A 72,089-nucleotide genomic window follows, 5' to 3' on the forward strand; every position below is an offset into this window, starting at 1 on the left:
TTAACGTGCACCTAAATCTAAATCCACGGGCCTCTAGCATGTTTCCTTCATCGAAATGCGGCCGCTGTGCCAGGGATTCGATTCCGCGACCTTCGGGTCAGCGGTCAAGCACCATGACCGACAGACCACCGCTGTGAGTGAAGATGATGTTGCGTTCCACTTTATCACAAGCTCGTTGGAATACAGTGTTCACACTCTCAAGAGAAATTAAGGGCGACGTTGCATTAAAGAAATGACTATGCAAAAACCGGCGAAAATCAGGCGAATACTTTACAATAGCAGATAAAGAATATCGACGAACTAGGCCGGACGTGACTATTTATAGTCTGCTCAGCAGCTCATATGAATACAACTGTATTTAAATAATATATCTGCCAGGGATGGGGGGAGTAATAACCCTTATTCGACAGGCCGTAAATTCTTTTTGCAGAGACGATAAATTTATTATCCATGTGTTTCTATCGTAGGAAATAATTCACTCTTAAAAAGTAATTGAACAAAAGATGTCGATAGAACATCCTGCGCTAAAGGTGCACGTGTCTACCCGGCAGTAAGTGTGTGGATGTAGCTTCTACGGGAGATGAATGGCCGAGAGTGCACGCAGGTGCAGCCCACTTGCGCGACGACAAACCGAATTGTTGCTCGTTTATTTGTCCTGATTAGTAGCGCGAACTGAATGATTTTTCGCTCGAGATATCAGGGCCACTTATGTAGAAACATAGGAGGTTTAAAAAAATTTGGAGTGGAAATTATGCCTCAGGAGTGAAGCCGTACCCACCTTAAGATCGCGGCTGCTGCCGCCATCTTAGTAGGGGCAGGATAAAACGCTAGCGTTCAGCGAAGAAATATGCCCATTCTACATCACACAGCGTTTCCAGCGACTCCGTCAATCACTGAAGGCTCCTTAGAACACATAAACTGGAATGCTTTACAGCTCCTTCGTTACGACGTTTTGAATGGCCTGGACCGAGCCATGATATGACTGAAAAGGGTCCTTTCATGACCCTTTTCAGTCGGTGCAAGAGCAAGAAGTTTGAACTAGCGACATCTGGGCTGTAGGGTGGCTGGGGAAGCTGTGTGATGCCATGTTTGGTGGGAAGTCCATGACAGCGAAGGTAGTGTGGCTGGGCGCATTGTTATGACTTTTTGCCGTTGAAGGGCCTCCTTGCTCCTCTTCAACTTCCTCTCTTCCCTCCCGAAACATTTTGTGCCACTCAGAAACACTTCGTCGACCCATGGCATCCCTGCCATAAGCAGTCTCGATCATGACATGGGTCTAACTCGCAGTTTTAACCAGTTTGCGCAAAACATGACCGAGCGATGCTGCTCAAACAAACAATTCATTGTCGAGATGACAAGGCACCTTGAAATGGGTTCACCTTGCACAATTGGAGAGGCCATAAATTCTATTGTATGTACACCCCGTGAACGCTAGGAGACGACTGGCGACTGGTGCGCTGGTAGCTAAGACCCCACACCACCCAACCAGCGCAGTAACATCCCCCTCCTTTACCACGTTCTCGCGAGGAAAAAATCAGTCCTTTCCGGACGAACCCAGTATGTCTTCGTGTTACTGGTTTGCTAAAAAAAAAAAGGAAAAAAAAAAGAAAAAGCTCAAAGCCTTGGCAAATTGCATTAGAGATCAAATTATCAATACTCATCTCGGTCTTTAGTGGAGAACAACGATCTCTCTCTCTCTCTCTGTCTTTTAAAATTAACCTAGCGTTTACATTAACCGAGCGAAAAAAAAAAAAAAACATTGTTTATAAGCGGCTACCACCTGAAAAGAGCATGTTTTCGAGATAAAGGGTGGGCAAATGCTGGCTTCGCTTTATCCGGTAAGGCTGTGCGAAAGCTTCCACTCAAGCTCAAGCATTACTTTTTAAAACCTCTTTGGTGGAGACAGTGTGTGAAGACCCTCTACAAAATTTCGCATGGTCTCGTCCCTGCTTAGATCACCGGCCACAACGCCATGACAAAGACGATCACCGTTTATGCCTCGTTAATTGAAGTGCTCGTCTTCGTCTCTAGGACGTCGTACTTTGCTTTGTGCTAACATAGATCACGCGGCGTTGCCTATTAACCAACCCAATCCACCACTCTTTTAAGCTAAGTGTCATTGCACCCAGAAAACATATCGCTTTATGTTTATATCACGATAGGAAATCGGCTATGACGATGTTTATAATATTGTTTGAAAAGTGAGACAGAAGAGTTACATTCTTGCACACACAGTGTATAGTTGTTCAAGCGTCGGCGTCGTGACTGACTGTATTCGCGACGGCGAAATCAATCGAAGCTTTTCGAAGGTCTTCATGTACGGTTCCTATATAATTGATATCGAATTTCGTCAGATTATTAGTCATATGGACTATTAAAGGCAGGAATCAAATGCTAATGCCGCCTTCTGTAACATGATCACCACCACCGAATGACCGGTATGGAATCCGCGACCTCGAACTAAACCGCGCAACGTCAACATTGGTCTACCACGGCGTGTAAGCGCTAAATGCTCACTTGGCGATACTAGCGCTGAGTAAAAGATGGCGGACAAAATGACAAAGACGAGAGTTATTTGCCTCTGTAGCGCTCGTCATTTGTAGTTGCAACTGCTTTACGCTAAGATATGAATGGCCAGGAATTGGGGACACTGACATAGTTCAGGAAGCCGCCACCAGATGTCACTACAGAAGCTAAAATTGCGCGCGCGCTACCCGCACCAGTGGCAAGGCGGACTCATTGAGGCATTGAGGCACCCTCTTCGTCTCGCACTCCCGCACACACTCCCGAGACCTGTATTCAAAAACTGTCTGCACTGCGAGCTGTTCCGACACACCCCGAGAAGAAGGCCGAGAAAAACGACCTAGGAAGTTAAATGGCTTTAGCTACACAATAAGACAGCATATCAATTGAAAGAGCGCTTCTCAACCAATCTAAAACCGCGAAATAGGGCACCAAGTCGGGCTAGTTGGTTTAAATTCGTAATGACGACTGAAACTGCGCTAAAAACACAAAGACAAAGACGAGGAAAACAGGACTCGCGCAGTCCTGTTGTCCACGTCTTTGTATTTGTGTTTTTAGCGCAGTTTTAGTCGTCATTATGAATCTAAAACCGCGAGTTGTTTTTGAAACCTCTTCTTGCAATCGAAGTTGAAAGAGGCCAAGGTGGGTCTAAATTGAGGCAGCATCTCATGGGCTGTGTGGTAAAATCTTCAAATGGCCTGGAAAGTAGGCGCTTTGTGGCACGTTATTAGAATTACGCCTAAAATATTCTAGTGGTTCCCTAGCATCTCAAACCGAGAGTCGTTTTCAATATCATGTTTCGTTCGTGAGGTATGAGTTTTTGTGTGCGTGTGCTTCCCATTCAATTACGGCGGGGCGCCCTGCCGCCGCCAAGAGATGGCGCGACATGTACATGTCCCGAAATCCTGGGGATTTTAAAATATCCATATTTGTGCCATTGTTCGTCAGCATTACTTTGTCATGGCATTATAATAATTGCGGGGGTTTTACATGCCAAAACCACGATATATGAATATGAGGCACGCCGTAGCGGAGGGCTTCGGAAATTTTGACCATCCGGTGTTCTTTAACGTGCACCTAAATCTAAGCGCACGGACCTCTAGCGTTTTTGCCTCCATCGAAAATGCGGCCGCCGCGGCCGGGATCAAACCGCGACCTTCGGCTCAACAGTCGAGCGCCGTAACGATGCACTGTACGGTGCGTTGTATTCGCGAGAAATCTTGGTACTACTGGTGGTAAGCTGTCCCTCGTCTACTTGACTGGGAGCAACAAAATAATCACCTAGATCAGGAGTCGGCAACCTTTTGAGGCGGAGGGTCAAATTGCATGAACCCGACATGGCGGGAGCCGCGCGGCAAGTTGGGGAAGGGAATTCGCAGGCAAATAAGAGAAAAAGATTCGGCGAATTACGGTGAATGTACAAAACTGGAAGAGAAAACACATTTATATTTAGCATGCATATCACAAGGTTGCTGTTTGTCAGCATAGGTTAGAAGCAAAAAAAAAAAAAAAGCTCTTTCAATGCGGCTTATGGTGCTGAACATTCTTAGCCGCTGGCAAACATCTGCGTCAAGGTTTCTCACCGACAGACGCAGAAAGTTGTGGAGGTGCTCATCGGCTAGTTAGGGCGGGGGGTGGGGGTTCCGACGTCGTGCTGGGGGCCGCATAATACTGCTCCGCGGGCCGCAGGTTGCTGACCCCTGACCTAAATGATAAGCCGATGACAGCTGTATATTTCACAACATTCCACATTTGTTGCCACGCAAGAACGCGTACACTCACGGCCGGGGTCAACGTAACAATATGTGTGCGCCGTTCCAGTGAAACGTTTCAGTTGCCTGCTGTTTTAGTAGAGAAGGCAGCTTCGTTGCACTTGTGTCACAATGTATGTCACTGTTTAAAGGGCATGCGCTTAATTGCGCACGGTGCCAAAACAGGTGCAATGAGGGATGTGTAACACAAATTAATTAGGGGGCAATGAAAGAGGGAGAGGGAAACAGGCGTCGTCAATCTCATGGCAGTGTTCGAAAATGCTCACTCCAACTGCATCAGGGTGAACTCCGGCTAAGCACGCATAAAATAATAAAACAACATAAAGCTTGCATTTAGGTTAGCGTGTCATCAGAGTTTTATTGCTGTTTCACTATTGGCAGCCTTCTACGTTAGCTTGAGGCACGTAGTTCCAACCTTCTCAACTAAATTTGAAGCTAAATCTATCTATCTATCTATCTATCTATCTATCTATCTATCTATCTATCTATCTATCTATCTATCTATCTATCTATCTATCTATCTATCTATCTATCTATCTATCTATCTATCTATCATCTATCTATCTATCTATCTATCTATTATCTATCTATCTATCTATCTATCTTCTATCTATCTATCTATCTATTATCTATCTATCTATCTATCTATCTATCTATCTATCTATCTATCTATCTATCTATCTATCTTCTTGCATGTCGTCATGTTACCGTAATCGCTGGCCTCAGCCATTCGGCACAAAAGACACGTAATGAACACAATCAGGGAACAAGATTGGTTGAGATTGAGAATCATTATACCCGGCTTAAGCTCGTGATCAAAACAATACCCACAATTAGGGTCCTGACCCTATATGAGCCGGTCGTCAACCTCAATTTCTCCTGAACGTCACAATGTGAGCGGGCGCCTGGAACTGGTGCAAATCCCATGAGTGAGGTCGGCGATTTTGACCTTGACTTGAAGTGTGAGCCTGAGGTTGAAAGAGGTCGAACGCTCGGTGAGATCAACTATTGAGGTTAAAGTTTTCCACATCCGCAACGGTGAGTCATTCACGTATGGCGTTTGGATGCTGAACACACAGCTTTTGGTGCGGCGACCGCGTTTTGATGGAGACGAAATACAAAAATATGTTCGTGTGGCGTATTTTTGGTGCAAGATTAATAATCATAAATGTGGTTAAAGTTATTCCTTCATGGTGTCTGCGCACGCCTATGGTAGAAACCGAAGGAAGAATTAAAGGAAGGAAGTAATGCTACGCAGTATGGAAATGAGGAATGCGCAGTTATGAATTCCCATTTCTGCTTTTTCTTCGTTTTATTAGGATTATCTTCGGGGTGAACAACATGTTTTTCGACAGTATAGACACGCGTGATGTCCGGCAGCCCGAAACCTTGACGAGGCCTGTAGATAAGGTGGCTCGCGTATTGACCAATACTCGAAATGGAAGGTAACAGGGTAGACATCTTATCGCGCACGCCCACCTGATAAGGATAGCGGATCGTTCGACGCGATCGTCCGAGCAAGCTCCCGCGGATTGACACGGGCTAAGAGGTCACCGGGAAAGCGACCACCGATGCTTACGCAGTATCTTTCTTTCTTTTTTTTTCTCGGTTTCAGAAAAAAAAAAAGCACATGTTTGACCCGAAAGACGCGGGTTCGATCCCGGCGGCGGTGGTCGCATTTCGATGGAACCGAGATGCTGGAGGCCCGTGTATTTAGATTTAGGTGCACGGTAAATAGTTTATGTGCACGGTCGAAATTTCCGGAGCCCTCCACTATACGGCGACGGAGTACATCATCAGCCTTACTGTGCCCACTGCAGGGCAAAGGCCTGTCCCATGTTTCGACTATCAACCCAGTCCTGTGCTTTCTGCGGACACATTATCCCCGCAAACTTCTTAATTTCATCTGCCCACCCAACTGTCTGCCTTCCCCTGCTGCATCTTATCTTGGAATCCAGTCACTTACTCTTAATGGCCAGCGGTTATCTTGCCTACGCGCTACATTCATTGCCCATGCCAATGTCTTAATCTATAGCACTTCGCCTGCATCGAAATGCGACCGCCACGGCCGGGATCGATCCCGTACCCTTTTGGTTCAGAAGCCGAGCACTGTAGCCACTGTACAACAGAAGCGGACAGTCACGAAAACGTGAAAGCGGCAAATGCGTAGGACGTATGCGAGAGCTGGACAGATATCTATGCGAGTGACGTACAAAAGCCTCAGTTACATACTCAACCCCCGTTATCTGAATGCATATTGGTCGGGCCATGATCGAGCAATAAACACCTATGCTGCTACTCAGGGCCATATCGCGGTCTTGTCACCACAAGCCGTCAACATTGTCGTATGGATTTCGCAACACTGATGCAAGCGAAAGAGTGCCTTTGCTGCCTCCTTGAAACGGCTTCCATAAAATGAATTCAATATCCGGCCCAGTAGTTTATCGGCTAAGGTGTCTGGCTGCTAAGCCAGCGTACGTGGCTTGGACTCCCGGTCACGGCGGCCGTATTTCGGTGAGGGCGCAAGGCAAAAACGCCCGTGCACGTCAGTGAGTGACAGGTGTTCGTAATTAGTCCGGAGAACCCCACCACGACGTGCCTCATAATAATATCGCGGTTTGGAAACGCAAATCTCATTTAGTAGGTTTAATCAACATATCTTTCTGCTATTTTTTAAGCACTACGTTTGCGTGTTCACAATGTTTTGTAGTCACCCTAGTCAGCTTTACGGCAGAACAAAGACTAGTCTCGGAGTTCTCCAATTATTTTTTTTTCATTAGCATGACGTGTGAACATTGTTGTTGTGAATGGAAACTTTCATGCGTAAAATTGGTAATATTTTGTGATTATTAACAACTTCATGATGCAAATTATCATGTAAAGGGAGTAGCCGGAGCCACAACCAGGCACCAACCTCTCTTTAAACACATTTAATAATAATAATAATATTAATCGTAATAATAAAAAAGCTCAGGAGAGCAACTTGGGCTTGCATAGATACACAGCGTCAGTGGAACAACGCAAAGACATAGTTTGCACTATTACACAAACATCATATTTTGGATGTTATAGCTGCATGTCATTTCAGGTTGTCCTTTAAGCTGCGTTTCAATCAGTGCATATTTACTCCATCGTAAAAATGCTCGAAAACCCTCTGGTTGCATGTGAGGTTGACCGAAGCCTATTTTCGCGTTATCTCTTGGACGATGACATGCAAGGTGCGAAGAAGAACGCGTGTTCGCACGTGCGATAACAGCGCATGACGTCATTATAGAAGCAGCCTTATCTTTCCTCCCATAAAACACAAAGAGTCATTTCATTTCATTTGACCGCAACGCTGTGAGAGGGAACACAAACGTTCGTCTGGCAGCTGCTTCTTCACATATAGGTTGCTGTGCAGGTTGCGGTAGGCAATATATGGGTTAATAATAATAACTGTTGGGGTTTCAGGTGCCCGAACCACGATATGATTATGTGGCTTGCCCTAGAGTAAAGAGTCCATATTAATTTTGACCACCTGATCAAGGTTCTCTTATGCACACTTAAGGTGCCATAGAAATGCGCTCGCCTTGACCGGGAATCGAACCCGCGTCCTCGAGCTCAGCAGACCAGCGCCAAAGCCGCTAAGCTTTCACGGCGGGTGACAATATCTTGGTTACTCAATTTCTCTCAGTTCTGCGACAAAGGTGTTATATAATATTAGCAAATAAAACAGATGAAAAAGTGATACCGATATTACAATAGTAAAGATACGGATGAATCTACGGAGAATTCAGTCAACAATTGAATACTGTCCTCACATAGCTGCATAAATGCGTGATAGGCATTGTTTGTCTTCGCGAAGGTTATTAATTTCTTCACTGACAAAACAAATATTTTCATGTGAATCCACTTCCATATCTCACACATTTGTTGCCGACCCAATTGATTTTGGGGTATATTGCATAGTGCTTATAGAATCCTTCGTGGTAAAATCCATGCGGTACCCCGTCTCTTCGCCAGTCCTTAAATTGAGATATACGTCAATGTCAGTCTGTACCGTGCAGCAAAGCTCTCATTATTACAGCGAAAGCTGTTATGAGATCATTTCACCGGCCGTTTTTGGTGCCGTAGTTGTCCGCCGCCGCCGTCGCCGCCGCCGGTGTCCGTAACCAGTATCGCTCGAAATAAGAAAAAAAACTAAATAAGAAAAAAATTCCAGGATGGAACGAGGTTCGAACCTGGGCCCTCTGCGTGGGAGTCCAGTATTCAACCTCTGAGCCATGCCGGTGCTTGAAACTGCTTTGCAAAAAGGTCCTATATAGGCTTCATGTCGAGAAGGAACCACATTAGCATATGCAATATAGCGTGGTAAAAGAGTAGAATAAGCACCAAGCGTCGCACAACGCGAATTCTGTAACCAGGCGTCACACAATGCGAATTGCGCAACGAGTAGGTTGTTGAATGCTTCCAACCCATTACAAAGAGCTCTGCCATAATTCTTCATCGTCATCACGCACAGCATCAACAAAGTGTGCATAATGCCTTACGTGCGTTTAGCAGGTACCACGGCTCTCCGTAGAATGACGAAAAATGGCACAGTGGCTGCTGCCCTACTTCTCAAAAATTACAATGATTTATAGCGTAGTGGGTTCCTCGCAAGTGCACTTCTGTTGGTTGCCAAGGAAGCCCATAATGCTCCCATGATTCATTTCCTCAGGGTCTCAATAAAGTCAATTCTCTCTCTCGCTCTACGTTTCTCCGGTTAAAGTGTGTTATAAAGCGTGGTGGGACAGTTAAATAACGACCGGGCGTCACACAATATGCATTACGTAACTAGTGGGTCGTTTAAAGCTTCCAACCCATTACAAAGGGCGCAACCATAATTATTCATCGTCATCAACCGCCGCATCAACAAACTGCACATAATCGCTTACATATGGTACCTCGCTTCTCCGCAGAACAACGAATAATGTCGTGCTGGGTGCTTCCCAAATTCCCAAAAATTACGCTTTGTGGCGTAGTGGGTACGTTGCTAATGTAGTACCTGTATTAGTAGCCACAGGAGAGTTTATAACGGGCTCTAGAAATGCCGCTCTTCCAGCTTTCGCTGTGACTGTGCTGCGCTTTCCGCGCAGGCCTGGCGTTTTTTTGTCAGTGCTGGAGATGATGTCAAGTTCATCGTAATGTATAACCTTTCTCAAATAAATAAATAAATAAATAAATAAATAAATAAATAAATAAATAAATAAATAAATAAATAAATAAATAAATAAATAAATAAATAAATGAATGCCAGTCGGCTGCTGGCGGCAGCTGTCAGCTGTCTGATACTTCATTGCAATGGGATAGCATCTGTATGAGTTTAAAAGCGAGTAGGTTGAGAACTACTTGTAAGATTTCTCGCTTGTTCATGTTCGTATCCGCTTAAGCTTATTTTATTCCAGCTTCTCAAAACGAACATTTGGGACACGGAGCAACGTGTACGTTGCACTCTCCTAATTATGCGTAATTTCATTTCTGCTCACGTTTTAACTCATGCTAGCGTTACGTAGTTCGAATAACGGCTACGCGGTGAATCAAGCTGGATCAGCTGTCTCGCCAGTTTTCTTTTTTTTCCCACGGATTAAGTTTTCAGGGGCTTTTAACAAAGCGATCTTCCTTCAGAGCCTGCATGGTGGTGTGTTTTCGCTAAAAAACTGCAGCGCAAAAAACAACAAAAAAAGGCCCAAGGACAAAACAAGACGACGATCGAGGACGAGCGCTGCGATGTTGTTGTCCTTGTTTTTTTTTTTAATTTTTGCGCTGCAGATTTTAGCAAAGATGTTCCAACACATCTCACTCGCCACTTTAATACTATAGTATGTATTCTATAAAGTCCATAAAATGTCTGAAAATAATGAAGTTAAATTCGGTGGATGAGTTAGTTTATTGTAACACTACAAAACGTCGCTATTACTGCCTGTGGATCGTCGACCAGTGCCGAAGATGACGCAAAAATGAAATGCCGATGACAACGCCACCTTCAAGATCACGCACTAGATCCTTTTGAAGTTGTGAATTTCGACTGATCAGGGAAACAGTTCATCAACGAACAAATATTTCGTTTCGTAATAAAAGACCCGAGCCCTTGTTTACAAAAAACGTCTTACGCTAAAATTTTCGCTAGAGAACATTTCATCCCATCGCGATGCGGGACATATCATTAGTGAAGACGGCTGGCCAAGGAGAAAACGTACTTTACGAGAAAGAACTTTTGTGAAGTCGGCCCTCGGCGACATAATTCAGTGACTTTATGACCCCCCCCCCCCCCGAAAGAAAATAAATAAAAAAACGGAAATTGCCACGTCAAGTTGACGTTCATGCGCTGTGGTTCGGGCGCTAAATTCCATCATTAATTAAAAAGTTGGTCATTGTTCACTTCAGTAACAGCCACCAAACATGAACAGTAATCAGTCCAACAATTTACTGCCACATCAGATAAAACCTTTCTGAAAGAATGCTCCACTTCATGTATCTGTTGACCATATGTCATTTTCTATTTTCTTTTTTTTTTAAGCCTTGCTCAATTCAATACCAATCTGTCACTCAACAGAAAAACTACGGACAGTTTGTTTTTGTTTGTTGAGTGCACACAAAAAGGTAAGTGAATGATATATTAAAGCCAGCATTTCTAAAACCAAGTTGGGAAATTAAGCCTACGCATTTCATGACGCATACACATACACATACCATGCCAACATAGACGAACACTGTCCGCATAAAAGCATCGATGTAATCTAGACGAATACGAGAACAAAACAAAGCAAAAGTGTGTAAAATGACATCTAATTTGTACCCGTTTTACGCAACAGAATTTCATGTCCTACTGGCCGCACCGTCTACGTCAGAATGCACGACAGCGAGAATTGTCCGTTCATCCGAGTGGCATGGCGCATGACTATTTTCTGAGCACGTGATCGTGCTCAGAAAGAAGAAAAAACTTAAGGCTCAAATTTTCCACCGTATTTTTTATAATCAAACAGGCATTAACAGCCGCACCTACCTGTCGGAACCATCCTATCTTTCGACTAGGCACGACCACTCCAAGAAAGTACACCCATACAGGTGCAACATAATTAATTTTTCCAGATCCTTTTTTCCACAAACTGTACGAGATTGGAACTTGTTACGGAAAGACTACGTTTCTGTACCTGATAATAATAATTCTTATTCCCGATTGTGTTTACAATAATGTATAATTGTGCTAGTTTTTGTTTCAGCTTTCTGTCACCTTTGAACATGCTAACCTATTGTCGTTTCACCTTGTTTATCTTGATGTTAACCTTGTTTCATATATTTTTATGCTTTTCACTGTAAAACATGTAACATATGACCCTACAGATGTCTTCTCCCCTGTGATAATGCCTTTGGGGCAACGCACTTATCCTGTAAATAAATAAATAAATAAATAAATAAATAAATAAATAAATAAATAAATAAATAAATAAATAAATAAATAAATAAATAAATAAATAAAACAACGTAGCAGACGGCGTTAGGGCATGGGTCTGCTTTAGGGCGCTTGCGCATTGGGTACCAGATAAATTATTGATCGCTAATATTAGGCGCTATAGTGTCCTGGGGTGAATGCTTGCGCGATATTAGTTAAGAAAAATCACCGCCCAAGCATTTCGTACAGATGGTTAACCAGCGAAACTGAAACGTGCGGCCCCGGTGTTTATCTGTCTTCCGCTGCAGTAGCTTTCGATTTCTCTGTCACCGCATTCAAGAGGTGCGCGCTTGAAACTGCGCTAAGAACACCTAAAGGATTTCACGGGCAGTGATTCATGCTGCGGCGGGTATCATGCCCAAGATATATACGCTGACAAAACCTGAATAAAAAAACGCCAGGCCTGCGCGGAAAGCGCAGCACAGTCACAGCGAAAGCTGGAAGAGCGGCATTTCTAGAGCCCGTTATAAACTCTCCTGTGGCTACTAATACAGGTACTACATTAGCAACGTACCCACTACGCCACAAAGCGTAATTTTTGGGAAGTTGGGAAGCACCCAGCACGACATTATTCGTTGTTCTGCGGAGAAGCGAGGTACCATATGTAAGCGATTATGTGCAGTTTGTTGATGCGGCGGTTGATGACGATGAATAATTATGGTTGCGCCCTTTGTAATGGGTTGGAAGCTTTAAACGACCCACTAGTTACGTAATGCATATTGTGTGACGCCCGGTCGTTATTTAACTGTCCCACCACGCTTTATAACACACTTTAACCGGAGAAACGTAGAGCGAGAGAGAGAGAGAATTGACTTTATTGAGACCCTGAGGAAATGAATCATGGGAGCCTTATGGGCTTCCTTGGCAACCAACAGAAGTGCACTTGCGAGGAACCCACTACGCTATAAATCATTGTAATTTTTGAGAAGTAGGGCAGCAGCCACTGTGCCATTTTTCGTCATTCTACGGAGAGCCGTGGTACCTGCTAAACGCATGTAAGGCATTATGCGCACTTTGTTGATGCTGTGCGTGATGACGATGAAGAATTATGGCAGAGCTCTTTGTAATGGGTTGGAAGCATTCAACAACCTACTCGTTGCGCAATTCGCATTGTGTGACGCCTGGTTACAAAATTCGCGTTGTGCGACACTTGGTGCTTATTCTACTCTTTTACCACGCTATATTGCATATGCTTATGTGGTTCCTTCCCGACATGAAGCCTGTATAGGACCTTTTTGCAAAGCAGTTTCAAGCACCGGCATGGCTCAGAGGTTGAATACTGGACTCCCACGCAGAGGGCCCAGGTTCGAACCTCGTTCCATCCTGGAATTTTTTTCTTGTTTAGATTTTTTTTTCTTATTTCGAGCGATACTGGTTACGGACACCGGCGGCGGCGGCGGACAACTACGGCACCAAAAAACGGCCGGTGAAATGATCTCATAACAGCTTTCGCTGTAAAACTAGTGCAATCGCGAAGACCCTTCCAGGTAGCGTATGCTAGCATTGCTTCTTCATTATAATTTCTGCGCACTCGCGGACTCACGGACCGCCACATTTTGCCCGCCGGAGCCCTCCACTACGGCGTCCATCATAATCATATCGTGGTTTTGGGACGTTAAACCCCAGATATTAATTAATTAACGTACCCCAGCAGTTTGAACTGCTCTGATTTTATATATTAGCGTCCATTCTTAGCAATGCGAGCACTTACTTGAAAGGACGCGAGCCCGACAGGGCCGCGATGAACGACCTGCCGCGCGAAGACGACCAGTACAGCCGTGCCTTTTTTTTCTTTTCCAGCACTGTACGCGTTTGTCAGTGGAGTCCGCAGCGGGAGATCCTGTAAGACGAGCGCACTGTGCTGCGCGCCAGACACCGTTCTGATGCGGCAGACTGAGAAGAGGTCCGATAACCTCCTCCTCGCAAATTCCGCAGCGTGGCCGCAGACGTGGACGCAGACAATTGAACGAGATAGCAGTTATCTCGTTCCCTCTTTCATTTTCTGTTACTCGTGTCCGCTTTTGAAACGATGCCGTGGGCTTTCTAATGTACGAGCATTATTGGGCTACTTTCCACGGAAAGCCGTGCGTCCGTAAGGTTACGCTCTACATTTCACATTTCGTATTTCATATTTCGCAGTCTTTTCTAAAGTGCCGGAAAAGATCACCACGCAGCATGTACAGTGGGGATAGAAAGAAACGCGAACAGTGCGGCTTCTACATTTTCCGCTGTTTCGCATTTATTTTCAAGCGGTTGTGGCCTGGATGGTAATAAAAAGCCACTCATCCATGATACAATCAAGAACCATTCTAGCATCTCTTTATTGCCGCCAAGGTCAGAGCGTGATGAAAACAGCGCGCCGCGCTGATCGCGTTTCTTTCCGTCCCCCCTGTACGTTGCCACAAAAAGTTGGATCGGTCGTTTTGGAATGCCCTTTACAACGTAACAAAACGCACTTGGTCCTAAAAGGAATATTAAGCGTCTTCCATAGTTGATCTTAATTGTGCGCAGTGTAAAAAAAAAAAAAAACCTAGCGAGCGCCACATACCGGCAAACCATATGCCGTTGGTTTCATTCAGTTGCGGTTAACCACTTTTTCTTTTCTTCTTATATCCTTGGTTCTTGTTATGTGAAACACCCTGTATACGGCAATGCTCTATTACCGCAGTAGGAAAGCAGGAAAGTACAGCTGCTGCAGCAAATAACCATGCAATGCATGCTAGCTTTAGTTTTCTTGGCTAATGATTAATGTTGGCAACTGTTGACATATATCGACTGCTTACTAAACTGCATTCTATCTATCTATCTATCTATCTATCTATCTATCTATCTATCTATCTATCTATCTATCTATCTATCTATCTATCTATCTATCTATCTATCTATCTATCTATCTATCTATCTATCTATCTATCTATCTATCTATCTATCTATCTATCTATCTATCTATCTATCTATCTATCTATCTATCTATCTATCTATCTATCTATCTATCTATCTATCTATGTGTGTTTCTGTGCGCTTTAGATACATCCTCGTTACATCGATACAATGTCATTAACCACGGCGTCAGCTCTTGCACGTCGTGGCGCTCTTTGGCCACCACTGGCCCTTGCGCCATAAAAATTCTCATACTATCATCAGCTCTGTCCTATCACGTTCTTTTTCTTGCGGTCTTGCACACCAAACATAATTTCTTTGGATTAAAAATAACTTTTTAGGATGGTGCGTTTCTTCCCCCGTAGTTTTCCAACGAACGCCACTGGCTTTTACTATAGTAAAGTGCAGCGTTTAATTGTAATTGTCACTGTTATTTTTTACCGTGCTTAGAAAACTTCATGAAAACGGTATTCCCATTTTCCCAAACTGGGTCACTGAGACTTTCCTTATCTCGGTGTAAGACAGGGAACACAACAGGAAACCTCATGATTGGTCACGTATAATGACGTCAGAAAATGTCTCCACTTGCATAGCTGGTAAAGTGGGGCGGTGTGGATGACACAAAATTGCTTACCCCTCTACCTGTGAAGGTAAGACGTTCTTCCGGCCTAGAAACAAGAGACGTTGCTGGTTCTTTTTTTTTTTCTCGCACTTTATTTCCTGCCGCATCTAATTGCGAAAACGACTTGTACGACCGCGTCATAATGCACGCCGAACAATGTCAGAACGGCAGAGCAATAACGCAATTATGCTAAAGACACATAACGGCTCTGCCGACGTCACGTCCTGCAGAGCTGAATCTTGAGTTGCAGGCTCTCGTTGCAAGGATCATGCGACGCCTTTCGCGACGATCAAGTCACATGCAATTATGTGTATGAATGAGAACCCCGCTAATTTGTAGGAATGGGGACTCGCATGTATATTCACGGTGTTTTTGATAAGCGCCAATGGGAAAATTGGAGTTATTTCGTAGCATTGTTCTCGTCAAGGTTTACTTTTCATGAGCAGTGAAATTAGTTTACATGAAATAAAATTTTCTCGTGGCTAGACTTCAGGGGCGTAGCCAGAAATTTATTTCAGGGTGGGCTTTCGTCCCCCGTGATATATATATATATATATATATATATATATATATATATATATATATATATATATATATATATATATACAGAATGCATGAATTTCAGGGGGGAGGGCAGCTTGAAGCCCCCCCCCCCCCCCAACCCGCTCCTGGCTACTCCAGGACTGTATTCTGACTATATTCTGAGCAAGTATCATGAGAAAATCATAACACGATTTGTGGCACTACCAGTGACGCTTTGTGACGTTAACATCGAACTAGTTGACGCGAAAATTAACATTGTAATAATGATCAAAAACAGCTCTGCTTCCACCATCAGCATCACACACCATCAACGCAGGAGGTACCAGTGTTTATATTTTCATCGAGTTTATTGGCTTGGATAAAACAACCGTCACAAAAACACTTTGTAATAAACAACGTTTTTATAGAGGTGAAAAGGACTGTAAAAACAATATTCATCGCGTAACATTTTGCGCTGTCATTATGTACAAAACAGTCACGCGTGAGTTTCCGCAGCGCTTAATACCGTAACGAGGGCGATTAAATTTCCATTTCGATAAACGCGAATCGGATGAAAAACACTGTGTGGTTGTAAGTGATAACAAAGTCAAAGGACATCGGTGATAATTAATGCCCGAACGGGTATCGTCAACGTAATGAGTATGTGCATGGATGACGGAAAAACAGGACTGCAATGTTGGTGAACTGTGACTGTAGATAAGAGAGTAGATAAAATAGCGAGACAAAACAATGAAAAAAGGATCGTGGTTGGCTAGCACTTCATCTAAATAATAAAAAGGAAAACGGCTTAATCATTGACGTTTACCGAGGAAAGATCGAAGTATTACCGATTGTATTTGGTTTGAGCTGGAATAATTCGTGCGTGGCCTCCGCGATTGGCTTCGGCAACGAACGGCGCGCTGCCGGTGCTGATCGCGGAGGCAACGAATTTGTGTATTCGTGTGAAGCGAAAAATTTTGACGGAAACACATTCGCGATTCACGCAGAAATGATGCGACACTAACTAGTAACTATTACATTCTGTTACGTTGTTACCATAACATTGCGTGCAGTTTCCCCTTCGCTATTTTAAAACAATTTTTATTGTCACTCTTCTCACGAAACGCACCGCTGTGAGAATTGCTCTAAGCCGCATTATCTTATCGCCGGTCCGTCGCTGATAGCGAGAAAACACGCTATTACTTGGCAATGTATTTGAGTGCGAGACGTGAAGCCTTCTTATCTTCTTCAGATGTACTCAATTTACGCAAGCATGAAGGGAAAGTTTGCTAGACATTTCGATCACGTTTTGGCCCTCTGACAAAAAGCCGAGATCTCTGCCGCGTGACTAAAAAGACGCATTAAAAAGACATCACAATCTTCGTGTCAAACGCTGACTAAACATTCACCCGTGCAACAATTAGGTGTGAGAAGCCATTAAAAAAAAACCGGCAGTCAAGAAGGCGCATATGGTAGAGCTCTCACGCATATAAATGGACATAATCTCGTTCACGTTGAATAGTAGCTACGGTATACTACGGCACAACCTCAACGATGGCTCACGTTTATACCAAGAAAACGCATTACGCCAAAAACTCTCCTTTCTCAAAGGTTAAAAAAAACAGCTTTACAGAATGCATATGTGTCCAGATATATTCTCACATGTATCGCTTATATCCCTTCGAAACATCGCTATTTACATTAACAGTGAGTTGTGAACGCGTCCTGCTTGAAACTTCCAAGTTATCGCATGCATACATAATTTATATGGGAAACGCAACGAGTGACGTGCATAATCTCAGATTACATTGATAGAGTTTCCCACAAGGACGATAGACTTACAAAGACATTGCATGGAAGGATCAGTAATTTGGCAAATATGTTACTGATTGAATACCTTGATTTCCTTTTCTATTAGAAGAGCATAATTAACTAGCTACGCTGTGTTTTCTTTCGTTTTGTTTTGATTGCGTGAAAAATCTTCTCCAGGGACACAGTGACACGTCACCACGACTTCGTCTGCTATACGTCTCGTCTGCTACGTGGAGGCACACATTTTGTGTCGTTAATGTGTTCGCGTGGTCGTTAGTGTGTGTTCAGCTGCTTCCGAACGTGAGGGTGCGGAGCAGCACGAGCGTCGCTGCAGCCAGCAGCATGGCGGCGGAGGTCGTGGCGATGCAGCCGCTACAGCGGTACGCGTTGAAGTCCCTGCACTCGTAGTCCAGCTCCCTGGTCTGCTGGTAGAGGATGTTGTCGATTACCGAACTGCCGGCGTCTCGGCACTGGTCGTGCAGCACCACCTTGATGCACTCCCGGTAGGCTAGCGTGGCGCTGCGAGTGTATGAAGGGTACAGCACGAGGATGAAAAGTTGGGAAGGGCAAGTGAGCTAGCGCACAATGTGTCGAATCATAGGCGTGCGCGGGGGGACAAATTTTCGCCGTAGCCCCCCCCCCCCCTTATTGGTCGAGTCCGAAAGAAATTAACCATAAGCTCCGCACTGGGTACAAAAAAGGAAAAAAATACATCTGCATGTTGCTCACAACGGCCTACCTTTGGTCATCGGCTTTCCGGAGGTAAAAATGGGAAGTAAACCGCTCTTGGAATACATCAGAGATCCTCGGCCGCCACTATCGTAAAAACTTGGGAGAACGCGATAGCGTGATCGGACCGTGTTCGTATCGCCTTCCCAACCACTGGTCTCGCTTCACTTCTCAGTGGACACCTAAACCATGCCGATTTAACTCTATACAATTTAACTCTATACAATCACTCTATACGAGTGATTTAACTCTATATAATATCATCCAGGGCCTATAACTTCTGTGTTCAACTGGCTTTGAGTAGGGTGCTTGCTTAGCTGAATACATTGCAGAGCCCGTTTTTATGGCTACCGTATATACTGGCATGCTTCCAGCATTGACTTATATTTGCTAGTATTGGGTAAATTGTGACCACTGTGGGCTACGTTTGGCCAATGCCGGCTAAGCTTGGCTATCCACTGTATAACGGCTGTGTACCGATTCCAGGCGGCATCCAAGACCGTCTACGCTGACAGCTTGGAAGATAGCATCGAGTCCCAGCCGTCCGAGCAATGGAACGCACCTGGATGACGTCTGCTCGTCATGGCGTCACCTCGCGTCGACAAGATAAAGCTGAGGAAAACAGACAACTGTTATGCCCTTAAAGGGGTCATGAACCACTTTTCCAAGTAATGATCTCATGACCTTAGTATCGGAGTTTACTGCCTCCCGAATCGATTGCCGCAAAAAATTCTCGAATCCGTCAAGAATCAGCGGAGTTACGGGGGTTTGGCGCACGCTCTCAGCGCTTTCTCTCTTTTCTCGTGCCGACGAGCGCACTGGAAGCTAGACAGGGAGGGATGGCACGGGGGTAAGAAGTTACGTCAGCGCGCGTCATGAAACGCGATCGCTCTCCCGCTGTGATTCGCACGCGCGAGTGCGGCTACCGTGTAAAGTTAGCAGACTGAAGAGTGCGGCACGGCCAAGTGGCGGCACCCCGTGGCAAGAAGCGCATCTCATCCGGCTATCGGCCAATAAGCATGCTATGTCTCCGCGACGTCATCGTGCAGACGCCCCGCCCACCGACGAGAGTGAGAACCGGCCTCTGTTTGAAAAGAGGGCACCTGAGGAAACGGCAACTTCGCGCTCCACTTGTGGCCTTTACGTGGCGCGCACGACTGTACTATTTTGCAGAGCAGTTCATAGCCGTGTCAGCTTTCCGCAGGTTGTGTTTTTTCAACAAGCCCAAGGGGTGCTTCATGACCCCTTTAACTTCCTTCGCGTTCGCATCTACGAAAAACTGAACGTAGCTCACACTAAGTGCGTAAGAAAGCGTCTACTTCTGGGCAGGCCATCATACCGGCGAGATCCAAGCATAATGGCTCAGCCACCATCTTGTTTGGACAGCATGGTAGCCTGCATCGTATTCGTCTCTGATGCTGTCTTCTCAAAGCTGTCTGTTTTGCCGTCTATGGCGAGTATTGGAACACACCCTTAGCTGTGCACTGCAAGTGCAAGCCGCAACTCACCAGCAGGTCTCGCGCACACGGTCATCCGAGTGGTATCTCCTGGCGTTGTACTGCCTCCTCTGGTGCTCCCTGGAGCAGTCTTGGATGTACTCGCTGGCACGAAGCATGCAGTACGAATCTGGTGCAGTGGATAGAAATACACGACACCCGCGATGATGAATGAGGCTGTATATGAGTCTGTTGAATGTATATGAGCAATCCGTAATACGTGTATGTGTTTTTGGCTGAAAAAAAAAAAGACCTGATTAACGGTACACAAACCGCCGACCGCAGTATTGAACTAAAATACGTTTTGATTGTGAACAACCTTGCCGTGCCGAAGCGGAAACATCTATTAATTCAATAGATTTTACTTTGGTCGTCGCTTTGTGTAGTACTCATTATGATATTCCACGACCAGATTCCATTATACCTTTGGCATTAAAGGGCATCTGTTTGACAGGTGAGAAAGCTGCGCATGTTGTGTTAACGAACGTGGGAGTTACAGCGGTACAATAATTTTAGGTATTATTAAGTAAGGTAACGAATTAGTGGGCCTGCGAAATGAGGTGAAGGGCAAGTTTGAATCTAACTCTAATTGATAAAAGAATACAATAGCGTTAACAGATCTATATGAAATTAGATAATTTTTTTGCGCACATTGACGTATTACGTATGCAGACACGATAGCGCAGTCTTCGCTGCATAAAGTGAGAAAAAAAAAGTAAATAAAAACAACGGGCATGCAAGTAAGCAAAGAAGGTGCTGTAGTGCTTGGGAAAACACATAGAATAAAATGAGCGTCCTTTTCTTCCTGCCAGATAAGAAAGAATGTGGAATACCTTGAGTTAATTTATAAAACCTGGGATTTTTTTGTGTAATTATTGTGCACTTTAACCTATACGCACACAAACGCTATACCATTGTGTCGGCACCGAAACGCGGCTGCTACGACTGGGGAATCGAGCACGCGACCTCGACAGAACACCACTTGTCCAAGGTCAAACATGCCTCTAAAGACAACGACGCGCTTTTGGGGTGATTGTCGTTATAGAGACGGGGCGGCTTTTGCGCCTTCCTTTACGCCGCGTCCCCGGTACTTTAACGTCACGAATGCTTATGCCCGTAAACGTGTTCATGACAGGAAAGTCGCGAGCGCAGGGTACCAGTTCTAAAACAGGTGCACTCAGGATAACTGGCAGATATTCGTCCGTGACGATGTATACACGTGTCAAGTTTATGCCTTAAATTTTCCTCAGTGCAATGGCCTTTGTGAAGGCGACGATGGAGATGTATTGTAGTGTGCTTTGAATTTTTACAAAGGATATTGTGCTGTGGTTTTGCACCAAGAGTAATGGATAAAACTCTGGTGGTAGAATTTGCGTGCACGGACAGCGCGTCTGTTCCTATCCAGCATGCCACACGTGACTTTAACTAAACTTCGTCGTTCGAGTTTTGTATGGCTTTGAGAGATTCTTATCTTGACTTTACTTAAGCTGGTTTTTTTGTATTTCTAATTCATTGTATGGCAATAATTCTTATTAAGGCTGAACTCTTTCTACCATAAGATTGTTCGAGGCAGAAGCTATTACGACTAACTGTTAGAGAAGACTGCAAACAAAACAATTATTAAATGAATGAAAACAAATAATCGAGCAAGGCTTGGGAGAGGACTACTAAACCATGATCACACATATTTTACTCAAACAAGAAGACGCGGCACGAGGTAACAGACACAGACTGCATCCGTGTTTGTTACCTTGTCCCTTGTGTTTTTGTCTGATCAACAAATCTGTGAAAACTAAATAATCGACGCGATTATTGACATTTTAGCAGGTAATTACCCACAGTCAGTATAACCAGCCGTAGACAAATTAGACTTAACAATTCAGATATACAAAGGTACCGCGATTTATTTTCACACGATAGAGTAATGAAATTAATTATGAACGTAAGGCAACTGAATGTCTCTAAGCAATCTAGCTCGCAGATAAAATTAGCCACAAATGATGAGAGAAGTTTAAACTTTTTTTTTGTCACTGAATCCATGGTATGGTATTTTTGTATATATAGTCAGTTGTGGATTTAATTCTCTTAATGTTTTCCCTTTGGTTTGTTTTGTTTTGTTTTAATATTACATTGTGATGCTGCTGCTTTGAGTTGCAAACTACAGTAATTGTTCTTGTGCAGGAGGTCCCGATACACTCTTTGACTATGGGACCTCCTTCTGAACAAGAAATATTTGTAATATTACCGAACACTTTAACCACAATGTCGTGAAATAATTCGCACACCAAATCCAGTTTAAATGGTATATCAACGATATAAGCACATTTCCAACTCTAGGGTAAGTGAGGTGCTAAAATCAAGTGTTACAATAAGCTGTTACAATAAGCTGTTACAATAAGGTGTTCCAATTAGGTGCAACAGTAAGGTGTTACAATAAGGTGTTACAATAAGGTGCTGCAGTAAGGTGCTACAATAAGGTGTTACAGTAAGGTGGTACAGTAAGGTGCTGCTATAGGGCGCTACAGTAAGGTGCTACAACAGCCCCAGCGTGAGTAGTGAATACTCGGTTAAACGAGAAGCCAAAGACGGTGGTTGGTGCTGTGTGGTGTAAAGGAAGCCTACCCTCGTTGGAAGAAGACGCCCTAGACGAGGGCGAGGAAGCGGAAACGGCCGAGAAATTGTATCGGTGCAGTGGGGCCAGTGGCAGCGGGGGGCTCGTGGAGGAGGTCCCCAGGTACCGAGGAGGGTAGTAGGCCGGGGCTGGGAAATGGGGGTCACAGGTCATGCGGGTGCGAGGAGCATGCATGCTGTGTACGTTTATCCTTTATATTCTATAGCGTATATATACAGCGGAGACGGGAAGGCAACCATGGAGGACGCAATACGTTACGAGAGAGCATTAACACGCAGCCAGTCTTGGTAAGCGAAACTCAGCGCCAAGCCATTCTCTTTCATGGTGAAATGCAAGTAGCGCAGAACAGTAGAAGCATGCAGTTAGACTGGACACTACAAGCGCTTACTCGCAACTGAAGTTGATCGAAAGACACAGAGTAAAGAGGTCAACACGAAACCAACTGCGCAGTCCCCGAAACAGAGTATTTTTCACTTTATGCAAATCACACGAAGCCATTCGGTCTTTAACCCCGCCGGGGTGGTTTAGTGGTTATGGCGCTCGACTGCTGACCCGAAGGTCACGGGTTCGAATGCTGGCCGCGGCGGCCGCATTTCCATAAAGGCGAAACACTAGAGACCCATGTGCCTTGATTTAGGGGCGCGTTGAAGAACCCCAGGGGGACGAACTTTGCGTAGCCCTCCACTTCGGCGTCCCTCATAATCATATCATAGTTTTAGGACGTAAAACATCAATAATTATGATCATTTGGTCTTTATGTGCAAACACTGTCTTTTCCACGTGGTTTCATGTGCTTTGCACGAAGTGACAAATACTGTTTTGGAGACTGCGCAGTTGGTTTCTTGTAGAACTTTTAACTCTGTTTTTATTTTTCAGTACATGTCAATTGCGAGTAAGCACTTTCAGCGTCCCATCTAACTACATGTTTTCTGTTGTATCGCTCTGCCTTCGTTTCATCATGCAATATCGTGCTTGCTCCATTCTCTTCTCTCTTGGCCACCGAGCATAGCTCCATCACGTGACCTCTGAGAGACATCTTATTGGCCGAAAATGTTTGTTCGGTGGATACGTTCGTCCGACACAATTTTTCTCTCGCTTCCACCATGTTACGGTGCTCTCTCCTAGCGTTTCTCCCTCCATGTCAGCATTCCCCTGATGCGTACCGGAACGGAGTGCAAAAAGCGACATGTTGTGGAGCTGTCATCAAACCTGATGTGCTGTTATACAGTTATAATTTCGAATGACTACTCATTCCAAATTGAAAAGCTAACGCAAATGCTTTCCCGGCGATTGTATCGCTGGCGAGTCAAGTTAGCGCCAAGTTTTCAAAAAGGTCTCGCACACTTTGTTTGAACAAACCGTCACAAGGTGTCGCTACCAGTACTCCTGTTTTATAACACGTCTTTTCACATTCCGGCACGCGTCTTTGCTATGTGCTAAACTCTCTGCTCTTCGTAAAGCTTTAATAGCGAATATAACAAATAAAGCGAACACATGCATTATCCTTCACATCCAATAATCATGTAAATCACGTGGGATTATATACAAAGCAAATATGAGCGTGCATAGTGGGGCGAGGAAATGGAAATGTGGGATTATTGAATATCAAGGTTATGGGGATTAGGGCGTCTTTTTAACTCTATTCTATGTGTAAATCTGGACTCATTTGAAGACGCCATCTACTCAAGTTATATCACATGCTTTAGGTCAAGCAGAGCGAGTGCACATGTGAGGTCGTTAAAGCTTGCTAAAGTTAATTAGCTTTCTTTCACCTAAAGATTAATGGTTGCAGTACAACAAAACGTGTTCTGGTTATATTTAATGCATCATAGCTATTTCATACATCCAAAGCTGTTTTATAAGTTTTAGCACGCATCATGTGAACATGTTGAGTGTCTAGGAATATCTATCAGCAATAATTTCAATGACCCCTGATAAAAGAGTAGAAATGGCTACCACAGTAATTTACTGGGTGAGATTGAGCAATCTTAATAATTAACGCTACTTTGATAATGAAGTTTTCTTAGTGGTGCTCAAAGTTTTGCTGGTGTCTAAATGTGAAGCGATTTTTTAACTATCATATTAAGGTACACGTCATACTTGTTACATTGAAGCTACTCAGTGATCTCGCATGTCTTCTCCGTCCGTACTCTCCTGCAACTAGCATTATCCGTCATTAAGATAAAGAGAGAATTTATTTAGAGGAATGACAGAAACGTCTACCTGAGCTTAAATTTGGCTCTAGTCAGCTGCTACTTTTGACTTGTGTAAGTCGCCACTGATATTTTAAATGGCACCTTTTGTTACTGGATGTGAAAAATCCTTGAACATGGGGTGTCGCAGGAGCCAACGTTTAGACGAGTGGACTTGCCTTTGTCAAATCAGCGTTTGTTACATTGACAAAGGCAGGTCCAATTGCCGAAACTTTGGCTCCTGCTACACCCCATGTTCAAGGATTTTGCATCTTTTCTAGCTTTCATCTTCCATTGAACTTCTCTTATTTACTACTTGTTATTGTTAGGTAAAGAAAGGTGGTGCTGTTTTCTGCAGCCTATAAGAGAGCACGGCTTAGGGAATGGAGTGAGGGAAGAAGAGAAAAGAGATACAGGAGCGATCTCCATTGGCAGCGTCAGGCATATGCATTGTTGAATGAAAACTATGCAGTCTTCCGTCTTCTCTGTTGGAGGATTAGCGAAGTGTGTCGGTTTTACTCGCGTACCTTGCGTGTATGGGGCGTATCCTCCGGGTGATCCCGACCGGTAGATGCTGTGCACGTCCCGTGCTTCTCCGGAAGTGGCGCCGCACTGCCAGCTCAGTTCCCTCGCTCGGTCCACCAGGTAGGAGGACAGCTGGCGCTCTTCCTCCACCGAACACCGACGGCCGGCCACGTCCTTGACGCAACGCTTGAACGCCACGTAGCTCCTGCACACGATGGAAACCAAAGGGGCGATGTTAAGGTGAAAGCCCGAATTCGTATCTCGTTGCGCGGCCCCTATAGTGAAACACGGCAGGCGAATCAAGTGGTACAAAAACCCTCGTGACATACGTCACTAATGCCGTGATGCTGTGACGTCATTACGGCTTTTTGTGATAAGTAAACGGTTAGCACTTAGTCAGTGAATATGCCGACCTTTTTTCTAGTGCGGCGTAGCGAACAGGTGGGCGAAGTGTCAGCCTTGAGCCACCGATCGGCAAGGGGACCCACCCGCCGCGGTGGCAAATCAGCTATGGTAATGCGCTCCTAAGCATGAGTTCGCTGGTTCGATTCCCGGTCACGGGGGTGGTAGTTCAATGGGGACAAAATCCTAAAACACATTCGTATACTTATATTTAGATACACGTTAAAGAATGCCAGTTGGTCAAAAGTAATTTCGAGTACCTTTCTACGACGTGCCTCATAATCATCTCGTTGTTCTGGCGAGTAAAACCCCAGAATTTATTTCGTAACAGGGGGAGCCGTTATTGATCGCTGAAAGCATACCTCTTCGTGGGAACACTTTGCCTTACAAATGGGCGTAGCGATTCTTTATCTGTTCTCTCAGCATTGCTCAGCTAATTATTCGAAGAGACGCCGATAGAGAGAACTGCTAATGAATTCTCGAGCTTTGGGACCATGTCTTCCCGACACCCGCGGAGCGGGCTTACGGTAGCGGGATGATAAAGAGAGATTACTCAGTGCGAGAGGGGCTCAGAGCAAAGGAATGCTTCTGTCCTTGGAATATAAAGCGTTTCCGTGACGCACACCGCCCAAGATGAACGCCCGCCTCACGGACACTGGAAGCAGCGCCTCCTCCGGAGATGGTCGTTGTGCAAACACGATGGGCGTCGGCCACCCGCTCACCTGCACGAGTCGGCGACGATGGACGCCTTGCCCCCGGCCACGAAGTTGGCTTCGCACTGCTTCACGTCGTCGTACTGGAAGCAGCGGCTCACGCGCCAGCCTGCGCATGCGTGGAATGGATACTCGTAAACTATACCGTTGCAAGCTCACAGGTTTGCATGCTCGCGAAAAAACCGATGCCGCACGCTCAGGGTGAACAAAGGGCACTGATTGCACAACGACACTGTGCTCACGCAAATCACAGTACAGCTTGAGCTTGAAAATTATATAGGCGTAACTTGGCACTCCCTCATTGACACACACACACACACACACACACACACACACACACACACACACACACACACACACACACACACACACACACACACACACACACACACACACACGCGCACGCACGCACGCACGCACACGCACACGCACACACACATTCCCACACGCAAGTACTCGCGACCGCACCCCACAAGCAGTGCTCCTAATTTGAACATCAAGTTATAATAAACACAGTACACCTGTCACTGTTAGGGGTACTTCAATTTCAAGGACGTTTCCACAGCATTTCATTACCATTCTGGTTCAATTAAAAAACTCGAAGGCTACGAGACAGAGAGAAGTGAGAGGAGGCAACGTCGTGCATTCAAAATGTATCAGCAGGATCCCCTTCTCAGAGCCTCCAAAAGAGCATTTTCCCCGTGGCAGCCGTAGTTTGGTTGATGGAGGTCGCAAACGGGCGAACGGACGCTCCGCACGTTTAAACCTCCTAACTCCTCTTATGTTACATTATTTTGTTATCCTGTACTCTCTTTCAGGTGGCTCTTTTATGGGCTGTAGAACAGAACGCCGTCTTTTCTTTCCTAACCCCCTTCTCCCCTTCTGCTAGGAGAGCGCAGAAATGCAGATTAGAAGATAAAAGATGTCGTTACCATAATTAAACAATGCATTTAAGTATGCAATAAAAGATGTTTATTATATAAAAAAGAAACAACCTCGTTGCGTACAACGGGCCGATAATCTTGCTGCTTTATCTACGAGACAAGAAAAAAAAGCAAAAAAAATCATAACAATACAATGCTAGATACGTAACCTGCAGAACACTTGCTAGTTAAAATTCGCGTGGTTGTGTTGCAATTATTAATAATAAGCGCTTTATCTCAGATAACAACTGCTCACCATGAAAAGCAGCGTATTATGTCTGGCAATCTAGGCAAAAGTAGGGAACGCTTAGCATGCTGTGCGAGGGTGGCTGAATGCTTCCTGAAGAGATTTCTACTTTTAAAGCAGGAGTTCATTAATGAGCAACACGAGATAATTGTGAAACGCAGAATGGACGACTGCGCGGGAAGAACACACGAACAAACACACATACGTGTAGGCCGTGGCTCATGGCCGTGTTCCGGGCTCCTGGGTTGGAGCACAATAGGTCATCAAAAGAATGCTATGGACTGTAAAGTCATTTGGGAAAGGGGACTGAAAATGGGGAGGAGCAAGAGGAGAGAACTTCTCACTAACACACAAAGAAGCGTTCGTATTGGTTGGTCAACGCCTCGCGCTGGGATAGTGCGTCTCGAGAGAGACAGAATTGTTTTTGTAGCATTCCAATCAATTGGCTGTTCACTTCCTATAACGTTATACTTCGTGTTCTTTTTTTTGTTTTATTTCTGCGGTGTCATCTTTGCTGAAATGTCTTGTACGTAATATGCGAAATCACTAACAAAATGTTAAGATAGCGGCAAAAACACAATCGTGTACGCGGAGATATCAAATTGAGAAAAGTTTCCCATTGCGGAACTGTTCAAGAAGAATTTTTAACTGTGTGCTGGAGCTGTGGTTTACAAACTTTTGCGCGCGAGTATACAGCAGTAATAGAGAGATGCAAGAAGGCTTTGCACTTCTAATTATTTCTGAATCTATCCTAAGCGGAAAGCCTCCGCTCCGTTTCTATGTTTCTCGGTTACATCACTTCACGTTCAAGGCAACATGTACACTCCGTTTGAAGCGAAGCGCGAGTAGCAAGTTTTTTGTGTATGCGTTCGTTTTCTTTTCGAGAGTTTAACAACGAGATAACAGTCCCGAGCCAAGTTCGAAGGAGACCTGTGGCACTCACCTCCGTCCAGATCGCACGATCGGTCAAGGAAAGACTTCGCGGACAGTATGACGTCACCACTCTTGTCCTGCTGATCTCTGGACTGGCAGTTGGCCGAGTGCCACATCAGGCAAGCCATGTTGTCCCGGACAGACCTGTCGTTTACGCGAATACGACATCTTCAATAATTCAAAGGTGATGAAATCTACGCGATTTAATAAAACACGTTCAGGATCATCTTAATAAGCGCTATTTACCTTATCGACATTCTCAGTTCTGCTATTGTCCCTCGTATAACCTTGCTCCTGCTGCTTTTGCAAGTTTCTGAACAACATAAACTAGGTTTCTGACGCGGCATCAATTCTTCTTTTACGATATATAGAAATCAATCATGGTATAAATCATGGCATACTTTTCTCATTCATATCGTTCTGGAAGTGTTTAAATTAATTATCGAATAAAGTTGCTTCTGTCACTGTGTTCAAGCATCTGCCTAAAGAGCATTTGTTTTTAATTCCCATGGCGTTCCGTCTACGTTATGGCGGGAATCTCGACATCGTATTTCATCAGAAAAAAAAAAAAACTTGGCAGATCCCACGTAGTGATAGCGGTGTCAGGTCGACGTCCATGTCCGAGCCAATTGCGAATGGCGAAAATAGAAATAAAAAAAAGTGAGGACGGTTCAAAAATATAACCACTTTGCTTCATTGTAGCTTTTCGCCTGTTCGAATATTAGGCACATTGTTGTCATTACGCCACAAACGCCCACAAAACGAAAAAAAAAATTGAGCGAGTGCTGCTCACCTACAGAGGTTGGTGATTTCCTGGCCCCTGAAGCTGCGGCTTTCCTGCCGAACTTGCCTCATGACGTCATCGCGGCACTGAGCCGCCCGCTCCAAGCTGCACGTCTGCGCCGACGCTGGCAGGACGTCTGCGAAGTGGAATGGTGAAGACAATATTTAAATGGACAGTCAAATTTTGACCTCGTTAACGTCGCGAAACGGCACGTTAAGCTATGAGGGTGGAGGTCCAGGATTAACGTTTGCAATCTGGTGGGTTTTTTTTTTTTTTTCATTCGGCCTTGTCGAAATGTGGCCATAGCTACAGGAAATCGAACGTATGCAATAATAGACAGCGAATACATGAATACGTATTCAAGCCAAGTCAACAAAATACTCTTAAAATATTGCCAATGAGTGGATGAGAATTAAGGGTACTGGAAAACCTGACTAATAGTAATAATGATTTAAAAACCAACAGAAATTCAAGTCAGTTGAAGCACGCGTTGCAAGCATCATAGCCGTTATAATTTTATAACTAAGCCATGGCTACCTGGAATAAGGAAGTCTCCCACCTCTGGGCGAAGAGAACGCCCGCCTGGTCGGACAATAAAGTTTATGTCTGTGCGTGCGTACGTGTGTGTGTGTGTGTGTGTGTGTGTGTGTGTGTGTGTGTGTGTGTGTGTGTGTGTGTGTGTGTGTGTGTGTGTGTGTGTGTGCGCGCGTGCGCGCGCGCGCGCGCGTGCTTGTCTTGCGTCTCACAGAGCCAGGCCGCAATCGTTTCATTTTTATGTTATTTTTAACAGCGAAGCGGTTTAGCAAATCGTTTCTTGTCAGACGAACAAAAAAAAATCATCCTTATAAACGGTACGTGCCACAGAAATTGGGTGAATACCGCTTCTCACCACTGGTCCACTAAGAGTGAAGAAGGCAACAGTTAGCCCTACAACGAAATGGCTGCGAAGACGCCAAGTACGTACGACGAGAGAATACTAAATAACAAGAAAGGCAACGACGGATGAGAGAAGACCCCGAAGCGATGAAAGGCCTACGCCAACGACGACATGCCCGTAGATCTATGGGAGGTGCGAACGCTTGGTATCAGCGCAAGTTTCTGTCTCTGGAGTTCGGACATCCGTGTCGTGTCTGTGACTGTCTGTGGTTTAACTCGAACCTCTCTGCGCTGAGAATCAACGTAGGAACAACCAGCATCACTTAGCTACAGTCTAGCAACGACCTAGAAACAACCTAGAAACAACCTGCATCACCTAGCTGAGGCTAGAAACAACCTATAGAAGCAACCAGATTAGTCTTCGGAATCGTCCAGTTTCGCTATTTCAAGCCTTGCGCGGCTTATGTAAGCTTCGCCAATTTTTACTTCTTTATTATTATTTTCTTGTTGCTCGCTGCCTACGTTGTAGCCTTCAACTCAGCAACTGAAGGCGTAAGAACCAGTGAAGCTTGAGCAAAGAAAGAACATCAGCACTTTTGAAATGCGCTCCATTGTACCCAAGCGCCTAGAACACACACACACTCAAGAAAATCGCACACAGCAAGAGCACGCCGTACAAGTGCGTAGCAATTTGCCGGATTGGTTTCCAAGGGCGTGCTTTATGAGCGCTATCTGGTTGTGAAAGTGCGCTTTATTGTTAGCGTATACATTCTGTTAGTGATCGTAAAGGTAACGAGTTTTTCGAAGGCCGTTCGTTGCACTGTTACTGCGGAAGTTACCAATGCTCCGCGCAAAGCACGTTGTGTCCTTTACTGCTCACGTCTTGTTGCCTTCGTGCGGCGGTTGCTAGTTTGATTCTGTTATTTTTTCCTTGGCACGTCATTTTATCTTGTGGAAACTATGAAAACTTGTTTTACTGATGGAAAGCGTGTTCGCGGTGTCGCAATACGCGCAAGCCGACCGAAAAAGCCAGCGTGTTTCGCATCGTCATCGCTGTCATTGCTGTACAACCTCAGCCGGCTTAAAGGGCCCTGCAACACTTTTCAAAGTAATAATCGAATGGCTTCATTAAAAGAGCTTGTTGCCTCACGAATTGACTGCCGCAAAAAATTTTTATAATCCGTCAAGTACGAGCGGAGTTACAGGGATATTGTGTCACGCTTCAAGCGCTTTCTCTCTCCTCTCGTGCCAGCGAGCGCGCTGAAAGCTACGCAGGGAGGGGGATGACACGGGGGGCAAGATGATGCGTCCCTTCGCCAGCGCGCATCATGACCTTGAGCACTTTCTTTTCTTTTTTTTTCTTCGAATGTGCGGCTTACTTTCAGTGCGATCGCGAGCGCGGGCACGTGGCGGCATCCCGCGGCGGTCACGGTAACTGTGCAGCTCACGATCCTCAAATCAGCCAATGGCCGTGGTCTTTCGGTATATGGCATCATTTGTAGAAAGAAGAGGGAACGATTTCTACCTGACTTTGAGAATTAATTGTAAATTTCGGGCCGCGTGCTGCGCTATAATGTTTAGCTCGCGTGTTCTCAGGAGCCTCGACTACCGTTCGGCAGCGTTTTCTGACCATGCTGAAAAAGTTGCAGGGCCCCTTTGATGTCTATAGCCCTATGCCGCTGAGGTTGAGGTTGCGGGTTCGGTACCCGCTGTGATGGCTGCATTTCGAGAGCGATGAAATGCAGTGCTCGTGCGCTTAGATACGAAACCTCTGGCATTTAAAGTTCATCAGGAGTTCGCCACAATACGGCTCGCTCCGTTGTCAGATCATCAGATCGCGGTTTTGTCATGCAATACTCAAAATTATGAAATTTAGCTTTATTGTTACAGCTTTGACACACCATCAAGTTTCAAGTTTAAATCGGCTGGTCTTATCCAGAAGCCTATACAGCTGGGGTGATATTGTGGATAAGCACCGTGCTGGGTTGTTTCAGAGAAGGCAAGGTTGTTTCCTCTAAACTCCTATAGAAAGGATATTGTCAAGTCCACGTCAAACAAACTTGTAATGGCTTCTTTACAAGGTAAACGTAGATCTCGTATATCGCTTCTAGTTGGCACAATTCGTTTATAGCGAAATCTCGGATATAGAGAATGAGAACGCATTCGTTATATCCGCTGCTGACCTTACAGACACGGCTTCGATTTTTAACCTTGGCGGCTGCATTTCGATGGGGGCGAAATGTAAGGACCCCCGTGTACTTAAGTTATTCCAAAGTCTTTTCTCTCCCCCCCCCCCCTGGCCTCCCCCCACGGCGTGCACCATCATCATATCGTGGTTTTGGCATGTACAAAAAAAAAAAATTCCTTGTGGCTTCGTGTTTCAAACGGTTGGTTATCAATTTTCCTTTCTTAAAAAAAAAATTCGTTTAGTCCTAGTGCATTATTCCTGCCGTGCCAGAACTGAATTAAAAGAATCAAACATTAATGCTAAAGAAGCACTGGTAAACCAGAGGCGTAGCCACAAACTTTTTTTCAGAGGAGAGGGAGGCATTCAATCTCTATGTATGCTCGCATGTGTCTTTGTATATGTGCGTGTACTACAGATGCAAAATTTAACACTTTGAAGGGGGGAGGGGTTCAAACTCCCCACTCCACCTTCCTGACTACGCCAATGAGGAAAATCTAGTTGTTTAATTAACACGTGGAAGTAATGAGGTTAATGAAAGCTGAAGTGGACGAAAAGTCAGATTACCGGAGGTGCGAACGGAAACCGCATTTTCCGGATTACGCGAGCGGGGTTTTAACAAAATGAGCTACCGCGTCGACTGTCCTTCGTTTCGCTTTCTTTAGTATTCCTGTACGTTATTATCCTTGGCAGTGTTAACCAGCGCCACTCGCGGCCATGGCCGACAGCGGGTATTTAACATCCCTTCGGCCGCAGGCGTCACATGGCATCCGTGAGCTTGGAAGCAGGCAACTGGCCAATAAACCATATGCAACCTAAAGCCGTCAAGGTTTCCATTGTCGAGACTCGACACCCTCACTGTGGTCGGAAGGACGGCTGTGATAGTAGCTTGATTGGAAAAGTAACGAACGAGTGATGCGGAACACGGGACCTCGGCTGCGAACTTTTGGCAGCGTATATCTTCGTAAACTTTGTATTTCTTTTCACCTTATTTCTGCATCTAATCAAGCACAATAACGAATCCTTGCTATGCTATCGGTGGCTTCGTTGTTCTTTCTTTGGCCAGTTATACTTTGCACAAAACAACGACTTCCTTCGCTTCCCGTTAATCTTCTCGCCAATTACCAGAATAAAGTCATTTTCAAAGCATTTCATTGCCGAGACCGTGTACTATCCTGTGGCTCCGACTTTTTATCGATTCTTTCGGCTCCACTCTATGACGCTCGTGTCACTAACCGCTCACGGACGGCTGAAATTGTTCATAAAGAATCGCGTAAAAGAAAAAAAAAACACGATAAGGAATAGCATTGGAAAATAAATTTTCAGCTTAGCTTCAGGTTAAATAAGTTTTTGCAGCCTAAGTAATGAATTACTTATGATAATAAAGCTCGTAGTTCTAGATTACAAGCTCTATATTTTGTCATAAGCATTTTAGCCCATTTGTATATCATTTGCTTTCTTTTCTGAGCCTCGCAAATTTTCTTCCGCTGCCTAAACTAGCTTGAGTGAAATACGTCGTCTCTTGCCAGCAACGATTCGTTTCCAATTTCTCCACTTCAAGAGATAGCCGAAACAAAATATTCGAGGGACACATTCGGCTGGCCAACGTCCCAGCGCTGAGCGGAGTTGCTGTCCAAGGCTGCGTCTTAAGCGGAAGCGCCGACTACTCGGATGCGGGACAATTCTATTGTTTCCTTTTTCCTTTGAGGACGTGGCTTGGATGCGGGGTCGAGGACTTTTTCAACGAACGACAAAGTTCTCTGCATCAGCTTTGTGTGCGTTACGGTTTTGGCATTCGGGCATGGTAGACGTTAAGCGTAACTATATGTCCGTGCGCACGAAGGGTGGCCGTTAGTTGAAGTGCGACGCCTGCGTAAGCCCAGTGCGTGTATATATAATTAGGGCTCGGCCTCGTGCGCCGAGTGACCCGCCTCCTTCCCGTCGCCGACGACGGTTCCGAGTTCCGCACTGCAAGCGGTCCGCTCTGACGTCCGCGATGACTTTGCGCGTTCGAGGACCCTTCGGCTCGCGTGGCCGGGTCATGTCTCGCGCCGCTGGTCGCGCGACTCTAGGAAGGTCGCCGCCCAATCGTTCGTCCGTCCGGCCGCTCGCGCAACAAGCACTTTCGCTACACGCGCTCAGGCCGCGAGCTGCGACACTACTTGCGCCTACGCGAATGCGTCCATGCATGTGACGCGTGCGCGTTTGTGTGTGTTGTTTGGGTATATGTATGGACTGTGCTTGTATATTTGCGTGTATATCTGTGTTTAATACGGGAACAAACAGCGCTGGACACGGACGGTGAAAGAATGACAGACGACAGACACCGTCCCGTGTCCAGCGCTGTTTGTTCCCGTCTTAATCATGTACCAACCAGCCCAGTTAAGTGCACTCCTGCATATTTGTGTTTTTGTATGTTCTTGTATATGCTTGCGTTATTATATGTTTATGCGTGTGTTATTTGAGTATTGTGTGGATGTTATTGTATGTTTGTGCGTATGCTTGTCTTTGTGTGTTTAATGCTGTTTATTTGTGTGAGTGTGTGTTCGTTTTAACGTGCTTATGTGTGTTGTTTGGACATATGTATGGTTGTGCTTGTACGTTTAAGTGCATGCTTGTGTTAATGCGTTTATATGTGTGTTTGAGTATTGTATGGCTGTGTTCGTACGCTTGCTTGTATGCTTGTATTTGTGCGTTCCTGTGTTTATATATATCGAGTATGTGAGTGGTTGCGTTTCTGCTATAACGAAATCGAACGTAGCTTACGACAAAGCGAATTAAAAACGACAGACGCGGGCTCTGAATAGCAACCGCTGTTTATTGTAACTGAACTAGAGGGCGCGGTTTCGATTCCCGACCACGGCGGTCGCATTTTGAAGGGGGCGAAATGCAAAGAACACCCGTGAGCTTAGGTTCACGTGCGCATGGTCGAAATTTCCGGAGCCCTCCACCACGGCGTCCCTCATAATCATATTGTGGTTTCGGGGTGTAAAACCCCAACAATTATTATTGCTTTGTGTTTGCATATTTGAGTGTACATGCGTGTGCGCGCGCGTGGGTCTGTTGTAACTATACAGAACGCTTCAACTGCCAAAGTGTTTGCTTTCTGCACAACATATGTGTCTACACTGCCACGTCATATCTGTGCGCAGATCGCACTCCGTGATTGTTATATGGGTATAAGCAGCAGGCACATGCAGGCAGGGGATTATTGTCGCTGTCTTTCCGCCAAGGAGCGTTACGAGAGGAACAGCTTTGCCAAGTGCGATCTATGCGGCGGCTCGCAATCGCAAGAGATGTTAAAGAGAGGGAGAGGCGATGTCGTTACATTGTGGCACTGTGCATACATTGTAACCTGCTATCTTTATGGCACGCGCTGTTTTTAACGAACTTAACACTGTTTATATGACAGTTCGTGCCGGTGTCGGAACACCCACAGCCACTACGCTGCCTAAAGATGGCTGTTGTATATCTTTCTTACATTGAAGGCAATATGTTCCTAGGCTTCTTCCAAATATAACCGCATTCTGTAACAAGATGCGGCGATGTCCGAGTCCTGAACAAAATTATGGGACGATCCCGAAGACAGTGCAGTCTAACAAAGCCTCTCTCCACTAAATCACGTGACCTCAAATACCGTATTTACTTACACGCTACCAGCACTCATTATTACTAGCTAATGTTGGCTAAATGGTGGCTTATGTTGGATAGTGCGCGTTAACATTAACAAAAGATGGCTAAGTTGAATGATGATTGATGTGGGTTAATGTTAGTTGTCCCGGTATACACGAATTATTTATTATACTATATTTAGAGTTGCGTATTTAGTATCTTGAACTGGTGCTCGAATTTTAGTGACTAATGAGCTGTTGGATCGCACTATGCTTGCACAACTAGTGTTCCACTGTATGACATATGTTGTGCCAATATTTGTCTTTTTTTGTATTTTATGTTTCGTTTGCTAAGTGAGAAGGAGTATAGCCGGTGCCGCCATGAAGGCCCGAACCTCTCCGATACATCCTTTCAATAATAATAAAAAAATAAATTTATTACGCAAGAAATTGTTTCACAACTATTGATACCTTTTAATGTATAAAGTAAAAAAAAACACTTCATTTAGATTGGTAGAGTGGACCTCGAACAGAACGATCTCTGTGCTTCATTGTAGTCAACAGGATCTCCCAAACTGAAACTTTTTCTTAATGTGGCTGACAATTGGTGAGAACATGTAACGCTGGTGGAAATGAGACCATGAGTTACAGTCACAGATTCAAGCATCGTTTTCGCAATTTGAGTAGTAGGACTATATCTATAAATTCAGTTGAAAAGTCACAAAATACTGGTATGTCACGCAGCCTAGCGGATGAGCTTTGATGCTGCACTATGGAGTCGTTCGGTTTGCTGTACGTAGTCTGATGCTTTTATTCGCGCCATAACTAGTGCTCAGATTTAGAGTGCGTTTATCTACAGACAACCATCCCCGCTCTATTCCGTGCTGCTTATGAGGTAAAAGGAGTTGACGCTGAGAATCGGCGCTGCGCCTTTGCGGCGAATAGTGGAGCATGCCGAGCCGCGGCGCGTTCGCGTGTAGTGCGCACGCATGCGCAACAAACTGCAGCGCGCAAGCACGAACCGCTGTCGCGTTCACCTCCCACTGTTTGCAGCATGTGTCGTGCGTAGTACTTCACAGTCGCCGCAGATCGAAAATTATTTTACAAATTTTTCGGGGCGTTTTCCACGTTACCATTCCGCGATTAGACGCTCTGACCGATAACCTTCCAGTTGCAGTGAAGGAAACAGGTACCGTAACAAGGCAACTTCAGAAAAAGTTGAGGACCACGCAGCGTGCAATGGAACGAAAAATGATAGGAATAACATTAAGAGATCGGAGGACGGCAGAGAGCAAACAAGGGCAGCAGATATCCTAGTTGAAGTCAAGCGAAAGAAATTGACCTGGGCTGGCCACGTAATGCATAGGACAGACAGCCGGTGGACAGTAAAAGCAAAAGAATGGTTACCAAGGGATTGGAAGTGATGTCGAAGAAGGCAGAGAGTTAGATGGAGCGATGAACTCAAGAAGTTCGCAGGGATAAAATGGAATCGGATCGCACAGGATAGGGTAAACAGGAGACCATTGGGAGAGGACCTCTCCCTCCAGATACCCTTCTCCCTCTTGTAAGTTCTGCGCCTCTTCCGCAGCAGACTTGAACTATTTCATGTGGCGCTGCCCTAGCACCCTCTTCCTCCTTTCCTGGCACGCGTAATTTCTAGTGAGGAGCAGTGGGAGGCTGCCTTGCGCAGCTCGAGGCCCGACATTCAGGAGGCCATCCTGGAGTGGGCTGAGAGGGTAGAGGAGGCCTACTTCAAGTAGGTCCTCCCCCCCACCCTCTGTCCCATTGCCCCCTTCCCTTTAACAGGGAAAATAAAGTTGTCCACCAATTAATTAATTAAGTAATTAATTAATTAATTAATTAATTAATTAATTATTTAATTAATTAATTAATTAATTAATTAATTAATTCAATCAATCAATCAATCAATCTTTCTTTCTTTCTTTCTTTAATCCATCCTGCAGTGGACTAAAACACGCTGAGGAGGAGGAGGAGGAGGAGGAGGATGACGATGATGACGATGATGATGATGATGATGATGATGATGATCGTATAAACTGGCTGCGGGTACCTTTAAAATCGATCTCTCGACTCTGTCACTGTTAGTATTTTATTTTCATTACAGTATTAAGTAAGGCTCGTCCGTTCCATTCCTTTTCGCATTTGCCCCGGCTTGCGATAGAAAATTGGTGCAGCTTCCGATTGACGTTACGAAACGTAACAAGCCCTAATTAGATTACTAACTTCTGTCGTCGTCCGTGGGCAGCCATAACTCATCCTCCGATGAACAAACAATGACGTCACTTCGCTGGAACTACTCACGAGGTTATTAACTAGCGCAATCCCCCGCTTTTCCTTTGTGTGAGTGACTCGAACAATACAGCGATTACCGCGTATCGTCGCCATCAATCAGGCCTGCTGTTGTTCAGCAGCGGCCACGCGTCACGTGAGTACGTGACTTGGGCGTCTCAATTAGGGGTGACGCCAGGACTCTTCGACAGTGACGTCACTCGGTGTGCTCGAATTCCCGCGGTAAATTCCTCACCCCTAATGCATGGGCTGAGTCGGCCCGACCACACTCACCGAAACTTGGTGACGACATTTTGCCTAATTTCGTATTCTTACTTTTTCATCCTTGTCCGTAAGCCTAACAACATGGGTACGCGTGTTTACGGTTTTCCTCTGAAGCATGAATTGTTAAGATAAATGCGAGCCTAAAATACCAAGAACAACATAAGGACTTCCGTAATGCCTTCTCCCTTTTTTTAATTTTTTTTGTCTTCATTTCTTTTTTTACCTATATCTGTAAGCACAACAAAATGGGTACCCCCCCCCCTTCCCATCGGCATAGTGACTACGGTTTTCCCCTGAAGCATAAATATTGAAGACAGATGCCAGTCCGAAATACCTAGAACCACGTGGGACCCCAGCAATGACTTCTCTCTCTTTTTTTATTTTCTGAATTTTTCTTCTTCGTTAGTGAGTCCAGGACATATGCATAAGAGAACCACCTTGGCCTTGGATCAGCCCTGTATTATATATGTATAGCGTGCCGGCCGGAGGTGGGTCCTTGCAAACAAACGCCGGAAAGGAATTATTTGTGGAGCCGTCGTCATTACTTTGTTGGTCACATCCTCGAATATACGTCACCGGCAGCCGCTTCTATAACATCGCGGAGACCGCAACGTTTTCGCCCGCGGGTTTCCGCTCGTTTCTCTCGTCTTTTATGCACGCTTCCTCCACCCGCAACAACCGGACCTTTTTTACAGCGAAAGCTGTTATGAGATCATTTCACCGGCCGTTTTTTGGCGCCGTAGTTGTCCGCCGCCGCCGCTGCCGCCGCCGCCGCCGCCGCCGCCGCCGCCGCCGGTGTCCGTAACCAGTATCGCTCGAAATAAGAAAAAAAACGAAATAAGAAAAAAACTCCAGGATGGAACGAGGTTCGAACCTGGGCCCTCTGCGTGGGAGCCCAGTATTCAACCTCTGAGCCATGCCGGTGCTTGAAACTGCTTTGCAAAAAGGTCCTATACAGGCTTCATGTCGGAAAGGAACCACATTAGCATATGCAATATAGCGTGGTAGAAGAGTAAAATAAGCACCAAGCGTCGCACAACGCGAATTCTGTAACCAGGCGTCACACAATGCGAATTGCGCAACGAGTAGGTTGTTGAATGCTTCCAACCCATTACAAAGGACTCTGCCATAATTCTTCATCGTCATCAGGCACAGCATCAACAAAGTGCGCATAATGCCTTACATGCGTATAGCAGGTACCAACGCTCTCCGTAGAATGACGAAAAATGGCACAGTGCCTGCTGCCCTACTTCTCAAAAATTACAATTATTTATAGCGTAGTGGGTTCCTCACAAGTGCACTTGTATTGGTTGCCAAGGAAGCCCATAAGCGCATGATCCACTTCCTCGGGGTCTCAGTAAAATTACACTGATTTATAGCGTAGTGGGTTCCTCGCAAGTGCACTTGTATTGGTTGCCAAGGAAGCCCATAAGCGCATGATCCATTTCCTCGGGGTCTCAGTAAAGTTCTTCGCCCCCCCCCCCCCCCCCCCCCGTCTCTCTCCCACGTCAACGTATGTCATACAGCATGACGGGAGAGGGAAATAGTGACGGGGCGTCACCCAATGCAAATTACATAACTGGTGGGCCGTTTAAAGATTCAAACCCCTTACAAAGGGCTGAGCCATAATTCTTCATCGTCATCAGTCGTCGCGTCAACAAAGTGCACATGATGCCTTACTGACGTGTAGCTGGTGCCTCGCTTCTCCGCAGAATGACGAATAATGGCTTAGTAGGTGCTTCCCAACTTCACAAAAATTGTGATTTATGGCGTAGTGGGTACCTTTCTAGTGTACTTGTTTTGTAGCCCCAAGAGAGCTTAACGGGCTCTAGAAACGCTGCTCTTCCAGCTTTCGCTGTGACTGTGCTGCGGTTTCAGCGCAGGCCTGGCGTTTTTTTTCGCACCGCTGTGCACCGATATATGTTTCCCGACGATCAAGCGTGTCGTTAGCGCAGAGCGCTGCATTTGTTATTCATGTTGCTTCCGTAACACTACGCATCGGTAGATAGAGACTGTGCGCCAGTTAGAGGAATAGTTACTATTCCGTGTGATGTAACCGTTTGCTGAAAAAAACAACAAAAAAAACTTGGGGCAAGCGACGCTTGGCGTCTGCGTACCTGACGTACTTCTATCTATCTATCTATCTATCTATCTATCTATCTATCTATCTATCTATCTATCTATCTATCTATCTATCTATCTATCTATCTATCTATCTATCTATCTATCTATCTATCTATCTATCTATCTATCTATCTATCTATCTATCTATCTATCTATCTATCTATCTATCTATCTATCCACGATCCACTTCCTTGCAACGACAATGGTATATACATGCGAACAGGTCAGCTGTCACACGAGGGTTGCTATCACGCGAGGCTTAGCTATCACTATAGCTATCAGCTATCAGCCTCGGGTGATACCTATCAGCTATCGCGCCAGGGTTAGTAAGGCATCGATTGCATTGTCTCTTAAGGAGTTGGGGTTCTTGCGCATGCGTTGACTAGGGTAGTTTCCTCGTCGTGATTTCGCTTAGATAGAGGGGCCTTTTTTGCGAATGTTCTCAGTGTTCCCACGTGTTCAACTATCTGCCTGGCGATTGCGCTATAACAGTGGTCAGATTTGTCAAAAGAAACATGTTGTTGCTAGTAGCGCTGTGTGGTGTTCTTATGTGCCTTCTCGTGTCCGTGTGCCATTTCGCGCTACATCAAAGCCGTTCAGCTATCACACATCCCAAATCGTTTTTTTTTCCGCGTCCTTCGGAAATACTGCCGCTATATGAGTTTGACAATTACGCAGGTATCTCAAATGGACGTTTAAAACAGCACTTTCCCCGGATGCTACTCCCGCCCCTGACAATATTTGATTTCTGTCTTCCTGTATTTTTACCTTTTCTTTTTCTGCTTCTTTCCTTTCCTTCCTTTCTTTTTCTTTTTTTTCGCTGCCCTAGTGGCTTTATGCAAACAAAGGAAATATTTGCGTGGCTTGGCATCCTCTGCAACGCCGGCGGCGGTTATGCCAACATCACACAGTCGGCAGGGCGAGTTTGTATGAAGATTGCCTCATTGTTGACAAGAATCCGAACGCCGTCGCGGTGTGCACGCGGTGACTTGGCATCGTCACGCGAAACTGTCGTTTCCTGTCCACTTTAACGCAGTTCTTCGCTGCGAAGCAGTAGTAATAATGATAATTTCTGCGTTTTTACGTGCCAAAACCACGATATATGATTGCGATCACGCCGTAGTGGAGGGCCCCGGAAATTTCGACCACCTGGCGTTGTTTAACGTGCACCTAAATCTAAGCACACGGGTCTCTAGCTTTTCGCCTCCATCGAATGAAGGTATATAAACCAACTAGCTCCAACAAGTTTCAACCAGCTCAAAGCCGCGTGTTGACGGAATGTCGGGCAGAAGCAGTCGGTGAGGGCGTAAAGTTATGCGGGGTTATTTCGTTAGCAAGGTTATTTCGTTTATTTAATTTGGGCATACCGGCAATCCAATTAGAGATTTTTGCTAGATTGGCTATATATCAACAAAACGACAAGCATTTACTGTATTGTAGGAAAGGGCCCATTTGTACTGGGAAGTGTCGTGTTTAAGAGCGAAAAGCAGGCTATTTGGGTGACTGATTCATGATCTATGACAGACATCATGGTTGGTCTTTAGCGGTAAAAATAGTTTAGGGGGAAAATCGGAGGGCAAGACTGACAGTTGGACAAGCTGGTACGAATGCATTGTTTAAGAAAACGGTGCAACAATGAAGGCGATAAGACTTTTTAAGCACGGACACAGGCGCCGACTCACAACTGAAGGCATGGCGAGGCATGGCGAGGCATGGCATACTCAAAATAACAAAGGTTCATGTATCAGTTTTCTGTCGGTCCCGCTGCAGAATAAAGAAACCTTGTATCTTAATGGATAACTCTTTTCTTTTTGGTTTCGCTGTGTGTTTTTTGTTGTTTTTTATTTATTTATTTTTTTGCTTTTGCTGAGTCGGCCCCTGTGTTCGTATGGTTAAAAAGTCTTTTCGCGTTCTGTGTTGCGCCGTTTTCCTAAACAAGAAAATCGTAGAGACAGAAAAAACGCTCAAACATCGCTCGTCTCCAATAAATCACGTGATGCTCCGTTCAAAATTCAGGCACCACCTCGTGTCGTCAAGACCAGAAAGCATATGCCGTTCGAAGCTGCGCACGTCAGTAGCTCCTTTGAAATGACCATATTTTTTATTGGTTGGAGTCTTGCTTTTGGCATTTTTCGTCCAGAATCCGCACTGGCGCAATAAGGGACGCCGTTTCGAAGTGTTCTAGATAAGTTCAGACCACCGGGAGCGGTTTAACTTCCACCGGAAGCACGGTAACTTTGCGTTTTTCCAGTATGCCGCTTTAAAACGAAAAATGCGGCCACCGCGTCTAGAAACCAAACCGGACATATCGTGCTCACCAGCGGAACGCCATTTATTCCCCACGGTCATACTAACCTACTCTTTCTAACTACCATATTTTATCGAATAGGATGACTTTTGAAAGCGGTGTATAGCTTCCACAACGTTTCAGCATTTCAAAGATGCAGCTTATGCAGCAGGGTGTTACCGTATTACAACGTTGTGTTTTTCCCACCTCTGCAAATTTGACTGTGGTACGTATTCTTAAAATAATAATGACCCAAAGGTGACGAGATCGAATCCCAGCCGCGGTGGCCCCATTTTCATGGAGGTAAAATGTTGAAGGCCCGTGTGCTTAGATTTAGGAGGTTGAGGTGGAGGAAGGAATTGGAAGGACTGGCAGGGAGGTCAACTAGTCAACCAGACGCGCGTCCGGTTTGCTACCCTACACGGGGAAAAGGGACGAAGGTGCACGTTAAAGAACCCCGGGTGGTTGAAATTTTCGGAGCCCTTCACTACGGCGTCTCTCATAATCATGTCGTGGCCTTGTGACGTGAAACACCAACAACTATTATTATTATTATTGTATTATCTTATACGAATACCACTCTCGAATTCGCAGAGTCGCTTGCCATTCTATAATGAACGAAAGAAGGGGAATTTTTTCGAGGGTATCGTTTCCTTGTTAAACACAGCCTAATGAATCCAACAGACAGTTAGGCCAGGGAAAGCATTGGGGGCATTGATAGTCGTCCCCAATTGCAGTGCAGTTTTATGAAGTACATTGAAATGAATTAAAGTGGACGAAAAAGCACGCTTTTCGTCGCTGGGATCCGAACCCACAACCTTGGATTTTTTAACGCGATAGCGTTAAAGAGTTCGTTTCGCAGAAATTCAGGCGTCGGTGTCGTTGGCTGTGAGTGCAAGATCGGCGTTGGCCGTGAGCGAAAAGTCGAGACAGGTGCAAATGAATAAATAATTGCAATTTTCGGTTCGAGTGAGAATCGAAGCTAGGCCTTCTGGGTTGGAAGCAGGTGTTCTACCACAGATCCACGCCAGTGCTTGAAAATGTTTCGGAAAAAGACCTTATAAGAAAATCTCATGTAGTGGGAGGAGTCTTCTTAAAGGGACACTAAAGAGCAAATCGATTTTTCTCGCATTAGTAAAGTAGTCTTCCACGATACCAAAAACACCACGCTTTCTGCGCGAAGACGCTTAATAAGCGAGAAAACGTGCGAAAAGAAAATGCAGGTGGCGACGCCACCTTGGAATTCCCGCACCATTTGCCGTGACGTCACATACTTTTGACGGCGCCTGCTTGGGCCTACGTAGTTCCTAATCGGTTAAATCGAAGTACATTGTCCTCTGGTGGGACTCTGATGGGACCAGAGACTTGACATAACGAGTTTGTAGAAATTTCGTCGAGCCAGTGGCGCCAAAATACGTTAAATGCTCTTTGAAGTCTTTTACGTCACGAATTACAAAGTTCGGCGCGAAATTTAAAAATGAAACTTTGAACTTGGTTTTCTCCTCTAATAATAAACCTATGGTGGTGAAATAAACTACACAAGAGTTCTCCGAGCACACTTCATCAGTCTAAACCAATTCATTGTTTCTCTTTAGTGTCCCTTTAACGCATGTGATATTGCTTGGCAGAAGCGTACAATGACACCAGGCGGCACACCATCTGAATTGTAAAGTGAGTGGTTGGTTTAAAGGCCAACCTATTACAAAGCGCTCAGGCACAATTAATCATCATCAGCAACAGCGCCAACAAAGTGTGCAGCTGCTCGCGTTGACTTACGGACGCGTAGTGAGTACTTCGCCAGTTCGCTAAAGGAATAATTATGGCGTTGTGGGCACTAAGCAACTGTACTTGCAGTAGACGTTCTAGGATAGTTCGAAACGGCCAATGTTGCGCCGCACAGCCGTTCCTTTCTTTGCAGTGCGGTTAAGATGTCCACCGAGGACTGAAGTCAGGCTAGCGATTGAGAAGGTGAGGCGATGGCCCCGATTACGCTATCGACATGTACTCGTCAAGGCGAAGCTCAAACATCCTCCCATTGCTCTTTTTTTACGTTTTCGAAATTGTGGGCTTCTAGTAGGCGATGTTGGAGCGATCATCTTATAAAGTATCTTAGGATTTGCAAAATTTGTCACTGTTTCCTACCAATTAAATGACATGTTTTACAATCATGCACATTGTACTAATATGACTGCAGTCTAATAAATTCGAACAATACGGACCCTAATTTTCACCAATATTTGTCATACTTAGCACACTTCTTGTTGAAAATGCCTTAACGGAAGTACTCACAGCTGCTGACAATGATGCACGCTGCAGCCACAGTCGTCCACACAGTTGATCGAGCCATGCTTTGGGATAATGAAGGTGATGACGGCTTCTTCGATGGACGATGCAGCACTGGAAGGTGCGAATAGCTTCCCAGGTGTTCTCGACTACGATTTCGAGCACCTGTGCACCACGTGTTGCCACTTCGTGGAGAAGCGAAGAGAGTCACCTGCTGCTGCAGCCTTTTGTAAAAGCCTCTTGGAATTTGGAGACTTCTTGAGATCGGCGCACGAGAATCGTTGGAGAGCGGCTTGCTGTCCAGCGCTTAATATAACTCGAGGCTAGTGACTCCACAGGCCAGTTCCCGAAGAGCACAGAGTTTAAGGCACCGTCAACGGACTACGTGGATCTATCCCTCAGTCTTCAAACAAGCACAAAATTTGTGAGTGGTGTTTCAGCTTCGCCACCGTGCTTGCGATAACATAATCGACACTCTTGTAAGACGTGACGACTGTCCTTTGGAGCTGCGCGGCTGATCTCCGGAAGACTACGGCACACCCTCGCAGAGACGACTTCCAAGAATCTATCCGAGAAAGTTCGTACCAATGCCGATTTCCAAAGACCCGCTGATTGCAACAGGCTGTAAAGCCTGGCTCTGAAACTACGCTAAGAAAAACACACTACACGCGAAGGATGAGTTTGAATTGCCGCTGCGCCGATTCCAACTCCGATACAGCTCACGGTGTGACGATGCTCCTGCACGGTCTTTCGGCCTGCCTAGTGCCACCGGCTCCACTGACGTCCAATTGTTTCGAGCGCCAAGCGCGTTCTTCGGGCTGCCGCGAACACTTACTTCACCACAACCACCGTCGAGGCGAGGGGGTTGTTGAGTCGGAGCCGGTAACGGTCTCGGCCTCCTCCTCTCCGTGCATGCGCCATCCTTACCCCCTCGGATACGCATGGGCGCTGGTCCACGCAACGCGCCCCGCAGGTGACTGTGGGTGGGGTGCTAGCTACGCCCTCGCCGTTGGAGACTGGGCCGGGTACCCGACAGTGGAAGCTTCTTCTCGCAGCAGTGTCCTGTTTGGAACGTCGTTTTTGGGGACACGAGATATCAACCAGCATGAGCTATACGCCTGACTGTTTGTCTACCCGACCTGCTCTTCACTAATGGTTACAATGCGTTTCGCAAGCTTCCTTGAACACTCCCTTCTTTAATTGCTCTGTGCCTCTCCGCCTTCGCGACCTTCTTCTTGCTCTCGAGATCAGCAATTTCGATGCTTTCGAAGGCTTCCTTTCGAATGCCTCGTGTAGCTATCTTTTTGCTCGCCACTTCTAACACGCTGGTTTTCGCCGTGCAGGTTAGTGCTAAATACAGCCTTTTTAATAAGAAATCTAGCGATTATTGTTTGGTGCAGCTCCCGAGCCCCCAGTGCTGCCTTGCTCTGTTTGGTGAATGTGTGCATGTCATACAGTCTTTGCTGTTGCTGTCAGGGGATGTGGAAACCAATCCAGGGCCTAGTATGAACGATGTTCTCGCTGAGCTACAGAAGCTGACAGCCGGGCAAAGCAAGCTAATCACTGAGGTGCAAAGCCTAAAGAATCAAGTTATGAGCACCGATAAAACACTTACGGACCTAAGTAAGCGAATGACGGAACTTGAGCAACACTACCAGGCACTCATGCCCTTACGAAACGAATTAGAGGCAGTGCATGCTGCTACTGGCGAAACTGGTCGCCTGGTGTCTAACCTCGAGAGCCGCATAGACGACGCTGACAACCGGTCTCGTAGAAATAACTTAATATTGTATGGCATTCCAGATTCCAACCCTTCTGAAACTTTTACGCAGTCCGAAAAATTATTCATTGATAACATTCGTGAGCACATGCACATAAGCCTTGATGACAAGGAAATTGAGCGTGCCCACCGGCTGGGACGGCACTCACTTGGCCGTAACCGCCCCATCATAGTGAAATTTGCGCTCTACAAAACTAAAGAATTAGTCCTGGCTGGCGGTCGTAAGTTAAAGGGGACTAATTGCGCAATTGGCGAAGATTTTTCACCAGCCGTTCGAAATGCCCGCAAGCATCTTACTGCTTTCGGCAAAAGTAAAGGAACGCCCTTCAAACTACGTTTCAAGACACTTGTCATAGGATCGAAACGCTATGAATATGATGAATCATCCAATACCGTTAAACAGAGTCATTAGCAATCAAAGCGCAACAGAGGCCCACGAAACCCTCGCCCTATTGCCACAACGAATAAGCTTTCCTTATCTGTTATTTTCACTAACGCCCGTAGTTTTCTTCCAAAGCGTGAAGAGATATCAAGTCTTGTTTCTTCATCTAGCAGCAATTTACTAATCATAACAGAAACGTGGCTCACGGGCGCCATCAGTGACAACGAGGTATTATCAGACTTGCCAAACTTCGAAGTTCATTGTCATGACCGCCTAGGAACACGAGGTGGGGGAGTTTTTATAGCATTCAGCAAGCAATTACCTTGCACAACAATTGCACCTCCTGTTGGCCTCGAGATAGCCTGGCTACTTCTCCGCTCATTCCCACAGGCTGTCCTGCTGGGTGTCTGTTATCGACCCCCTGTTAACAGCCCCGATTTTCCTGCAAAGTTAAACAGCGTTTTGTGCCAGGTTACAGCTGCGCATCCTAATGCTCATATTCTTTTATTCGGCGACTTTAACTTCCCTGGTATTAACTGGCGTAATCTATCTTCCGGAGCGTCAACTAACGCTGAAGCTAGAGATTTCATCGACGTCTGTTTAAATTTTAATCTTTCACAGCTTGTTATTGAACCAACACGTGTTTCGGGTGACTGTGCGAACGTCTTAGACCTTGTACTAACTAATCATCCAGACAGCTTATCATCTTTAACCTTTCTTTCTGCTATCAGTGACCACAAAGTACTTCACGCCACATTTTTATTTTCCGCACCACCACGTGCAACATGTAACAAAACAATCAGCCTATACGATAGAGGAAACTTCCGAGCCATTAATGACCATGAATGATTAATGAGTTAACCGCCTTTCTATCTCACTTTGAGTCTCGATTTCACGAACGATCTATTGGTGATAATTGGGTGCTCTTTAAAAGTAAAATGATTCAATTAGCAGACAAACACATACCGAAAACTACCTTCCGTGAGAATCGGCAGAATCCGTGGTTCACTAATCAATTAAAGCGTTTAGAAAATAAAAAGAAAAGACTTTTCCGAGCTGCTAAACAGAGTACGAATGCTAACGCTTGGGAAAAATATTATTCTGCCGAAAAAATGTACCTATCTGCTGTTCGTGGTGCCAAGCATGATTTTTTTAACAACGACTTACCCAAAATTCTTAGAGAAAACCCGAAGAAATTTTGGCAGGTAATAAACCCAAGTCATGTTCGCGCCATAACACTTGCTGATGATTCGGGGAACATTATGTCTGATACTGACTGCGCCACAACTTTTAACAATGCCTTCGTCTCAGTTTTTACTAAGGATACTAGTGCTCCTCTGCCATTACTGTCTAGCAACATAGTATCTAGAATGCCGGCCATTACGTTCAGCGTAGATGGTATTTCAAATGTGATTGATAACCTAAAACTTTCGTCCTGTGCCGGTATCGATGGTATTAACTCAAAACTCTTAAAAAACACTAAGGATATATCCTCGGCATTTTTGTGTCTGTTGTTTGCTCAGTCACTTTCAGTAGGTTGCATCCCTCACGACTGGAAAGTGGGGAAAATCATTCCCATCTACAAAGCAGGTAACCGGCTTCACCCGCTAAATTATCGCCCCATCTCCCTCACGAGTTTGCCAAGTAAAATCATGGAGCACGTCATTTACTCACTCATTATGGACCATTTAGATGCCAATCAATTCTTTCATCCTGCACAGCATGGATTTCGTAAGGCCCTTTCTTGCGAAATACAGCTAGCTCTTTTCATTCACGACCTTCATACGAATCTTGACTGTAACAAACAAACTGACGCTATCTTTCTCGACTATCAAAAAGCTTTTGACAAGGTTTCTCACCGACACTTGTTACATAAACTTTCCTTCTTAAACTTAAACTCCGACGTACTAAAATGGCTTGAAGCATTCTTAGTCAACCGCTCGCAATTCGTCAGCGTGAGTGATCAGTCCTCCGTCCCACTTCCGGTTACTTCAGGTGTCCCCCAGGGGTCCGTTCTTGGCCCACTTCTTTTTTTGATATATATCAATGACTTACCCCTCCATGTAACTTGTAAAATGCGTATGTTCGCAGATGACTGAGTGATTTATCATACCATTAACAATATTACAGACGCAGATACGTTGCAGCAAAACCTTAACCATGTACAGACTTGGTGTACCCAGTGGCTAATGACACTTAATCCAAAAAAATGTAAACATATGTCATTTACCCGTAGTCGCAGCCCCATTCCTCCTTCTTACACAATAGCCAATAGCCTCATTGAAACAGTCCCATCATTCAAGTACTTAGGAGTCTTAATTTCATCTGATCTTAACTGGGGCACACATATCAACAGCATTCTATCATCGGCGAACCAATCACTAGGCTTTTTGAGGCGCCACTTACGTCATGCCCCACGCGACGTGAGACTACTAGCGTACATATCACTAATCAGGCCTAAAGTTGAATATGCTTCACCAATCTGGGACCCATATCAAAAATACCTCATCAACGCACTTGAGTCATTTCAAAATCGCGCAGCAAGATACATTCATTCATCCTACTCGTATGACGTAAGCATATCAGCCTTAAAAGAAAAATCTAAATTACAATCACTCCTACACCGTCGTACGATAGCCAGCCTTGGTCTTTTTCATAAGTTTTTCTACAGTTCACTTAACCGCATGCCGTACATCACCCCACCAGCAAGAATATCGCAACGCACTGGTCACCAGCTACAGGTTTTAAAAACGCGTTCACGCACAACTACTTTCTCTGCATAATTTTTTCCTCGAACAGCGTCAGAGTGGAATGCCCTTCCGCACCATGTTGTATCTACAAATAACAACCATATGTTTATTGCTGCTGTGTCTTCTGTTTTACCAAATTAGTTGCCATTGATTGTACTTAACGCGAGTATATATTTATACAACGGTTTATTGTTTTTATGTTGTATTTATGTGTACAGCGTTATTTTTGTGCAATATTTTTCAACAGTTATTACGTTATAATTAGCACATTATGTTGTTTCTCCTAATGTTGCCAAATTAATTACCTAGCGCGTGTTTTTGTTTTCGTTTTCGTTTGCACAGTGTATCAACATTTTGCTTTTTTCCTCCTCTTTTTACAAAGTTCATTGGTTTTTATTTGGAATTACCCATCACATGATGTACCCCACCCCTTATGTAACACCCCTAACGGGGCCTTTAAGGAAAATAAACTGAACTGAACTGAACTGAGATCAGCAATTTCGATGCTTTCGAAGGCTTCCTTTCGAATGCCTCGTGTAGCTATCTTTTTGCTCGCCACGACGGTCGTTGTTGACGACGCGCTCCACTGCTCTAAATGTTTCATCATGCTAGATCTCATGGATAGTGGAGACGGCCCACCTTAAAGAGAAATCGCAATTTGTAAGGCTCTCGTCTATCCCTACTGCTATATGCATCGGAAAAAAAATATTACGGAGAAAAACCGCTCCTACAAGGAGCTTATGAATAGCCTGTGACCTTCATTGCAGGGCCCTCATGTATAGTCAATACGAAGTCGGCACAAATTTCTCTCAAGAGAATCTTGGCTCCCGCATCTCGAGTTCTCGGCGACCTCTCCCAGTGACTGAGCACTCTGTTGAGCTTGGCGAAAGGCTTTATAATATCAACACACTTGCTTCTTCGCCCCTCGCTCCCTCCCTTTCTCCACTCTATCTTTCTCTCTCTCTCTCACACACACACACACTTTACCTACATGACATCATGCTTTTGCGGCGACTGCTTGAATATGTGCCCTTAGCATGAACCACCCGTTTGAATACATGTACTTTTTTTTTAGTTATGTGCTTTTGTTCAGCCTGCTTGAACATGCGCTCTGTAACTGTAACCTATTTGTTGTATTGTAACTCCCCTATGCAATGCCTGCTCAGGCCTTTAGGGGACTTGAATAAAAAAGAAAACGTAGACGCAGGCTGCCCAACCCAGCTCCCATGCCTTCGCGTAACTCATGTCGCCAGTTTTCCGAATGAGACACGCTACTGCGCACTCCCACTTGCAGTCTACCCTTCTAAAACACCTATTATAATTCGCCGCAAGAGTCTGGCTCTTTTGCCAGGCTGTCAGAACTCGACAAGCGCAGAGACGAATACCATCCGAGCCGCCTTGAAGGTAACCCTGCCCCTGAAACAAACAGAGAAAAAAAAAAGAACGAGTGAACGAAAGGAAAACACCGTAGAGGAAAGAAAAACAATACGAGAGAAGAACAAGGAGCGGTTTCTTCGTTTTATCTCGGCTGTAGCCTCCGCAGAGCCCTCTTCTTTCTTCTTAGAAGTACGGCTTGGCCGAGGTCCGGCCTTGAAGGTGTGTCACTTTGCGAGCCGCTGGGACCGCTTTTACTTTCAGGCTGCTCGCTAGCTGGCTTCGTCTTACACAGTTGCGCCGCATTGCTTGTTGTTTTTTGCAGGTTTTAATTTCGTTTTCGTATTTTAGCGTTCCGACTGTCCGCACTCGCGTCGCTTCTCCACCCGAGGCGAGCGGAGAACGCGCAGGGTGTCCGCGCGAAGAAGCGACTACGGCGCGAATTCGCAACCGCCGGAATGCGGCGGATTGCGAAACGTCGCTGACCATTTGAAGGAAGAAACGAATAAGATAGAAAGAAACAAAAAAAAGGCGGAGTGTCCGCGTGTGTGTAATAGCGTCAAGAGCGGAACATGCCTGAATGCCTTTATTCAATCCAAGCACCGGTCTGTTGGGACGCGCCTGCGAAGCGTCGTATATATATACGCGCGGATAGAACGTACACGTGGTGGTGGGAGTTGTTTTTCGCTGCCTTTTCTCTGCGCCAGCATAGCTCGGACGGCGGATACACGCGTCGAACGGTCACGCTCGTCTGACTCGGACACTATAGTGTCACGCGAAGGACACATACTTGCGGATGATTCGAGCGTCAAAGACGCGGCACAAAAGATTTCTAAACATCGGCTTTCGCCTCGGCTGTTTGGGTGTATGCGAACCATGAAGAGGAGCCTTTCAAAAAGTTTCTGAGTGGTTTTCGGGGCTTTACGCTCCTTTCATCGCTGGCTTTTACAGTGAAAGCGAGTTGACTTGAGAGGGAACTGGCAATGACCGCGAAAGGAGAGGTGAAACAAGGAGTGTAACAATACGTTACTGAAAGAGGCTGACATGAATGAGTGACTAAACGAGTGTGTAACTAATGGCTCACTTAAGATTATCAGGAAGTGGAGTTGGTCGGTTGACGTAGAGCGCAGAGCAACAGATGATATATTTCAGCTTAACAAGTAGGTTGCTAAACGAAGGAATAAAATACTGGTAGACTCCAGCGGAGTCGATAGCGAGATGGAAATCAGAACTTTGCAGCCGCAGGATGTAGTCAGCAGGCGCTAGGATTGCGGATGGCTGAAAAACACATTTATCCTGCAGTGAACACTAAACGGCATGACAGCGAACGATCCTGTGAGATCTTGACGCTTTCGAATGGTCTTAAAGTATTTGTCATAGATAACCAGTGTAGCCCATCCCATAAACGCACGTTTGCATCGGTATGTGCAGGACTTGAGTGAGTGAGTGAGTGAGTGAGTGAGTGAGTGAGTGAGTGAGTGAGTGAGTGAGTGAGTGAGTGAGTGAGTGAGTGAGTGAGTGAGTGAGTGAGTGAGTGAGTGAGTGAGTGAGTGAGTGAGTGAGTGAGTGAGTGAGTGAGTGAGTGAGTGAGTGAGTGAGTGAGTGAGTGAGTGAGTGAGTGAGTGAGTGAGTGAGTGAGTGAGTGAGTGAGTGAGTGAGTGAGTGAGTGAGTGAGTGAGTGAGTGAGTGAGTGAGTGAGTGAGTGAGTGAGTGAGTGAGTGAGTGAGTGAGTGAGTGAGTGAGTGAGTGAGTGAGTGAGTGAGTGAGTGAGTGAGTGAGTGAGTGAGTGAGTGAGTGAGTGAGTGAGTGAGTGAGTGTAACGTAACGTAACGTCATTTAATGTAATGATCCACGTTGAACAGGAACATGAATGTGTATTTCTCAAACCGTGTCGATTTCACGTTCCTTTGAAAGACTGAAACTACAATTCTCAGACTTGGCCCTCGAGAGTCACCATAAATTGACAGTGTCCGCTTGGTGCTATATTTTTCACTGATAAAGAAGTGCTCCCAATTGTTCTAGATAAAACAAAAATTAAGCATAGCAAGTTCTCAAAACTCGCCCTGCACGATACTGGTGAAACTGCAAGACGATGCTTCCAAATCTGTGACGTCACTCTTACGTTACGAAGCTGGGGCTTGGGAGCAAAGTTCGCGAAAACCTAGTTGAGCATTCCCTAAGTAAGAAAACGTTTCCCTCTAAGTAAGCATGAATGTAGACTATAGCAAATATACTTTACCGGTACAAGGTTTTATTCGTGGGATTTGACACGACGCCTTAATAATATCTGGGGTTTAACGTCCCCAAAACCACGATTTGATTATGACAGACGCCGTAGTGGATGCTCCGGAAATTTCAATCACCTGGGGTTCTTTAACGTGCACCTAAATCTAAGTACACGGGCCTCCGACATTTTCGCCTCCATCGAAAATGCAGCCGCCGCGGCCGGGATTCGATCCCGCGACCTTCGGGTCAGCAGTCGAGCGCCATAACCAATAGACCGCCGTGGCGGGGCGTTGACACAACGCCTCTAGCGAGAAAATAAAATCATATTAGAAGATGTAAATAAGCGGATGCAATCTTTTGTTATTAAAGAAATGGCAGAGTAAGTTAGCGCATTTTCGCGTTCATTATTCAACGAGTAGAATTCATTCTAACATTAGGCTATAGGTCGGGCTCACTGAACACCTGAGTTATTCATCGAAGCAAGTTTATTGTTACTGTTTGTTGTCTGTTATTTTTCTTTTAGTTCCGCTGACACCAACTCACGTTTTCTTCTGCTTTGCAGGTTTTCAGCACCGCGGTATGTCTCTCGCCAATAACAAGGAAAGCGACGCCCTGAAAAATAGGTTGCCAGCTTCTTGCCAACGTAAGAGTAAGTTGGTGTCCATCTCCTTTTCCTTGTGCTCTTGGTGCGTGGGCACTTCCTCGTCAGGCAACCTTGGCGTTCATTCCCATCACTCGAATATTTGCATTCTTGACGAAAAAGGTCAACTGGTGCACTCGAAATAAGCGTAATTTTTATGTGGACTATCTACACTGGAAGCAGGCCCGTAGCCAGAAATATTTTTTTTTTTTTTTGGGGGGGGGGGGGGGGGCACTTGCTAAAAGCCTTGACTATTTGAGAAAAACTGCTGTTTTCATGATTTATTTTCGATAAAACACCATGTGTCATCAAAATTTCGGGGGGGGGGGGGGTCGGCTACGGGCCTGACTGGAAGTATTAAAAATGAACAGAGCTTGAAGCAGGTAAAACATTCTAAGCGTCATGATTTCCCAGAAATCTCATGACTGAGAAAAGATACAGCGCCGTCGTGATGATTTGTAACTAAAGAAAGAAGTTTCATGCGTGGTTCCATTTAAGGTAAAAAATCTACGTCGATTGCGTAAACACTACAAGTTACAACAGGAAATAACGTCTTTCTTTTTTCTGCCTTACAAGGCCGCACTGCGTGCGGCTCATCATTTGTGCATTTACTCTTTATGCGAATCTAAGGGGCATCGTACAATGAACGTGCTGATTCTCGTATTTTCACGCTTGAACATTTTTTGCCGTTCCCACAAAGACTTATACAATAAATAAGCCATATATATCTTTTTGCCACTATATCCTCATCGCTTAACATTGGTTTCGATATATGGTGCATACCTTTTTTCTATGGGTCCGCTTGCATTTCTTGAAGTACGTTTCTCATGTGCAGATTTCGCTCCGTTTTATTATTTCCTGTGCCACTTGTATTTGTTGTAATATGTTTGTTAGGTGTGCTCCCTTTCTGAATAATCTCCGTGGAGGTTGCAGTTCGACTCTGGGTCACAGACTGCAGGCGCTTTCCGATTTTGTTGAAGTGCAAATGCGCTCCTGTACCGAGGAATAGTTTGACTATAAAGTCCACCACTTGAATGAATAAACTTTATTTCGGTCCCTCGGAACGCGCCCTAGCACGTTGCGGGCCGCTCCCACGTCGGAACAGAAAGACCAAGTCTCTCTGCTGCGCCACCACCACTTGGTAAAAAATTAATCAGTTGCCCTCGATTGTGATGTGTTTTGTAGCCTCCATTGTTGCTCACTGGCCCATTCACTCATCATTGATTGATTGATTGATTGATTGATTGATTGATTGATTGATTGATTGATTGATTGATTGATTGATTGATTGAGTGAGTGAGTGAGTGAGTGAGTGAGTGAGTGAGTGAGTGAGTGAGTGAGTGAGTGAGTGAGTGAGTGAGTGAGTGAGTGAGTGAGTGAGTGAGTGAGTGAGTGAGTGAGTGAGTGAGTGAACATAAAGTCCCGAAACATTGCTCGGGCTCACTCACTCACTCAATCACTCACTCACTCACTCACTCACTCACTCATCAATCGATCAGTCCTTGACTTTATTCATCTATTTATTTATTTATTTAATTATTTATTTATTTATTTATTTATTTATTTATTTATCAGAAACGGCGATGAGGCATGGGAAAGTCAGCCAGGTCATGACTCAGAACTAGCTGCCTGCACTGCTATCGCCAGTGCTCTACAGTTGACACTCATACGCCCTTCGCCAGCCAAATTATTAGAATAATAGCGGCGTTGGACGAGGTGACGACGCGTGGGACAGCTTTCCCACCACGTCACGAAATCACTCCTCTATAGGCACACGTCACGAGAACCATTCAACGTGAAAGAACTCTCAAATCATTGTCATTGGAGGGCGGAATCGTTGATTTACAAGTAACAGAAAGGCGTCCGATCCTTGTTCTAGCGGACGAGGAAGTGGGTAACCACGCCCCTTTCCGAGACCTTCCAGCCAGCAGTCACGTTCGAAACGCACTCGGAGCACGCAAGCCAGAGACATGGTCATTACTCGGCAGCCCGCCAACGGTGCAAGGGAAAAGGGATGCGAGCAGCCCGAGGGCAGTTAACTCGAAACACCTACCGGAAAGAAAAGACTACAGTTGTGCACGGCCTGGCTTCCTGGACGCCTTCAAGGTTTCGGCGCGAAGGGATTGTTCGTCTTCGTCAAGGTGGCCCTACGTCCCGATATTGACGTCTCTATATTACTTTTACAACCGCTTAAGTGGCCGTGCCTCATTGGAACGTTCGTCGATGGCAATTACCCGATTGTTCGCCGAGAAGCCTGGGGCAATCTAACAAGCAGCCCGGCCTTCTCAATATACCGAAGCATCTATGGAAGCCGCATCGGCTACTTTAATTACGGCTCTTCCGTATATTAATTAACGCTCTCGCAGATTCCATCTGTGTGTTTCCGAAATCGGCATTGGCACTGCTGACCAAATCGTGACAGATGCATCCGTACGTTCGCGTATTATACGCATACTTTTACGTCGGACCAGACGTCTTCGTAAACACTTCTGGGTGTGTCGTATACGTACACGTGTGCAAAACTTGGGACCCAAACCGGCCTATGTAATAAGATTTAGGTGTACGTTAAAAGGGCACCACGGGGTCGAAATTTCCGGAGCCCCTCCACCACGGCGTGCCTCATAATCATATCGTGGTTTTGGCACGTAAGACCACATAAATTATATTGCAATCAAATCGCACATGGCATACATTATTTTGCTGTGCATTATAAGTTCTTTATTCACAATTAACTTTCTATTTCTTTCTGTCAAACCTACTTTGATAATTTTCCTTCCTCACTGCCAGATCTGTAGAGCTTATATCTGAAGGAAATTTCATCACAGCATTGTTGAGCACGTGGGTACCAGTACACAACGTCTAAAAGACAAGTCCACCTATCGAAATGTCGGCCAACCTGTCTGAGGAACTTCATTGCGGCTCACACAACCTCTTCAGCTCAAGTGAAAAAAAAAAGTAATGTCGAAATTCTGGAATAACTCTTCACACCTATAAAGTCAGCGCAGCGCCTATAACTAGAAAACGTTTACGAAACTGCTGCGGTGACAATTTTTTCGCGAAAGAGACGAAGTGCGGACAGCCGTAAAGGACGAAGAGTCCCAAGCAACAGGACGTTTCAATCACATACGACGGCATCTAAGATGAGCTACAAGCAACTCTCTAGAGTTGCTTCTATCAGCGGGGAATACCCAGGAACACTTCCATTTTACACGTGCCTCGCTGTCTGTCGCCTTCGATCAAGAAAGGCAATTACGGAGTTCTTTTCAATAGAGCCAGACAGGCTATTACGTTCTTTTTTTCATGTTCGTTCGGCGCGTCAACTCGTGGCGCGTAACAGTTTTCATCACTGTGTGGGTGCGAGCGATCGTCATGCGTGACCGATGCTTTCCCGAACGAATCCAGCCGTGACTGACGGCTGGTTTCGTTATCCCGCGCTTCTCGAAACTTGGCCAACGGGGAAGCCGCGCGCTCGCTGGGAGAGAGTGACAGCAGCGACACTCATGGCAGGGGTGGTAGGCTACGGCAGTTTTGTGCGGGTAGGAGAGAACGGGCTCGATGGGCGCGACTGTTTTGTTTCAGAGCGCAATGGTTCATCGGTGACGGTGACATCGTACAAAAGAAGTTCTGGGCGTTGGCGATGCGTTGTTTTCTGTCTAATTTTTTTTTGTCGCTTGTTTAGTTTGTTCGCACTTGTCGGACGTAGTTTTCGGTGTCGCTCAAGCGTTGATAGACTCGCTGCTATTTCCCGGGTCGTTATACGCTCCGTCGCAAGAAAACTGTGCAGCACTTCAAACGCTGTACTGTGATGAAAAACATTCTGTAGAGTCGGCAGACTAGTTATATGCTTCCTGCATTACAACGCCGTCGCCATGACCAGCTTTCCATTTTGCTGCACATAAATAGGAGGAATCTGCAGGCACCACTTCGCTTGTCGTGCGTAACTTCATGTTAGCTGTAAGTTGACTGTAAGCGTGTATGTATATATCAAACTTACGACCCACATTGACCGTCACTCGTTTTAGAGCAGATTTGCTGGCGATGTGCATAAACTGTCATAAGATATTTCGTATATACTGCTACGAATCCTTTTCTTTCTGTCTGTGTGTAACCTCTGACACACTAAAGATAATATGTGAGTGATCGTGTCTAATGTAGAAGTTCACGGGAACATGAAAGCTAGAAGAGATGAAAAATTCTTGAACACAGAGTGTCGCTGGAGCCAACATTTCCACAAGCGGAGTTGTAATCTTCAAGGCTGCAACTTCAAGGCTCCAGCGACACTCCGTGTTCAAGAATTTTTCATATCGTGTCTATTTGGATACGTTCATATACTCTCTATAACAGCCCTTTAAAATCTTATATCTCGGAGTGACTTGCCATAAACAGTAATACCTAGCTACAGTTTATGTACACTGTCACATGCAAGTTTCCATACCTTTTTTTTTTTTTAATTTGATAGGGGAAAAATTACAATGTATGTATCGATCAATTGTGGCTATCGCGCACGCTATCATGGAAACGTAATGATCACGAACTGCTGTTCATACAATTTTTTCATGGTTCTTTTATTCCCATTACCTCGAATGATTGGAACCGCCTGCCCACCTCCATTGCCCAACTGACCACTGTCACTGCTTTTAAGACTGCTGTTGAAAGCATTGTATACTCTTAGCAGCCTTTTTTTTTTGTTCCTGTTGTTCTCTTCATCTTCTATATATTGTACCCACTCCCTTATTGTACCACCTTCGGGTCCTGAAGGTACCGAAATAAATAAATAAATGAAATAAATAAATAAATGAAATAAATAAATAAATAAATAAATAAATTCGACCATTTGTTTTTCTGACTGACACCAGCAGTATCTTCTTTAGCGCTGCTTGGTATTAATAAAGCAATCGACGGATGCCTCGTTCTGGCAGACCTCCGGGGTCAATGCCTGGCCCACTGCGACGCAATCCAGGAAAAGCATGGAGAGGGTGAAGGTCGCTGACTGGGAAGTTGGAACGCTGGTGCGTTCTATAAGCACACACCTACAGTGGCTTAAAGGCTGAAGAGTTCCGTTATTGGGCTGGCACCTCCCTCGATTAAGCAGGCGCATTTCGATACTCCTGTGTCGCGACTTTATCTTCGAGAACATTGGAATGAATTAAAAAATAATACTATTTATTTCGCTGCTACACTGTGATATCAGATAAAGAAAAATACACCGCGTGGTCTGAATTATTCTGTGCCAATCACTTCGGTGTTTATCAGTTATCATGGCGTAGCTCTAGCCTGAAAAACACAGATTGATCTTATCAAGGCGAAGCCTTGGATGCCTCATCAAACGCGACGAATTGATCGTCGGCGGCGTCGGTGTCAACACGAGTGATGCAAAAAAAATCATGATCACATGATAACGCCACCACGTGACGTCACAGATCGCCAAAATGTGTGACGTCAGACTGACCTTATTTTGACGTCACACAACGTGCCGTCACATGATGACGTCATTACACGACACCGTCGCTTAGTCAAAGGTGGGTCGATCACGGAGGCAGTGCGCAAAATCGGGTGAAGTACAGAAAGCTTGCAATGCTTCCGAACCTGGAGGCAGTGAAAAACCACGTTAGGTGCAGAAATATCTCGCAGGGAGGCGGGGGAGGATCAATACAACTGAGATGAAATAAGAACACAGCTTTCTTTTTCGAGTCGACTTACGTGATGCATAAGGGGCCTTGTGAGTTTTTTGTATTCCGTGTGCTGCTGTGCGTACTATTTCTGATTGAAGCCATTCAATCTGGTGTCATTACTGCCACTACGTCATGTTGTTAAACATTTGAACTTTAGACATCTAAACTTGTGTGTTAATGGGGTGCGTTTCCGCAATAAGACTGATTACAACCCTCTCCCCCCTCTCCAATTTTTTTGCGGAGCCTTTCCCGCTCAATTAATCAGCCATATAGTATTTTAACTCCTTCAACGTCGTAGTTTACGCTAATATCCCATGCTGGCTGGTTTCCTGTAAGTTTGGCCTTTGGCGGAGCAATTACAGTTTAAGTCGTAGTATACCTCACTTTTTTGTTGTAATCTTGCGGGCCCACAGCTGTCGCAATGTTGACACATTCGAATGGAAGCCGCCAGAACAGCGCTACGTCCCTTTAACTTTGGTTCTTACAGACCTATAGAAACAGTGGTTTCTAAGCTGCTTAATTTTTTTTTTTTCAGTTCTTATCTTCGCGTAGCGTCGTACGCTTTGTTCTGGCTTCTCTCGTGGTCTGTCGAAGTTGTTTTCGTCGCCGGACACCCGCGTCCGGTGTTAGACAGCGTCCAGACTACAGCTGACTTTCCTGATTTGCAACCTTGGTCGTGTACGCAGAGTACTAGACCGTGTATGCGGAGTGCGCGTAGTGTATACACACGACGAGCTTCGGAGGCGCGCGCGCACACTCCCAACGCACGCACACGTCGCACAACACACGAGAGCGTAGTAGAAAAACAGTCGCCATTGTCTTTTCGTCCCCGAATAAGAGAATCGAATAGTAACGAAGAACAGGAAAAAAAGTAAAAGAAAGAAGAAAGAGAAGAATACTTCGTGGATGGTTCCTCTTCGACGACGGCCTCCACTGGAAACGAGAATATAAGAACAGGAATAAAAAATGACAAGCCTTCCTAAGCCCCCTTTTGTTTTGGCTGCGCAAGCGGCACTCGTACGCCCACTCGTCCTATCTTGGTGCTGAAGAGGAGAAGAGAAGAAGCAGTCACGTGACGCACCCATGAATACGCTCAAACCCACGACCATGGACTGAGTGTCGTGCGAAGAAACGTGGCGATCGCGTGCCTCGTCCTGATTAAAAAAAAAAAAAAGAACTTGGTGACTCGCCACTCATTGAACAAGGAGACGAAGAGAAAGAAAGATGGTGAGAGCAATAATGACGAAGAGCACATGGAGGGTGTGGAACGCTATAAGTAAGAACGAAATAGGCTGCATAAACAATTGCAACTCAATAGGTGCGCCACGGTGACTCGGCTGGCGAAGTTGACAGAACGACGGTATACACCCACGAATGACTTCATCGTGTAGGTGGGTCAGACGCCCCGCCGGGTTCGCGTGCGTACTACGAATGTTGGCAGCGGCGTAAATGACATGGCGCGTAGATTAGGCGCCGCAGAGTACACGTTAGCAATAGGAGGTGTTGAACGACGACGCGGGCGGTGTGACGACGACACTTCAAACACGTTATCTCATGGCGCATTTAATACAGTGGTATAGCATATGATTCAGGAATGTAGCCAAGATTTTATGGGGGTTTGGAGAGGTGGGAGGAGGTGGTACTCGATTCCTGTTTATAGGTATTACGATTATGAAAAATATATTCGATTATGGCGGTTATTGGCTTGTCTACGATAAAATGCGCTCATTGCATGCGAGAGAAGTGAGAGAGTACGTGAATTACCTGCGTCAGTAACGTTAGGCCCATGCTTGTACAAGTTCATAAACTTCCACGAATCTATACTAATAATAAATATAATTCTTTTTACTTGACGTCACGAGTAGTAAAACCATCTCCGCGTAAATAATTTATTTCTTTCCGATAAGCAGAGATTGTGCTGCCTTCACAGAGCAATCAATTAATCAAGCTACTAAGTTTAAAGGGCATAATCCTCACAAAAACAGTGCGAATATTTATTTATTTATTTATTTATTTATTTATTTATTTATTTATTTATTTATTTATTTATTTATTTATTTATTTATTTATTGTTTGTTTATTTGTTAAAGACAATTAATAGATTGTCTTGGGGAACACGGCTAAAAGCAAACATTTGCTCGACTGCTGACCCGAAGGTCGCGGGATCGAATCCCGGCCGCGGCGGCTGCATTTTCGATGAATGCGAAAATGTTTGAGGCCCGTGTACTTAGATTTAGCGCGCGTTAAAGAACCCCAGGTGGTCGAAATTTCCGGAGCCCTCCAGTACGGGCGTCCCTCATAATCATATCGTGGTTTTGGGTCGTTAAACCCCAGATAATATGTTAAAAGCAAGCATTTGCAAGGCTAGGCCGTGCAATAGCAGCAGTATTGCAGCAATGGCAGAAAGACAATAAGACATCATACATGGCATAAATCTAGCACATATGCCTCTGAACATTTCAATAAACAGTACACGAAAAAGAAAGATAGAAACTACTATCTGTATACAGTTTGCTAGGCACATGATACAAAAAATAAACGTGAATTATTTTATAAATTCTGATCTTCGTTTGTTTCACTGCAACGTGGTCTAGTTGTCAGACTTTTACAGAAGTTATAGCCTGCCAAATTACCATGGCATATTTACAGAAAAGCAGTTTAGTTTTGCCTTTTATTGACCCTTTAAAGTTACCGCAAGCGCGCGGTCGCAGAGTTAACTATCTGTTCGCGTTACAAAACCGACTGTTTGCACAGATGGGTAATCACACGAGAGTGACACGACAAGCGTGAGAACGCTTGGTCACGTGACTAGAAAAAGGCACGTTTCGACAGACCGCTTGATTACTGTCGTGCGTTCCTTGAAGAGTCCGTGTGTGGTCATCGTGTGCACCTCGCAATTCTCTGCGTCGCAAGCCTTCATTAGGAATTGTCGGTGACGTGGCCCCCTTCGTGCTGTTCGGTTGTCGAGATGACCGGATGCGGAGGTGAGTGTGCCCTGACTACTCGGTGCGACAAAAACAAGGGTTAATTTGGAAAGAAAGCCACTGGGGCGGCCTTTCTTTACCTGCTTATTTGTCTATGTGCGTACCAGCGTCCTATTTCGGTACAATCAACTTTTAATTGAAATGAAGCACCACCGAACAAAAAGCGGATGGCAAGAACGAGAAAGACGAGACGTGCAGTCAAGCAAGTAAATACAATAAAAAGCTTTTTATATCACATATAGCTATAAAAATGTCTAGTAAATAATATCTTACAGTAATCTTTCGAATTCTAGAAAACATAGATATGAAAACCTACACGCACTCACGCACGTACGCACTCACACGCACACATACACACACACAAATATGCAGCTAAACAGTAAGAACAACACAAGCGTGTGCATGATAATATGAACGTAATAATATAATTTTCGGGGTTTTACGTCCCAAAACCACAATATGATTATGAGGGACGCCGTAGTGGAGGGCTCCGGAAATTTCGACCACCTGCAGTTCTTTAACGTGCGGCTAAATCCAAGTACACGGGCCTCTAGCATTTCGGCTCCATCGAAACGCGTCCGCCGCGGCTGGAATTCGATATCGCGACCATCGGGTCAGTAGTCGAGCATAACTACTAGATCACCGCATCGGGTGTGACGTCAACGTAGAGATTATTAAAAATGTATGTACTGTTCATAGAGACGGGGCCCTATCTTTAACGAAAAGAATCAGGCGCAAAAGAGACGAACACAAGAAGTGACATGGACGAACGGCGTTCGTCCATGTCACTTCTTGTGTTCGTCTCTTTTGCGCCTGATTCCTTTCGTTAAACATGCACCAACTAGCCCAGCAAAAAGTTCTACTTGGAGGGCCCTATCTTGTTCAGACAACAACGATATGTGTCTGCCATTGCTCTTTATTTGCCAAGAAAAAAAGTGCACTTTGTCTCGATTTTTCCATTTCTAATCATTAGAAGCAGTATTTGCTGAAACACCTAGCATGCCCACACAACGTTCTTATTTCTATGCCTGATGACAATGACACTGCATTGAAAGGTTTGACCGAAGAACATGTTTCGTACATTAAGGATTCGCTAGTGAATTCAAAAGCAGGTATCCTGCTCACGGGCTGAAGGAATATATTGAGCGAATGAATGAATGAATGAATGAATGAATGAATGAATGAATGAATGAATGAATGAATGAATGAATGAATGAATGAATGAATGAAGAGACTTGGTCACTTGGGATCATATTATAACTTTATTTATGAGACCAGCTTCGCGTTATAAATGTCAAAAGTCTGTCCATTATCCCGATCCGCTTTGCATTGCAAATGATCCTGCGTGGCCAACCATAGTTGTTAACCGAACAAAGTTAATTGGCCTAGCAATCTTAACACGCCGCCGCCTTCTCTTTGTATTGTTCGTATTATGCCGCTGCTATGCAAGCAACCGAATGCAAGCATGCAGATAGACTCTTGCGCGCTCGCTAACGTGGACGACCCTATTTGCGATGCCGTCCGAGCCGATGATAGCACCGGACGCAGTCCTTCAAATGTCAGTGACAACACGTACGCTGAGAACGGTTCAGACTGATGTAAACGAAGCATTACGACCTCGATAACATGTTACGGCTAAAATTAACGGCGTAGACTAACAACTCCACAGACGTTCGCTTCGACGAAAATATGTGAGGGGGTGCTTTCAGAAGCTGTAATTTGGTCGGCCTAACCGATAAAGATAAAAAGATATACATTGACATTGATATAGACTATAATCGGGCCGCTGATTCGTTGATTACGTACAGCTGCTTCTAATGTAACTTTGGAGAAGAACAATGGCGAGAACTTTGGGCACGACTGTAGGGCGTGGCACTCGGCAGCGTTAGCTCTTGGGGTGGGCCGTTGTTCTCCGCAGTAGAAATTATGATAATGACATCCGTCGTCGATTCGAGCGCTTAACGCTGCAACTCTTACACGTGGATGCACCTACTTTGGCGATACACAGGTGTAGGGGTGTCACGAGGTTCACGCAGGTCAAACTCAAACGTCACAAGGTCGTTGTGGAGTCATCGCATGCTCTCTGCGAGAAACCAATGTGCCTGCTAAAGTTCGTTTTTATCTGGGAATGTGTGCAGCATGTTCAAAGTGTGTTAAAGGGACACCGAAGTGAAACAAGAAATCTGTTTCGACTAAGAAATTATACCCTAAATAAATCTAGTGTCATTAATTTCACAACCACAGGTTTATTAATGGATCAGAAAAGCAATGTGAAAAGTTTCATCTCGAAATTTTCCGCCAAAATCTCCAATGGTGACGTGACGTATTTCAAAGTGTCTTTTTTTTTATATTTTGACCCCATTTGCTCCACGAGACTTCCTGAAACTTGGAATGTTAAGTCTCTGGCTCCCTTTTAGAAGACAATGTACTTCATTTTTCACTATGCAGGCCCTAGTAGACGCCGTTAAAATGTGGCATCGCGGTTACTGGTGCGTGAATTTCAATATGGCGTCGCCACCCGCATTTTTTTTTTTTGCATGTTTTCTCGCTTACCAAGCGTCTTCTTGCGACGAGCGTGAAATTTTGGAATGGTGAAAGAGTAATCTACTAATACGAGAAAAATAGTCTTTCTCTTTCGTGTCCCTTTCACCTGATCGACTGTCGTAGAAAGGCTGACCTGTGTTTAGGTACTTATCTTTTTCAGTAGCAGTCCTGTCATCCTTGGAATGTAGGCATTGCTTCGTTAGGGGATTCTCGTCATGTGTTGTCAATGCTGAAGGCAGAAAACTGCTCAAACCATTTTGAATAGGTGATAATTTCTGGTACAGTGCGTTTTCAGTTCGTCAGTGCTATTTCTTTATTAGGTGTAAAAATTTCGACGAGGTATTCTGTTCATGTTCAGAGCCCACATTTATGGCTGTAAGAACACCTCGATGGCGACCCACGCAAATGGAAACATTGGCGCGTTACGTGAGAGCCTGCCACGTTGGCGCTTCCACGCGGGCAGTCACACTTGAATGTAATCACTAGGTCGGGTTTGACTTATACAAACTCGTGATGTTCTCAAACTTTACTTAAGTATTCAGGAATCCGAAAATGTGGCTTGTGGGGTCTTTGTTGTGTGTCGCTTCAATCGTGATAAATGTTATTGCTTCTCAAGTAAAAAGAAGAAACCGGTTTCATCTCTTGATGCCAACATCGCCGTATTTATTCGCGTGAAGAAGTCAAATTCCAAAGAAGTCCTTGTGCGTATATGTGCATTTTTGTGCGTTTCTATATTAATAATTGTTGGGGCCTTACGTCCCAAAACCACGATGTGAATATGAGGGACGCCGTAATGGAGGGCTCCGGAAATTTTGACCATCTGGTGTTCTCTAACGTGTACCTAAATCCAAGTACATAGGCCTCTAACATTTTCGCCTTCATCGAAATGCGGCAGCCGCGGCCGAGATTCGGTCCCACGACCTTCGCGTCAGCAGTCGAGGGCCATAACCAGTGGACCACCGCGGCGGGTGTGCGTTTCGTGTATTATCCTCCGTAATTTTCTCTACGATTGAAAGCATAACTTCATGTCAGTGTTTTTCAGGGATTCCTGTTATTCCTTTCTTTTCACTTTTTCTTTTCGTGCGAAGTGGAGTACAGCTATTGCCACCGAAGGTCACTAACCTTGCTTCAAAAACATCTCATTAAAAAAAAATAGGGTTAAATGTCTAAGGCACTTATCCGGGCTTATCAACACGCGGGAAAATCTCGATACCTCGATATCTCTACCCTTCACTAAAGTATATCTGGCGGGCGTGCCTTTTTGTTCGCGGTAGATTTCCATCTATCGGTTTCGGCACCTTCACTTGTCCCGCCTATTGAAGCGGGACAGTGTTTTTTCCGTCGGTGGATACCACGGATGACCTTCTGAAATCGCGAAGTGAGAGTCACAGGAACGGTCGAGGCACTGGCATAGGCGTGCACACGGGGGAGGGGGGCAGAGCCCCCCCCCCCCCATTCACCTAAGAGGGGGCGCAAAGTCTGCCTGCTTTCACTCCGTCGGGCCTGTCCCGTAATTGTTTAAAGATAAGGATTACTGGCACAGAGGTTTTTGACGATAATGGTGGCCAAAGGCCGCTCGTTGCATTCCGAGAATTGTTTACTTCCCGTCTTTACTCCCGAAAAGCCAGGGACCAAATGCAGGCCACTGTGAGAAGCGTGTCATAGCTCCATTTTCATTTTTTTTTCACCCACTGTAAAGCATGTTGGGTTTCGGACTCAACCAACGAAAGGGGGGGGGGGGTGTTGCGATGAATCTTCGCCACCCACCCCCCTAATGGGGAACCCTGCGCACGCCTATAGACACTGGCACCCGTATAGCTGCAGGTAAACAATCACAATAACGTGTGATTACGTCCATCCTTTCTCGGCCAGCGGTCACGTACACCGTCTCGAGCCTCGCGGTTTTGAATGGCCCCTGATTACAGCCATCTCGTTGTCGCACTTCCTGCGTTGCTCACCACTCCCGTGACCTTCAAGCTTATTAAGGGACGCCCAACACTTCAACCGGTGTTAAACACCAGCAGTCGCGTTTCCTGCGGCTTTAACTCTCTTAATTTAAGCGAAAATGAAAGTGTTTTCGGGATAATGAGTTGAAGGATACTGAATTATCCAAAAACTACACTTGTAAACACCAAGAGAACAAAATGCATGATCATTACAAAGCGAGAGTAGAGTACTCGGAAGGACACATATCAAGCCCAGTGGTTAATTGAGTGCAAGAGTAGCAGCAAGTTCAGCATTGTTTCAAACTTTAATTACTTATGTTTATCACGTAAATTTTGCGCCTGCGCATGTGCAGCGTGACGAATCGATGCCCTGTCCTCACTGCTTTTTTTTGTTCCCTGCTTCGTATGTGTGTTTTTGCTCTTTAATATCTTTCTATGCGCAGATCTGCTAACCGCTGTAACACACAACGAGTTGAACTCTATAGGCATTTTCTGCAGGTTCTGTAAGTTCAAATTCTCTCTATCGCTATGGACCATTTTCTGTATACAATACACAGTGGATACGTATAAATAATGATACATTTGATTCTGATTCTGACATAGCTTTGCAAAACAACATCAGCTGGCTGCACGAGATCTTTGCTGCTCCCCGAATCAGTCCTGACGTTTCGGGCTTGTTTAATACGTAATATAACTTAACGATACGTACAGAGTCGTCCACATTTAGAGATAGAGAAAGAGTGTGAGAGAATGCTCTTTATTGAAAAGCCGAGAAAAAAAAAGATTTATTTTATTTCACGGGGGAAATCTTGCCTTTATAACGCCTTATAATGATGCCAATAAATTAAAGAATGATTTTATTACTGTTATGTTGAACATCATCTAATATGAACTTTTGAACACTAATGAGATTATTCCCCTAACTGTGGCCGACCATGTGCATTTTACGCTACAGAGGCATGGTCGCCGTGCGTGTTCCTAGAAATCAAAGACGTCCCAAGTTCATGGTTGCAGGTACAGGACGCGTGAGAGGAGAACTTGTGGTAGAGCTGCGATTAGGCCGTCTCTGCGTTAAAGTGGAAAGATGGGCAAGTTGGCACTGGTTCATGATGTTGAACAGCGCAACGGACAAGGGGCGGTAGAAAAGAGAACAGGACAGGCGCTGACTCGCAACTAAGTTTAATCACACACGATCGGAGAAAACACTGAAAGAAACAAATAAAGAAGAAAAACAAGAAAAAACAAGAGAAGAATGCGATACAAACTACACATGGTTACTTCGCTCACATCGTGCCATCTCTATTTCCCTCTCAGATAGCGCATTGAGCAGCTCCGTCTCTGAGCTGTCCATATTCTCACTGTGGAACTCATCCCAAAGACACAGGCAGCTGGCTTTCTCATATTATTCTTGCGCGTAGTTTACTCAGTTTATACGGTCTATGCAGTCATTGTGAAAGGCTTTAATGTCACCGAGCTGGGGACAAAATCTCTTTTCTCGCTCATTTCCGAGCGTGATTTTTTTTTTCGTCTCTCGAACATTGAAAGAACGCACAGAGTGATATCCATTTGAAATAGAACAAAAGGTAGAAATGAAGCCAGTACTGGTATCAGAAAGAATGGTACAGAGATTTTTTGTCGTCAGCTCAGTGGCTTTGAACTAAGTTATAATAAAAATCGCGGCATAAGCTAAACCCAACGTAACGCTCAATTTAAAGGTTACTTGATGGGTATGGTATACCAGTAACCAAACCACGAAGCATACGCTGCATTCGCGTCAGTGCGCTAGGTCGCTGGTTCGACTACCGATTGTGGCGGCGGCAATTAACTGAGCGCGAAATGTGAAAACATTTATGAGTTGTGCTTGGTTGCACGTTAAAAAATTGACCGTTATTTTGGTAACACTAAGGAGAGCGTAGGCGAAAGTCTATGCTCTCACGTTTGATTGACTGTTAAATCACTTTACATGCGATTCACATGTAATTAACCTTAATCTACCTTTGATTTCCTTTAGTTCGCCCTAATTCACATTTGAGTCGCCTTATGCACTTAATGATCACTTCTAATCACTTGACATACACTTGCTACATTAGTTCACTTTAATCCACCTTTCATTCGCCTTTAATTAACTCTAATTCTCACCCGGAAAATGCACGCATGCGCCACACGTGACTTTTGGTACAATTCGCGTAGTCAACGCCGAACGCCAGATTTTTCTTACGCATGAGCCATATATGGCTATCGTCTAAGTAATACAACTCCTATAGCCATGATGACCTCTATACCCGATGTTAAGGCTCAGACATTTTGTTTTAGTTATAGGCTCCGTAGGTTCCCATTATCCGAGACAGCGTTCAACTCTTCACTGTCGCCACCACGCGCAAAAAATAATAAATAAAGAGGTGTTAAGTAAACCGTTGATACTTGTTGCCTGCAACAAGCAACGCCTGGTGGATCTCATATAACGAGGCTGGCCGACTTGTCCACCGAACCACGCCGACAGACTCTGTGCGCAGTGCGTATTCCCGCCGACTCACCGGGTCAAGGGCTGGAGACGGCAACGGACGACGGCAATTGGGCAACCGTTACGTGCAAAATATGCCGACTGGCGAGACACTCACTACGCGAGGAACACTTCGTTGTCCTCCCTGCGCCTCGTTAAGGACGGAAGCCATAACAACAGGCTGAATAGTTAATGCGACATGATCTCGAAGCCTTAATACGAACGCCAAGCTTGCGCTCAACAGTGGAGCAGCCCTCCACAGTATATAGATGGTACGATTAAGGGCCTCGCCTTCTCCTCCTCCCCCACGCAAACTGCGCATGCGCAGTCAGGCTCTTTGTAGTACGGCAACACGGATGCGAAAAGAAAGAAGAAGGCAGGCGCACTTAAAACTCGCAGGTCCCCCACCCTCGCAAAAAAAAAATATATATATATATATATATATATATATATATATATATATATATATATATATATATATAATATATATACTATATATATATAGATATATATATATACTTTCTTCAAGTAACGTGGTTTTGCACAGAATCAGCCTCCGGAATCGGAGGTGTGCAAGCTTTTCTGCACTTCACCTGTTTTTGCACTGCCTCCGTGATCGGCCCACCTTCAACCAAGCGACCATGTCATGCGATGACGTCATGACGACGTCACAAATTTCGGCGGCCTGTGAGGCTACGATGACGTTACATGTGCCGTCAACACATCATGATGATTTTTGCATCACTCGTATTGACGCGGCCGCCCGGTAAAATAACGCGTTTGATAAGGCATCTAGGGCTTTCGCCTTAAGGATACTGACACGATTTTAGAAGTGCAGCAAACGGACGTGTTTTCTTTCCTTGGCATGTAGTGTTAACGCTCATCACACACACGCATCCGGGAAACACGTATAAATATTTAAGTTTGATTTTAAAGTTTTCATCTCCCAGCTCTGCAAGGCAGCTTCACCCGCATGGAGAGCCTGATGACGTTTCAAGTCAGCTCACTTGGTTTGCGAAATCTGGGTTCTGCATGCAGCCTAAATCACAGAAATTGTTGGCGAAGGCACTGGACGACAGTTCACTCATCATGAACCACGTTCGACTGACAGCAAGGGACAGCAGGTGCATATTTCGTGGGGGTGCCGTCTGCCCGTGAGTCACGGGCGGGACTTGACACGTCCACTATGAAACCGCCCTCTCGAAACCGAACCGAAACTGCTGGTTAAAGAAGCGGTATTAAAAATATATGCAATGCATCCCCAGGCACACGACACTCTTTTTAGGGTTCTCGACACCCGTGCTTTCATTTAGAGCAACAACCCGAAAATTTTAAAAAGTCATGTCAGTACTCCTTTAACGGGGTCATGAAGCACCCCTCGCGCTTGTTGAAAAAACAGATCCTGCGGAAAGCATACACGGCTATGAAGTGCTCAGCCAAATATTGCAGTCGTGCGCGCCGCGCAAAGGTTACAAGCGGAGCGCGAAGTTGCTGTGCATGGCTTCACCGATTGTCATCACGGATCGAGCGCTGCCTTCGGACAAATTTTGGCGAATGACTACACATTGTGTGTCTTTTAGGGGCGAAGCTCCTTAAAGCGGCACCCGTTCCTCCCCGTCGTAGTGCGTAACCAGTCTTAACGCTAGTACCAGATCTTGACCTCCAAGGTGGTGCCGGTGGGAGATTTCCTGTGCGTTGTTGAACAATAAAAAATTCGCAGCGTGCGCGTTAACTAAAAGCCGAGTTCTTCTGTCCTCTCATTCCCAATTAGCAGCCATGGGCATGTGCCAGTAGGAAACGTTAGTAGAAGTAGAAGTGTAGTGTTAGCTAAAAGCCGACTTCTTCTGTCTCTCATTCCCCATTAGCAGCCATTTTTTACCTCCAAGGTAGTGCCTGGTGAGATTGCTCCTGTGCGTGATTAAACAATAAAAATTTGGTTCAAAACGCCGTTGAATTGACTGAAATAAACAACGAAAACTCCATATGTTTTCTAAAAAGCACAACGAAAAGACGCCAGATGTTTCTAAAGCAAAACGAAAAGACGCCAGCTGCTTAACGAAAAGACGCCAATGTTTTCTAAAGCAATGGTTTTCTAAACAATGACAATTCACAGCGTACATGTAAAATTAAAGTGAGCTGCAAGTCGTCATAACTCTCATCGAAACCTTTAGTA

General features: G+C 45.1%; 3 protein-coding genes across 4 annotated transcripts in view; 2 read left to right on the forward strand and 1 right to left on the reverse strand.

The window, feature by feature from the left end:
• Window positions 1–17,764: 17,764 nt before the first annotated feature.
• Window positions 17,765–45,949, reverse strand: LOC119406957 (uncharacterized). 2 transcript variants are annotated; one of them, XM_037673769.2, is made up of 8 exons: window positions 45,125–45,949; window positions 29,188–29,314; window positions 28,405–28,538; window positions 26,301–26,400; window positions 25,179–25,381; window positions 22,450–22,587; window positions 19,840–19,957; window positions 17,765–18,121 (listed from the first exon to the last, which is right to left on the reverse strand). In XM_037673769.2, the coding sequence occupies exons 1-8, from the start codon at window positions 45,180–45,182 to the stop codon at window positions 17,887–17,889; spliced, it is 1,113 nt and encodes a 370-aa protein (XP_037529697.1). In that variant the 5' UTR covers window positions 45,183–45,949; the 3' UTR covers window positions 17,765–17,886. The 2 variants fall into 2 exon arrangements, with proteins under 2 accessions (XP_037529697.1, XP_037529698.1); XM_037673770.2 differs by lacking the exon at window positions 22,450–22,587 and having other exon boundaries at window positions 45,125–45,948.
• A 452-nt stretch (window positions 45,950–46,401) lies between these two features.
• Window positions 46,402–47,314, forward strand: LOC119372322 (uncharacterized). Its single transcript, XM_037642796.2, has one exon. It carries the CDS (start codon window positions 46,402–46,404, stop codon window positions 47,308–47,310), a length of 909 nt encoding a protein of 302 aa, XP_037498724.1. The 3' UTR covers window positions 47,311–47,314.
• A 6,897-nt stretch (window positions 47,315–54,211) lies between these two features.
• LOC119406958 (uncharacterized) overlaps window positions 54,212–72,089 on the forward strand; it is a 34,861-nt gene continuing 16,983 nt past the window's right edge. Inside the window, exon 1 of the mRNA XM_049419956.1 lies at window positions 54,212–54,279. The gene's annotated coding sequence lies outside the window, so the exon portion shown is untranslated. The remainder of the gene's footprint in view (window positions 54,280–72,089) is intronic.

This window comes from Rhipicephalus sanguineus, chromosome 10 (genome assembly GCF_013339695.2).
Source record: "Rhipicephalus sanguineus isolate Rsan-2018 chromosome 10, BIME_Rsan_1.4, whole genome shotgun sequence".
Lineage (NCBI taxonomy): Eukaryota > Metazoa > Arthropoda > Arachnida > Ixodida > Ixodidae > Rhipicephalus > Rhipicephalus sanguineus.

Excerpts from the sequence above, each read along its gene's own strand:
- LOC119372322 (XM_037642796.2), top strand. The coding sequence starts at position 46,402 with ATGCCTCGTGTAGCTATCTTTTTGCTCGCCACTTCTAACACGCTGGTT.
- LOC119406957 (XM_037673769.2), bottom strand. The coding sequence starts at position 45,182 with ATGGCTCGATCAACTGTGTGGACGACTGTGGCTGCAGCGTGCATCATT. Across the intron at positions 26,401-28,404 it reads ATCGTGCGATCTGGACGGAG|GCTGGCGCGTGAGCCGCTGC; the intron begins GTGAGTGCCACA and ends ACGCATGCGCAG. Across the intron at positions 25,382-26,300 it reads ATCGTCGCCGACTCGTGCAG|GAGCTACGTGGCGTTCAAGC; the intron begins GTGAGCGGGTGG and ends CATCGTGTGCAG.